The following is a 72,089-nucleotide window of genomic DNA, read 5'->3' on the forward strand; positions in this document are numbered from 1 at the left end:
AGAAAGGGGTCAGTATGGGTCATCTTGGTCGAGGGAGGTGGCGAGAATCCGTGACGACATAGGTGTTGAGGGGGGAAGTTGGTTCGAGGAGAATTTAAGGAAAAAAGTTGGTGACATGGTTGATACTTTTTTTTGGATGGACTCGTGGTTAGGGGCGATACCTTTGTGTGAGCGCTTTAGTAAACTCTTTGATTTGTCTATCCATAGGTGGAGCATGGTGAGAGATATGTTTTCTTTAGGGTGGGGTGGGGGGTGAGGCTTGGAAGTGGCAGTGTCAGTTGTTGGTGTAAGAGGAGGAGCTGGTAGGAGAGTGTAGGCCATTACTCTATGATATTAATTTGCAGGTTAATACTCTAGATCAGTGGCTTTGGCAACTTCACTCGAGTGGAGGGTACGTTGTCCGCGAGGTGTATTGGATGCTCACTAGTCAGGAGACGCATAGTTTGACCGCAGTTTCAAATCTTATTTGGCATAAAGATGTTAGTACTTTGAAGGTTTCTATTTTTGCTTTACGACTTCTCTGCAATAGGTTGCCGACTAAAGACAATTTGGTGAGACGTGGCATTCTCCCTAACGATTCACAACTATGTGAGTGGGTTGGGAAACAACTCAACACTTGTTTCTATCTTGCAATATATTTGGTTCTCTTTGGCACCTTGTTCGTAATTGGATAGGCTTCTCTTCGGTTGTCTCTCAGCATATTTCAGACCATTTAGTTTAATTCGCCTTCTCAACAACTGGTTATAAAGCTCGTCGTTCATTTTTGCAGCTTAATTGACTATCTTGCGCTTGGATATTAAAAAACAAGGAAATATCAATTTCTCAGCTTCTAGATAAAGTAAAGTTGCTTTTTTTTTTTTTTGGCTTAAAGCAAAGTATGCTAATTTTGCTTTAGGTTACCATAGTTGGTGGTTTTGTCCTTTTCCAAGCTTGAGTATATGTTGATTCTGCTTTTTTTTTTTGCGTTATCTCATTTTTAGACCAATATCATTGTAATCTTTGGTGTTTCTCTCTAGCACATCTTGTGCTGGTGAGTTTTCCTTTTTGGTGTTAATATATCTCATTTTTGTTTATTAAAAAAAATTGAGTTTTTATTTATTATTTTTTTTTGAGCTTTTTATTTTTGTTTTTAATAAGAAAAACCAAGTAGTTATTGTGCACTGACGCTGCCTAGCTGCCAATTGCTGGCACACCAGACCATCTTAACTTCCTTCACAACCGACACAATTTTTTTTGATCCAAGACACAATATTTAAAACACTGCCAAGATTTAAAATTCTGCCAAATTCTTAAAGTACTGCATATTATATAGTCAAAAAACAGTATCGGAAATTTAGTAGCCTAAATTGTGCACTGCATATAGCCAACTCAACTCTTCCTCCTCGGACCCCATGTGTACAACACTATAAATGCAGAAGGAAAATGACAGGACTAACACATTTACTATTTAGACTTTAATTATTTGACTTATATCATAAATAACTATTTAATAAAGGTATTGTTTTTTTTTTGAAGGAATTTAATAAAGGTATTGTTGAGAGTTGGGTTTTGTAGTGTTTTGAAAAGCCAATTTGTAGTTTATTTTGAAACAAAAAATAAGAAGCCAAGTTTAAATCTTAGTATATATTTGAGATTTTAATTATTTTAAGGAATGATGTGATAGATGATAATATAATATTCCAATGAACATTTTAATCAATTATAGAAACATATTTAAAATGTTTAATCCTCGTGAGTGTAGGTCAATTGATAAGACATTGTATAACATATATATAAACCGGTGTTCGAACTCTAGACACCCTATTTCATCTCAAGAGATGAGTTTTTAGTCATTAAACTACTTGATAAAAAGAAAAAGAACATTTAATAATGTCTTTAATTCAGAAATAAAAATTAAACTTCCCACTCCATTTTCCTCCAAAACTTAGAGTTGAATTTCTAGTCATTTGACAAAAAGAAAAGAAACATTTAATAATGTCTTTAATTTAGAAATAAAAATTACACTTCCCACTCCATTTTCCTCCAAAACTTAACTTCCAAACATAGCCTATGGATTTGATACAATTTATAATGTTTTGATAGGTTATTTTCATCTTATTTTACTAATATGACGTGATATAACTAGTAGATGCTTGAATTTCTCAATTATTAGGTCAGGACTTCAATTTCTAGTTTCTAACAATTGTGCATGGAAAAATATTGGAGTTGCGTTATTTTGAGAGATTAGTGTCTCTACATCTGCATGAGTGAATAACTTGATTTACAAAATATTCTTCATTTTTCTATAAGTTATTTTTAGTCTAATTAGGCTGAGTTAAATTTGTAATGAAAATTTATCCTTTTCATTTCTCATTCTTAAGTATTTTAATGGATACAAATATTCAATTGAGTTCATATCAATAAATAAATATGATCAATTCAATTTCTCTCTATTACTATAGTTTTTTTTATCATATAACATAGCACCTTTTCAAATTAGTGACATTGATGTGGCAAGTGTGAAGTGAGTTAAAAGTCCACATTGTTTGAAAAATGGAGACCGCAAACCTTTAGGTTTTAAGTTAAAATAGTAGTGTTTAACTCACTTGTATAATTATTTTTGACTTAATGTGAATAATCTCCATGCTCCCCTCACAACATGACAAACGTTTACTTATATTTTCACTCAAAATTGTAGTAACGAAAACATGTCGATTGTTTTGAAAATTGGAGAGAAACTATCAGATACGAACCTAGATGTAATTGCTTATCACTACATAAAAAACAAATTCCCTATGATAAAATAAAAATGGTTGTTCAAATAACACTCCCTCTAAATAAATATATATGGACCGCTTTTACTATAAAAATGTTGATATAATATAAAAGCCATTTATTTATATTGTTTTTTGAAGGATTTATACTTATATTGTTAGCATTCTCCTTTAAAATGATGATGATGATGATGATGATGATGATGATGATGATGATGATGATAAAACAACAACAACAATAATAATTCCTTCAAAAAACAATAACAATAATAATAACATCAGCAATAACTCATTTGCACAGTTCCTGTTCAGAAAAACTCACTTGCACGGTTGTCATGCTATTGGTAAAATAAAACAGCGCCTGTCACGGTCTTTGTTTTTTTGAGGATATGTTCACTTTACTTCTCACTTTATTTAAGATATATTCACTTATTAAGTTAAAAAAAAAAAAAAAACCAATGGAGTTGGGAGAAAAGACTATACTTTCAGAAGGTAGCATGTTTGAGTCCATGTAAATATAATTCAATTGATAAGATAATGCATTGTCATGAGTATTTGTTTTTATGAAGGAATTACGTTTTGTACAAATATTTATTGTAGAAGTTAAGCAATGCTATCCCGAAACAATTTTTCCTGAACTATATACTCGACATTAACGGTCTAAGTATTTGATTTCACACCACAAAACTTTCGGTAGTTAACTCTCTTTTGTGAGCCGTCGGCTGAAACCCTAATTTCTTCTCCTTCATCCACCAAAGAGGGATGATTTAGGGTCAATTTTTGACCCCAAATCACTTCTCTAAATCGTTTTTCTCTTTCCCTTCTATTTAAATAAGTAATTTTCACATTGAATTAGGTTTTTCTTTTGTGATTTCGTCGTCTTAGTGCGACGCTGTTTTGTTTGTCTTTTCCTTGTTCAGGTGTTTGTTCAATTCATATTGTTAGATCAGCTTCGATCCAGTGCAGATCCAACCAATGACTTTGGCGTCATCAACGTTGCAGATCCGGAGGCATGGCTATTCCGGAGATTTTAATATAGTCATATTTGTAGGCTTATGTACTTTGCCGTTTTATGCTGTTAACATGGATGTCGTTAGTTTGTTCACAGATTCATCCTTTTTGTTTTTAGTGAATTTGTATTGCATCGATATACTCTATCAATTTGAATGAATGAATGTCGTTTGTTTTGTGTCAAAGAAAAACTTTCGGTAGTTAAGAAGAGAAATTATTTTTTTTAAAGAAAAGAAGAGAAATTATTTGTAATTTTTTTTTAGGTGAAAAATGTAATTTTTTTTAGGGAAGAAATTATTTGTAATTGTAGAACTATACTCGAAATTATTTGCATAATCATCATTAGATATTGGCAATTAAATGTGAGTGAGTGAATGATATTAAATGCATCTCATATACTCTTTCACCAATCTCTTTTATAAAAGAATTTTTTTTAGATTCATTCAGTAAATGATTTATCTAGTCTTAACATAAACTAAATATATAATTTATTAAATAAATCTAAAAAGAGAAATTTATTTTATAATAGAGACCATGGTATTATTTAATGTTTTAAAATTTTACATCAAGATATACTGTCAAATACTCTTTGTAATTTTCATATGTAATTCATTGTTGTTTTCTATACTCCCTGAACTCTACAATGAATTACCCTCTTCAAATGAATGCTTCTTAGCACGGAAGATGAGATCATTTCTAACTTTCCAAACCACCCAAAGAACCGAATGCCATATCAAAGAAAACATTTCCTCGTATTTTTATTTGAAGCTCCCAAACAAAAACTCTCTAACAAAATGAAGAGGTCTCCTAGAACTACTGATGTCACGCCAAACCACCTAAAAACTTATCCTAAAATAGCACACACTAAACTACATTTTGTAAATAAATGATATTTTCGTTACCTCAACACCCGGACATCAATAAATGATCAATTAAAATTGGTGTATTTGATTTAAATTTTTAACTAAATACGTTAACTTTCATTGAACCAACTTTTCTTATAGACAGTTTACGTCATAGCTACCCAATGCCCATCACAATTTTTTATATCAACCGTTTAATTTAGCAATTTTCTTGAAAATGGTACTACCGACATCTTTTCTTCTGTTTTTGTGACTTCAACGGGTGTTATTCCCGTTAAATTCTTTTTCCCAAGGAAAATGCTATTTATCTAGAAAAATAGCATCAAGAATTTTTCAAGACACATGTGGCAAGTTTTAATTGCATGATTTATTTGTCCACTTCCTATTTTTCAGCAACACCTCCTTGAATTGTGGCAAATAGTGCATTGTGATTGGTTGCTCTTTATTCTTGAAGAATTCTTGATGTTTTTTTTCTAGATATATAGCATTGCTCTTTTCCCAATATTATCTTTTGCAAGAACCTTTACTTTCCAACAAAAATTGTTTTTTTTTGTACGAGAGAAAATTAGTGGGATGCTGCTCATGTGCTTCAGTTTAATTTATTTTAATACTTGTCCATGTCCAAGTAACATGTGCTAAGTATCTCATAGGATAATAAAACAGAATAATTAATATTTATCTTATCTTATCTATATCTATATAACAATAATGGCAATGTGCTCAAAGAGTACAATTATTATTTGTGGTAAAACAAATTTGTCTTGGTCTTATCAAATATGCTTAAGGGAAATTGTAATGGGCATTCCAAGGGAAGGGAAGGGTAGAGGATCCATTGTTACTGTTTCATCTGGATGGAGTAAGGACCAGTCATATTGTGTCACAACATAATGCACAAGTATAAGAATATTTAGTTTGGCTAATTGGTACCCTGCACACACTCTTGGCCCTCCTCCAAAGGGAACAAATGCATATTGTGCTATTCCTTCCTCAAACCTACTTGGGTTGAAACTTGTAGGATCCTTAAAATACTCTTCATTGTAATGTGTCCCATATGTTGTCCATAGCACCTGGAAAGGATCATAAAAACCCAAATTAAAAAAGCATTATTCATAATTTAACTTGTGTAACAAGAAAGAAAAAAACTATAGTATTTACCTTCCATCCTTTAGGTATAGTGAATCCTTCATATTCAATATCAGTAATTGCCTTCCTAAAAGAACCAAATATTGGAGGGAACAGTCTCATGCTTTCTCTAGCAACTTGCCATGTATACTTCATCTTCTTTATGTCCTCTACATTTAGACTCTCACCCCTTCTTTTGCTATGCATTATATTAACATGTTCTGCATAAAATTAAGCACTTTTACATTATCATTATCATATCTTTACGTTGTCGATGCATATAAATTAAATTGATTATGATATTACCTTGTAGAACTTTACCATAGCAATCAGGATGTTGAGCAAGCATCTTGAATGTCATAGCAACAGCAAAAGAAGTAGTATCATGAGCTGCAAAAACTAGCAAAACCACATTATCTATAATCTCTTTTTCAGTAATCTCCCCTTGGATCATTCCATATACCAATTTAGACATTAACATTCTATCTTCCTCTCTTTTCAACTTTCCTTCTTCAATTTCCTTTCTCTTCTCTCTCACCACTTTCACTATCATCTTTTCTATTTCCTTTCTAGCTTTCATTGCTCTCCAAAATTTAGAACCTGGAAACTTAATTGCTGGTGAGAAAACTCCTTCCAACACTCTCTCAAAAGTATCTACCATACCTGGTTCCACATTGATGCCTAACAAACACTCGAAAACAATGCTAAATGTAAGAACTTTCGTCGAGCGGTAGAGACTAATCTCTTCTTGACCATTCCAGTTTTTAGATAAATACAACTTAACAAAGTTGCATAACTTTGGAACTAATGTTTCTAGTCCAGCATAGCCAAGACTAGTGCCGATAACGCCTCTTAGGAAGCGGTGTCTTTCGCCATCTTTCTCCATGATAGAGTCTTTTCCCATGAGATGAACTGAGGAAGAAGGCCAAGAGCTTTTTACCAACTTGAACTCATTGGACAAAATAAACTTATTTGCCTCAGCTCCATTTACTATCACTGTTGGTGAACCTATGATCCTTGTTTTGAAGATCTTTCCGTGTTTCGTGATTCGAGGATGAACAAAATCTTCATACAATTTGTTTCTCCTTTGAGCATTGAAGAATTCCATGGTCTCTCCTATCAATGGAAATCCCATTTCACCTGGTGGAAGCTTTCTTTTGTCTTTGCTATTTTGTTGCTTGTGCCTCAAGAAATTGAAAGAGAACAGAGCAAACAGGGGAAACAAGACACATGAAAGAATAGAGATAATATCTATAGACATTTTAGGATAAAGAGCTTTGAAAATTTTGAAACTTTATTGTAATGTATATATAAAATTTGTTTTGAGGTTCTAGCATGTTGGTTCACATATTTATAGGATTCCTTTTGGTCTGTGGAAGAAAATGAATGATGTCAAATTGACTTGAATAATATTATAATTTATAACAACGTTAATCATTCTTGAAGTCAATTCCTAATAGGCTAACAATTTTCTTATTTGAAAGCTTGTGGTCTAGTCAAATCAACAAAAAAAAAAATTCAAATTAAAAATGAATTTGAATTCCATGTACTAATAATGAAACATAGTTTTGTGCAAGATTTAATTTCGGTCATTGATTTACGACCGAACATCTCAAATTTATGCAAGAGTCAATTTCGATCATTGATTTGAGACCAAACATCTTAAATTACACATTACTAAAAATCAGTTTTAAACGATCTCAATCCTTGATTTAGGTCGGACGGTTGAAATTATTAACTACATGATACATTTATTGTAGGGAATATGGTATCATCATTAAAATTAAAACAATACCATACATTAGAGAGAGGTTGTGAAAAGAATACTAAGTTGGATATTCCTGACGGTTATAGATTCATTGTCCAAAAAGAATGACACGTAATCATAGTTATGTGCATGAGAAATACACGAGGAAATAAAAATTGATTCATCTCTTAATGGTCAACGTTAGAAGCTTTTGTAGTCATCAAGAAATCCCTAAAAATCTGGTGAAGTCTAATAATTGTGTATGACATTGGATCTTGTTACATTATACAGCATGATGATTTTGCTCATAATTGCAGCAATATGAGTAAATATTGGTACAGAATCACCGTCTTTGAATAACAACTTTACAATATCTATGTAAAGTAATTAGAAGGGTAGGCTGAACACTAATGTGAACATGTTGGAGATAATGTTGTTTGAAACCGCCTAGAATCAATTTCAACAAGTTGTTTACAGAGAATGGTATTGTTGTCATGTTATCAAGCTGTATTTTGTGGGTTCATTTCTAGTTGGAGAATGTTTAACATGGAAGGTTCATTATTATTAATATCATTAGGGCCATGCTAGACATTGTTTAAAGAACCTAAAAAAATTATCTTTTAAAAATACAAGTCAAATACGGAATTGGATCCTCTTTTGTGTAGCTCTCTCTTCTTTTCTAATTCAACAGTTGATTGACTCATAAATGAAAAGAAAAAAAAAAAACAGCATCAGAGAGAGAGAAAAAAAAAAGTGAATGAATGGTTTAGATTACACCAAACAAACAACATGAGAGAAATGGTTGTAGAGGATCCAAATCCGTCAAATACTTGTAAAAATCATAATTACACATATTTCTATGCAAAAATAATTCATTTTGATTCCTTAAGCAATAGCCGATGGGCATTTGTTAGCGTTTTCATCATCATCATCATCATCATCATTATTATTATAAGGAAATAAAAGGAAGCAGTGAATGGATTGTACACAGTTTTTGTTTTACAAAAGATATTAAGTGTAAAAAAATTAATTAATAAGAATAACAATATTTGCTCTTATATCTTTGAGACGGATGAGGATTATCTAAAGTGAATAAAGTGTTATGCGAAAAAAATCAAATGTTCTTATTATCACAAACTCATAATTTGTTATTACGTATCTATGATGTCTACCTTAATTTTAATTTATTAATTAAAGATTGATAATGTCCTCTTTACACTCTAAACTAAATTGTACACTTTTAAAGAAGCCGTATCCTATTGAGAGGCAAAATTGATTTAAGCTTTAGTTTTAAAGGGTGGACTAAGAATTAACTTACAAAAGTTATATATCAAATTATGTAGAAATTAGAACAGTAAAAAAGAAGTATTATGTTGTGGATTTTTTTAAAGAAAAAGTTGTACCTATATAAGTTTTCATGAGATTTTTCTAAAATTAATAGAAGGATGGAATGCAATATCGAATGACAAATGAGTTGGCTCAAAGAACTAAGGTTTTGGGTTCGAATCCAGTCATAAGCATACAACAACGTTAAAACTCTTAGGAGAGTACCGGTAATATTCTTATTTAATGAAATTTATGTAGGTTATTTTAAAAAATAATTTCACATAAAGCAATTGTTAGAGAAAATATCTTACCAGCACAAGCAAAATTTCACTCTTGACATTTTGACAACTCTTTTTTCCGCAAATAAATAAAAAAAATGATTAACTCCTTCACTCATTTGTATTTGTGACCAAATAAGATTATCTCCTATCACAACCCATTGCCTATTAGATTATGGTAACCACCCCAAGGCATTCCATGTGGGCATGAGAGTGGTAAAGGCATGGCAACCTTAATAGAAACATTACTAGCATGTACATCATTTATCTCATTAAAAATATCAAATATTTTTGTTTTAAATGATTTGTCGCGTTTTTGTATTAATGGGGTATAAACATAACATTAAAGATTAATCTTTTAGAGAAATGATTTTTGTACTCTCATATTTTTATGTTGCTCTCTCTTGTCCCAAAATAATTATATAAATATTATTTCTCAATCATTTTAGTCGGATAAGAATACAATTGAGAAAAATATAATTATCTTTCAAAAGTTTCAATGGCGCTTCATTTATAAAGTTAGATTTGAATCCAAAACCCTTGATTAAACCGAAAGAGACACAAACCGTGTGATTCAATTGCTTTTAAAAGAGTCCCTAGTTTGTTTATTTATTTAATTTATAATAAGTCCTTGGACTATATATATCTCAAATAATTTTTCACTTTAAAATACTAGCACAATATTTATTAGCTTTTTTAAAAATACAATGTTTGAGGCCTAAAACGAAGGTTTTACGGCCTTAATAGTTGAGACGGCTATGCATGTTATCACGGCTCCTCTTGCATCAATTTGATGGTGCTCATGTCATTCAGTTTTTACACTTAAAATACGATGACATTGATGTCATTCGGTGATGGCAACATTACATTTGAATATTAAAGTGATGATGACATTACATTTGAATCGTAATTTGGGTGAAGATTATTTCTCCACAAATGGTCCTTGGAGTGTCTCATGGAGAAAATCTTGTGCGGTCCTGGTCCACACAAGTGGTCTTTGGTCACACAAAGAGAAAAAAGAGAAGAGAGAGAAGAGAGAAGAGAGAGAAAATGGAGAAGAGAGAAGAGAAGAGAGAGAAGGAAAAAACTTGTGTGTGTGACCAAACCAAAATTCTTGGTCCTGGTCCACACAAGTGTTTCTCGTGTCTCATGATGAGAATGTAGGTCTTCAAATCTCTACTGTTCAGATCTTAAACAAGCGCATACGAAAATATCATAGTACAATTGTCTATAATACCTACTTTAGGGTTAGTTGTGATACTTTTATCTAATTTATTAAAAAAGAAAATATGACCTTGCATTCTTTTATTTTATTTTTAGAGTAAATTATACTACCACAAATGAGTTGGCTCTATCGAAACTTTGAACCAATAATAATAATAATAATAATAATAATAATAATAATAATAATAATAATAATAATAATAATAATAATAATAATAATAATAATAATAATAATAATAATAATAATAATAATAATAATAATAATAATAATAATAATAATAATAATAATAAAGTATACTAATACTCTTGTTTGATATAATTTATGTAAGTATTTAAAAAAAAAACTGATTATCAGAGAGTATCTTACTGACGTCAATAGAATTTCATTCTTCGCATTTTGATAACTCTTCTTTTTTGTGAATAAATAAAAAGAAAATGAACAACTTCTCAACTTTATCACAACTCATTACCCATTAGATTACCAAGACCTTCCATGTGGGCATGAGAAGGGTAAGGCATGGCAACCTTTATAGAAGCATTATTAATTTATTAGCATGTACTCCATTGGTTTCACTATAAATGTAATGTTTGGAACATTTATGTTTTAAATAATTTTTCACTTTCTTGCAAAACTCAGCTAGCAGAGACATTACGATATACAAGGATCTGAGTTCAAACCACGAACTCTACAGTAATTCACTTTAAAAGACGAGTTTCTAGCCACTATACTATTTGATAAATTTTTTTTTAACATAATTAATGATTTTCTCAAATATCATGTATTATCTTAAATGAATTAGAGATTTCAATTTAATATATTATGCTTGCAAGTTAATTTGCTACATCAATGCACATAGACTTTGTAATGTTAATCTTTTTACTTTAAAGTTATTTGCACATATCAGTAAAAAGTAAAAAATAAAAAATAAATAAAATATGTCATCGTGAGGTTAGCTCAGTTGGTAGAGATAATGCATAAGATCCAGGGTTCGAACCCCGAATACCAACAAAAAAAAGTAAAAACTAAAATCAATAAACATTATTTTTTATAGAATTATTTTCCTTTTTTATAGAATAAACATTATTTTTTATAGAATTATTTTCCTTTTTTATAGAATTATTTTCCTTTTTCATATATTTTTTTTTGAAGGATTCCTTTTTCATACATATTTTTCTCTTTGCAATAAATACTCGATAATTAATGAAAAAGTAACCTGTAATATTCCATTCAACTTTTAAAATGACAAATAAATAGAAGCATAAATCTCTTGTATTGTGGAAGTTGACATTCCTATTTTTTACACATAATAATAATGAGTTCTCTTAGGATATTGACTTAAGTACTAGAAGTGTAGTAGTTTGTATTAAAAAATTGTGTAATTATTGCATTGACATAAATAATAACATGTATTCCAAGATATTATTTTTTTTAATGAAATTCTTATGCAATGCCTTTAGGACATTGACATTCGTTAACAAGGCTATCTTTTTATATACTTACACTTTCTTACTATTTTTGAAGAGAATATTTTAATTTAATTTTCTTAATAAGTGCCCTAAGAACCAATATTTAGCCTTTAAAAAAAACAATATTTAGCATTTCCGTAAAAAATATTTATAGTTAGGACCAAACCGATGCTTGATTAATTAATCCCAAAATTCTAGTCTTGAAAGGAAAAATAAATTGCCAGTCATTCATATTAATTACTCTCCCAACACTTTAGTGCAACCTCACCTACCATCAGCAAATGTCACGAATTAGAAGTAATTCACTCACACTTGTAGCACCCACGTAAAAACACGGTTTTGTACTAAAAAAAGCGTGTGTGTGTGAAAGTGAAGGGAAACAAGTTCTTTGCAGTTGCTTGTTATGGCGGGAAATCAGAAAGCCACCAGACGATACGTGTAACTTATAAGATACTTTACCATTCCTTTATTGGTTTAGTAGTAAAAAAAGGTATTGTTCATAAAGCCTAACTCAAATGACAATGTTGAAATTGCTAGGTTGAACGTCTTCGTCTGAGTTCAAATTTGACACTTTATAGTGTGTGTGTGTTTTAGGAATGTTCTAGTGGTCTTTACCACTCCGTCTACAGACCAAAAAAAAAGTCTTAGATCCAAAGGCTTCGAGTTCGAATCATGTTAATACTTTACAAGTGCTCTTTGAACATTAAGACATTTAATGTATTTGAATCATCCTCTCACGTTAGTTTTTTTCATCAAATAGCAAATGACATTGGTTCAAATCTCATCCAACTTAATCAAATGTCACATATTCAAATTTAACTATGAGAATGCAACAACAGTAAACTCTTAAGAGAGAAATTAGCCGTCAATTATGGTCAACATTAAACTCTTAAGAGAGAAATTAGCCGTCAATTATGGTCATTTATCTAGTCAATATGAAACTTTAGTCCTTTTAGCAGGAACTATTTTGATTAACATATTTAAGTTTATCTACTTTCATAATATTTTTTGCATGTCATGAGCTATTTTCAACTTATTTGCAAAAGCTCTTAAAGATAGCCTATAAAAACATCTTTTAACTTTTACGAAAATAATCTAACTATTTTATCATTTGTTATTGAAATAACTTATAAATAAGTACTTATCATATTATAAGTTGGGCTTAAGTGCAATTTTGCCCCCCCTATTTTGGCTGAATCGGAATTTTACCCCCCCCCCCCCCCCCCCCCCATTTTAAAACTCGGAATTCCCCCCCCCCCCCCCCCCCCCAATTTAATGTTTTTCGGAATTTTACCCCCCCTATTTTGAAACTCGGAATTTTACCCCCGCAATTTAATGTTTTTCAGAAGTTTACCCCCACCACATCTGATGTTATTATCCACCTAATTAATTATTTAAATTAAATAATTTTTAATTACAAAAAATAAATAACTTTTTAAAAAAATAGAAAAAACTTTAAAAAAATACCTTAAAATGTAGAAATTTTTTTAAAAAAAATACTAGAAAGTAAAGATAAAATGTAGGAATTACAATAAATAAATAATTTTTAAAAAAATCGAAAAAACTTTAAAAAATACCTTAAAATGCAGGAAAAAAAATACTAGAAAATAAAGATAAAATGTAGGAAATAAATCAGAATAAACGAAAAAAATTCCATTAAAAATACATGGAAAAACAGTATAAACGGGAAAAAAAAAAAAGTACATGCAATTTTCCTACATTTTTTTTAGAATTTTTTCTACATTTTTTTAATGGAATTTTCCATGTATTTTTTTTTCCCGTTTATACTGTTTTTCCATGTATTTTTAATGAATTTTTTTTCGTTTATTCTGGTTTATTTCCTGCATTTTATCTTTATTTCTAGTATTTTTCTGCATTTTAAGGTATTTTTTTAAAGTTTTTTTGATTTTTTTTAAAAAATTATTCATTTATTGTAATTCCTACATTTTATCTTTATTTTCTAGTATTTTTTTTTGAATTTTTTCTGCATTTTAAGGTATTTTTTAAAGTTTTTTCTATTTTTTTAAAAAGTTATTTATTTTTTGTAACTAAAAATTATTTAATTTAAATAATTAATTAGGTGGATAATAACATCAAATGTGGTGGGGGTAAAATTCCGAAAAACATTAAATTGGGGGGTTAAAATTATGAGTTTCAAAATAGGAGGGGTAAAATTCCGAAAAACATTAAATTGAGGGGGTAAAATTCCGAGTTTTAAAATAGGGGGGGGTAAAATTCCGATTCAGCCAAAATAAGGGGAGCAAAATTGCACTTAAGCCATATTTTGTGAATCAAGTTGTTTATCCAAACAAGGTCGCCCTTGCCACATCCCTCACCCAAAAATGTGGCTAGATTAGATCATATTTCTTAACCAACCAAGCTTTACAAGTTCAATATAAGTTATACATCTAACCATTGTATGTGAGTTAGGTAATTTTTTACCCTCTATATTGACTCATTCATACCGCGAGGAGCAATTGGAAAATAAGCATACATCATTCTAAGTTCTAAATAACAGTACTATTTGCGTGTATGCTAGTAATGCATCATTTAATAACCAGCATTGGGACCATTATGAATACTTCCCATCACAAAAAAAGGAAAAAAAAAACCAAAAAATATATTTAACAACCAACATTGGGATCATCTTGAATACTTTCCTTCTTTGGAATGGAATCTAAAAGCAACAAAATGAGAAAATAAAGTTGTTAGGAAATTCATTCATAAATCATATACAATACACTAATATAAATAACCCTCATTTCACCAAACTTGAAGGTTTCATATTAGACTATAAGCCCTCATATATCTATTTATTTATGAAAAGCAAAGGTCATATATCATATATTGATTCATCAACAACAACAGTTTCTGAATTATAGATAGATAAATTTTTCTTGGAGTATGTCTCCATCACTCCTCATAAATGTTGGGGTACAGTAGATTGATTTCACAGTCAAGTCTTTGATATTTTTTGTTCACGTGGGTTCCAACATTTTATTGGAGGAGAAAGTAATGTGCTACACTAACTTAGTTTCCAGAATAAATTAAAACACCTTAATTAAGAGTAACCTTAATTAAGAGTAACCCTTCAGAACAAATAGTGACCAATCAACTAATAATGGTTATATGATCAACAAGAAAACAAGGTTTGAGTTTTAGAGTAAGTGTACTGACACATACTCAACTCAATTTCATGTCAAGTGTATTTTTTTAACTATTTTACAAAACTCATGCATTATTTCAGAAAGTAAATGTAAATAGAAGTAAATGCACCCTGCAAAACTTCAACTAACCCACACACTCTTCCACCTGCTTATATTTACTTCACTCAGTGAACCATTTTATAACCCACTCTTCACTCACTTCTCCAAACCACCTCCAAATCCACCCTTTCCTTTTCTCTCAAAGCAACTATGGAGAAGAAAAGAAGCAACAATGCTTCTCTTACCATGTTCACAATGCTGGTTGCATTGGTTTCTCAAAACCTTGTTATTGTTCCTGTAATGGCCAACACTCAAGCAGGAAGTTCTCCCTCAGATTTATCTACTGAACTATGTAATTCTCTAACTTAGCTATCTGTTTTACTTTTCTTATTTATGCAAAATAGTGGATATATTTATTAATGATATGATTTTGGACTTTACTTGAAAGCTACACAGTAGTAGGTCATTTATTTTTCAAAATTGAAGTATCAAAATCAACATTCTCATAAAGAAGCTATTTTGCATTTTTTATTTATTTTTGTAATATACTTCGTTTGTTTTGTTCCTTCATGTTGTGTAATACATTGATTTGGAATTGTTAGGTTCACATAGTCCACCATCTCACCACTCTGGAGGTGGTTGTGGTAGCAGTGGCACTCCACCCTCTAGTGGGTCCTCACCCTCTCACGGTCACGGTCATGGTCATGGTCATAGTCATCATGGCCATGGTCATGGATCATCATCACCCCCTTCAGGCAGTGGAAGTTACAATCCAACTCCATCAACTCCAACTCCGTCACCACCGTCAGGCAGTGGAAGTTACAGTCCAACCCCATCAACTCCTACCCCATCACCACCCTCAGATGGTGGTGGAAGTTCTGATCCAACCCCATCAACTCCCCCAAATTGTGATCCAACCCCATCACCCGGTGGTGACGGAAGTTACAGTCCAACCCCGTCAACTCCCACCCCATCACCACCATCGGATGGTGGTGGAAGTTACAATCCAACACCATCAACTCCAACCCCGTCACCACCATCAGGTAGTGGAAGTTACACTCCAACCCCGTCAACTCCTACCCCATCACCACCCTCAGATGGTGGCGGAAGTTCTGATCCAACCCCATCACCAGGTGGTGATGGAAGTTACACTCCAACTCCATCAACTCCTCCAGGAGGTGGAAGTTATGATCCATCCCCAACACCACCCTCAGGCGATGGAAGTTATAATCCAACACCGTCATCTCCCCCGTCCGGTGGAAGTTATGATCCAACCCCATCACCACCCACTGGTGGAAGTTACACTCCAACTCCATCAACGCCCCCAGCTAGCGACTGTCCACCCTCAGACCCTACAAGCCCGACAACACCCTCAAACCCAACACCATCAACACCATCAAACCCTCCCTCAGGAGATGGAGGGTACTATAACTCACCACCACAAGATCCTACAAGCCCAACAACACCCTCAACTCCAACAACGCCATCAAACCCTCCATCAGGGGGCTACGACTCACCACCATCAGACCCTATAACCCCGACAACACCATCAAACCCACCATCAGGAGGCTACGACTCACCACCATCAGACCCTATAACCCCAACAACACCATCAAACCCTCCATCAGGAGGCTACGACTCACCACCATCAGACCCTATAACCCCAACAACACCATCAAACCCTCCATCAGGAGGGTACTATAACTCACCACCACAAGACCCTATAACCCCTACAACACCATCAAACCCTCCGTCAGGAGGCTACGACTCACCACCAACAGACCCTTTAACCCCAACAACACCATCAAATCCTCCATCAGGAGGGTACTACAACTCACCACCACAAGACCCTATAACCCCAACAACACCATCAAACCCTTTAACCCCAACAACACCATCAAACCCTCCATCAGGAGGGTACTACAACTCACCACCAACTTATGGAAGTGGTAGCCCCCCGATCGATCCTGGCACCCCATTGACCCCCACTTTCCCCACACCACCTTTCCTTCCTGCACCATCTCCCACTGGTACATGCAAGTAAGTTCCTTCTACTATGTTGCACTGTAAAGTAAAGGCTAAGTCCTTGAAGCTATAAAACTTTTTTACTTTTATCCCCTGATAAAAACTATATTTTTTAATTCTTGCAAAATATTGTTTTATTTTAGTCCATGTAAAATTTATTCATGTTGAAATTAGTCCCCGTAATATGTATGTAATTTTCATTTTAGTCCTTATTTAGTCCATATCGATTTTGAAAATATAAATCATGTACAAAAGGTTTTTACAGGGACCAACAACATATTTAAACCTCATGATGTAAATTATCAAAATATACTGCAAAACTTTTAACTGTTAAATAACATTTTTGAACTTTTTTTCCTCAAATCTGCAGCTACTGGAATACTCACCCACAACTCATCTGGGGATTACTAGGCTGGTGGGGAACCTTGGGCAATGTTTTTGGTGTGCATAGTCTGCCAGGACTCGGTGCAAGTCTCAGCATTCCACAAGCACTTTCCAACACAAGAACTGATGCGCTCGGAGCACTTTACAGAGAAGGTGCAGCTTCTTATCTTAACTCCTTAGTGAACAACAAGTTCCCTTACACAACTGATCAAGTCAGAGACAGATTTGTAGCATCACTCAGCTCAAATAAGGCTGCAGCAACACAAGCACATCTTTTCCAGATGGCCAATGAGGGAAAAATTAAGCCTAGAGCATGATCTAATTAGTTTGGTTTATGTATAAGTTTATTGAGTTTGCTTCCGTATATTATATTTAAGACTTCTAGTAAGAGTGTTTTGCATTAGGTACTTACTTATCATGTGTTAATTTATCCTATGATGGATTCAGTGTACTGTACAACTTCATGTTAATTAGCATTTATATATGGTTCCTAAGTTTTGAATAAAGTTAATATTTTGCTGCTATGGTAATTCAAGATCTCCATTCATAAGATTCAAGTATAAAGCATTATTTTATATGAAACAAGGTTAAATTCTTATTAAGAAAACCTTCTTTACCCTGCTGAAAATAGAATCCATTAAACAAAAGCTGAGGCTTACTTAAAGTATATACAAAAACGTTCACCACTAAAGGTGTGGGCATCACTTTCTCATTAAATAAAGGTCTGCATAGTCTTTCAAAATAAATTGGTTCTCTATAAAGAGCAACCCAGAAAAGCAGCCCTAATCTAGAAAAGTTGATTGTTCATGCAAACATGAACTGCATTCAAGTTATAAATGCACGATTGGGGGAGTCATGCAAATATGTGCAGAGTCTACATTAATTGAAAAGGTGTCTAGCATTGTTTCTTAGTGAAATGCAAGGCAATTTTCATTTTCTGTTGTTGTTGTTGGTGGTGTGTGTGTGCAGAAAGACAACGCATGGACCATCCAAGATGCTGCCAAGAGTGCCCTTATATGAAATGGGACTTTTGTGATATACAGTGGCAGCAGAAGGGTTGAATTGAAGGGCCATGTGATGCACAATTAATGTCATTTTAAGTGCCTTAACAGGAAGTGTACAAGGCTGTCCTTTTGATTCAGAACAATTAAAATGGTAGGTAAACCCTATAAATAGAGGGTAGTCTTCACAAGTAATGTAATAAGAATCATTGTGTTTTATTTATAAGGAAAAACACGTTTTCTGCTAACCAAACTTTCCAAATTTAAGATATTAGCTTAAGAGATACAAGGGACCTCTACTAACTGTCATTGACTGTTTCAATGCACTTACTTTAGATCACAATAAGTGTGTTTGCTGCATTATATATTCACTGGTGCAGTTGTATAGATTGAATATAAAAAAAAACATGGAATCAGAACATTTTTTGTGATTAAAAACTTAACAGCAGTTGAGAAACAATTCTATAAATCAACTTGTAGAAAAATATTATTAATAATAAGCATTATATATGTAGGTATAACTTTAAAATAATCATCCCTGCAGGTAGAAATATAATTCATGTATGATTCAGTTAATTAAAATATGCAAAACTGAAGCCAGCTAAATGAACCAATTCATTTTCTGAAGAGATGAATCCAAATTGACCCAAAACTTTAATTTTACTCAACATTGAAATGTGCACATAATTGTGAAGTTCCAAATGTTTTTAAATGCTTCTGATGACAAACGTGAAATATAAAGTCATCCATCCATATGTGGGCCTGTAAGTAATTTGGAAAAGTAAATTAAAAGACTTACTCACAGAAAGACTCATGCATTACAAGTTCATGTAGAATGGCTGTATTTAGAGAATTGTAAGTCATATAAATGAAATCATTATGTTAAATAATTGATGGATCAATTTGGAATGGAAACTTTAAAGCATGTGGGCAGTAGAAGAAGCTATAAGATGTTTAATGACAGAAGGGAAGAAACTGAAAAAGAAAAGTTTTCATTCATTGGTCTAGTGGAAGTAAATGAAAATATAAAGAATTACAAGTTCATTGTTACCATAAGAATACTGATCAGGTAGTCAAGCATGCCTATCATAGTCAACAGTGTGTTAGGATCATAATTTCACAGCCATATTGCAAAAGAGTATTTTGAAACACAAATCCACCAGTGTATCCATATAAAAGATTAACCAAGTCCAACGATCATTGCATCAGATCTCAAAAGAAAGCAAAAAGTGACAGTAAGATCTCAATTCTAAATTTCTAACAAAATTTATGATAACATTCAGAAGGTCACTTGCCAATGCACAAATGGTTTTGGCACAAAAGATCAGAAGCATACCTTTTCAATTGATAACTTCTGGCAGTATTACATAGTTGAGAAATTCTATCTCTTGAGAATGGATAAAAGGAGAGGTCTTCATTCTCTTTGAATACAAGTCGTTTCAATGACATAAATCTCCCGTGTGACTATAGACTTTTTACAATCAGACAGAAATTTAAACACCCATTTGGCTAAAGTTTTTTTTTACAATTAGACAGAAATTAAAACACCGGAGAGCATTGCAAGTTCTAATCAGCCCATATGAGATTCAAACCATTTAAAAATTTGGTCGGAATGCACACTCGTCATCTCATGGTAAGCAAATGCAAGGTTTAGCTCCTCCTGGATATGAGGGATCAACTGTTTATCAATCAAGAGATTTTTCCTCTCATCAAGAATATTTTGCCATTTCGTTTTCCGACCGTCTTTCCTCATATATCCCTTTTCATCAATAAATCCCTTTTCCTTAAACATTTCAAATAAATTCCTAGAAAGAGTTTGATCAATACCAGGAATCCTATCAGCCAAAGTATCTGGCGACAACGGAAACTCCATACATTCAACAACACCAGCATCGATGCCTTTATCCTTCAAAACCATAACATATTCATCAATTTTCTGTTGTCGATAAAGATCTTTAGGCATGTGAACAAAAAGTGTAGGAGGGTAATCCTCGTTAATATCAATTTCCTCAAACATCCCTTCAGCAATCATAAGCACAATACTATTAAACTTCTTAGCAGATGCAAGCAAAGATACAAAATATCCTCCAGACGAAGCACCTAAAGCCACAAGAGGAAGTTTCTCAAGCTTCCTCTTACCAATCCACCACTCTAGAATATCTTTAACAACCAAAAGTTCGTTACCAAAACTCCAACATCTATTTGCACTTGAAATTGTAATAACAGCAAACCCTTGAGCAAGACCATGAAGTACAAGCAACCTTTCTTCAGGCAAACCAATACAATTAGGACATTCAATTGATTTGTCCCAAAAGTTAATGGCTTTTCCATTACATCCATGCGCAAGAAAAAGAACACCTTTAGGTGATTCAGGTATTTGCCATATCAAATCTGTTCCATTCCTAAACTCTCTTGTGGGATGAAATTTCACCAAAGAATCAAAACTATTCCATTTTTGTTTATGAGATTCATAAGCTAAACTTGGTTTAACTTTTACTTTTACACCATCGCTACCATTATCATTAACATTATCAAATATAAAAAAGAGAATCACTAACATTAGCATCAATACAAAAGACATGACAAGTACTTGAATCCTGCAATTGTGAGCACTACTCCTTTGCTTTGATTTGTATCCATGATTCAACATGGTGAAAAAAGGGATTGTGGCAAAGAGGGTAAAGATTAAATTTTTATCAAAATTTCGTGAAAATAGTTTAGTAAACACTGAAGGGTTGATGGCATATAATGAATAGCATCATTGAAATCAAAGAGAGATTAGGTGTAATATACTCACATGGATGAATTTGATGCTTAATTGTGTTGTTAGAATCTCAGAGGGCAACGATAAGCAATTGGATTGGATTACGCACCGAAACTGCGTGCTTCTAAGTTTAAGGTTTGCGGTTAAAGGGTTGGATTTGATTATTTGATGTACTCGTGTCATATGTTTCGATGAGTTTAATGTGTATTTTTTTTTTTAATCTTTGAGAAAGTTCTCTTTAGTATATTTAAAATTCCGACCACCGTCAAAGAGAAGTTCTTCCAAAATTAGACTTTAAATTGGTAACCCCGTGAAGTAAAATATTTTAACCAATAATTTTCACACTATTACAATGTACATCCTCCAGTCACTATTATAAGCAATTAAGGGTCATTTTAGATTCATTCATTAAAGACTTTAATATGTGTTTCATCCCTATAATTATGAGTCATTTTAAAATCGGTCTCTGTAATCGTTAATCCTGGCAAATTACCCTTTCAAAGTTTAATCATTTAAAATTTCGTCCCTACACCCACTTAATTACTGTCCTATTTATGAGATGATATGGCAGTGTAGCTATTTTTTTTTTTTGAGGGGGCAGTGTAGCTATTTGTTCTACCCTATTTATGTATTTTTTTTTTGTCAGGTAGCCTAGTGGCTAGAATTCACCTTATAAGGTGAATAAGTGGGGTGTGCGGGGTTCGAACCCCAGCCCCTGCATATAATAATACATTGTCCTACCAACTGAGCTATGCTCACGGGACCCTATTTATGTATTTTTAATCCACCGGTATTATTTCCATTGTTATTTGATTTTTTTTTTCTTTCTTTTATCCTGTGATTACGAATTTTTTAATGTAACCAAAACACAAAAGATGGTGGTTTGAAGCTTTTTGATGGAAGTTAGGTGTTTAACTATTCAAGACATATTTTTGTTCCCTTTCTTTCTAGTGTGTTTCTATTTTGAATTGTTTAAACGGAAATGCTAATTTGTGCCCTTAAGGCACAAGTTAATAAAGTAAACATAGAAATATTTATTGATAATTGTGCATTCCATGTTTTAAAAATTTAAAAACTTATCTTTTTAAGACAATATATATGTTTTAACACTTTCATTTCACTATATTTGTTGGAGATTGATGGGGACCATTGAAGCAGTTTATCAATTATATGAATGTAGAACGTTTGGAATCACAGAAGAAAAAAAACAATGCTTTTGTTCTTTTAAACGACACTGGAAGGAGCTTAACGGCGGGGGATGTCGTTGCTTATTGTAAAATTAGAGGAGGTGTTAGTTACATTTGCATATACCTTAAGGGCCGTTATTGTAATTTTCCCTTTTTAATTTCTATTTTATATTAGAGTGGTGATAGGTTGACATGCTTAGAATTTATGAATCACACCTCCATTGGTATTGCTAATTGGACCCAAAAGCTCCTCTTATGGTTTTCACTGAATTTGAATACTCCTTTGAAGTTTGAAGAATGCATTTCTTCTTGTTGTATCTTGTAGTATCCCATCCAGTTACAACGCAGACTAATTTTATTTGGAATGGAGTTTTGATTTTTGAAATGAAATTACCGATCAGTGATTTTAACCAATTAAGGAGAGTAAGACAAGAATAACCCATGTCATTAAAAAAAATCTCTCTTCTCTCTCTCTCTCTCAAGTATCTCCCTTCTGCACACACTCTCTCCTTCTTTCTCTTCTCCGACCACCGGTCGTCTTGTCACTGTCGAACGCCGTCGTAATCCACCTTGCCGGAGTGGGACTGTTTTATCTCTTTCTCTCTCTTCTCCGACCACCGGTCGTTTTGTCACCGTTAGGGATGGAAATGGGCTAGGCCGAGCCGGGCTTTGTAAGGCCTAAGCCTGGCCTGCTTCAAAAATTATAGGCCTGAGCCTGGCCTATTACCCGTCATAGGCTCATTTTTAAGGCTTGGCCTGACCTTTTTAAAGGCCTGATGAAGCCTGAAAGCCTATTTAAAAGCCTATTTTACACTAAAGTCTAGCAACATCTATAAGCCTACTACTAAATAGGCCACAACATATGAAGACCTAAAACACACGAATATGTCTGCTACTAAATAACGAAATCTTACGAATGTCTAATCACACAACTATATGTGGTACTAAATAACCAAATCATATAAAGAGTTGAGTTTATGAAAAAATCTTCAACAATATCAATAATGAAAGATATATTATATATAAAAAGCTTAATAGGCCGGCCTGACAGGCTTAATAGGCTTTTTTCTAAGCCTTAGCCTGGCCTATTTAAGTAAATAGGCTTTATATAAAGCTTGAGCCTGGCCTTTTTATTAAACGAGCTGGGCCGAGCTAGGCTTTAAATAGGCTAGGCCGTAGGCCCCTGTTGGGCGGCCTGGTCCGTTCCCACCCCTGGTCACCGTCGAATGCCGTCGTAATCCACCTTGCCGGAGTGGGATTGTTTTCTCTCTTTCTCTCTCTCTTCTCCGACCAGCCCTCCACCTCGTGGCCGCCGGAGACATAGATCTGAAAGAAAGGAAAAAACGCCAGTGATGGTGGTGAGGAACGGACGAAGATGTAGATTTGGAAAAACAAACCAAAACATCGGTAGAGATGGACGAACGGTGGAGATGGAGAAGAAGGGGTTGTGATTCGGTGATGGGTTACAACTTCATGGCGGCGATGGTGGTCAGAGAACGGCGGTGATGGTGGTCTGAGGTCTGTAGAGAGAGAGAGAGAGAGAGAGAGAGAGAGAGAGAGAGAGAGAGAGAGAGAGAGAGAGAGAGAGAGAGAGAGAGAGAGAGAGAGAGAGAGAGAGAGAATTATATTCTTAGGAATACGATTTTTAGGAAGGCTAATCCAAAAATAAATTGTGAAACCATGAAATAAACGCACCATAAAAGAATCATACAAAGTTAGGAAGTAATTCACGATTTCCTCATTTTTTTAGTTATTTATTTTCATGAACTATTTTATTCATTTCTATTTTGTTTGAAAAAAAATCCCATGTTTGCTTTATTGAAAATAAACTCACATGCTTTATAATGTTTGAAAATTTTAATTAAATTCTTTTAAACATTTTTTCACTAAAATACCATATTTAATTTGAAATATGTCAAAAAAATTAAATCATAATCTATATCAAGCCGCCACCCATTTCTTCTTCTTCTTGTCTGAGGGGTGATTTAGGGTCAATTTTGACCCAAAAATCACCCCTCCGAGTTGTTTTTCCTTTTAACCTAATTGAATAAGTGATTTCACATATTTTCTGTTTTCTTTCGTTTTTTTTTGTGATTTTGTCGTCTCTGAACGACTCTGTTTGTTTTGATTTCCCGTCTTTGTGCGGTGTGTTACTTTTAATGATAAATTATTTTATTTGTAACAACAATGAACAGTTGCTTTTTCAGTGAAGTAATGATGATAATTGATTTTTTTCTTTTTTTGTAACAATGATGATGGATAATGATACACCATTTTTTAAACATGTACTCCCTCCATCCCGGAATATCTGACCCATTTTCTAAAAAAAATGTCCCAAAATAACTGAGTCATTTCAATTTTCAATACAACTTTCATCATTCCCAATACAATATAACACTAAATAATACTACTTTTATCATTCTCAATACAATATATTCCACTTTCCCCTTTATTTATACATTTTTCTTAATTTTTGTGAAATGAGCCAAGGGCTCAGATAAATTGGGACGGAGGAAGTATATTTTTACGAATTCATTTTTAGAAAAATGTATGCATCAAATGACTATATGTTTTTTTATAGGAAATACATTAAATATGTCAAATGAAAGAGATAAATGTTAACGTGTGAATGTCATTTTATTTTTGAGCGGTAAAACTTATTTTAGAAAGTGGAGATGACATTTGTAATGTGTGGGTAGTAATTCAAAATACCAATGAGTGAAATAGGATGGTTTAAATTAATCGATTATAACTTCGGTGGCATTTATCATAGGAAAGGTGAATCCTTTCCCACCATGGGAAAGGTGGCCTTTTGACCTTAGATATAATAAAAAAAAAATTGAATGGTTGAGATTTTATACTTGCTACCCTTTTCTAACTTTTTGGTTTTGTAATTGAAACAATAATTTAGACCCCACATACAAATATAATTTGAAATTTGATAGGCCTTATTTTATGGGCTTATGGAAATTTAAAAATGATTTGAAATATGACAATTAAATGCTTTTTTTTAAGGACAATTAAATGCTAAAAATGTCGATTGTAATATTTTACTGTATATCTAATTATTAATAGTTATCCTTAAAAAAACTTAATTGATAAATAATAGTTTGTTGGAACAAAATGTGTTTAACAATGAACCTCAAAGAGTTTTGATGATAACAAGGTATTAAAAATTGGACTAGCTAATATTTGTTCAAGTGTACAGGACCACAGTTAAAAAGTTACATCATTAATTGGTTCTGAATGAGCAAATAAAGGGCAAAAGAAAATGAAGCTTAGACGATTCTGAAGGCAATACGCTCCTGAAAGTGGAAAGCGCTCCTGAAGTCAAGCTGCTCCTGAAGATAGTAAAAGCGCTACTGAAGAAATAGTGCTCCTGAAGAATAGTGCTCCTGAAGACAAGAAGTCCAGAAGCCACATTATCAGAATCTGCATCATCAGAAGCTACATCATCAGAAGCTGAAGAATCTGCACCATCAGAAGCTGCAGAAGCTGCATCATCAGAAGCTGCCTCATCAGAAGTCATTTCACCAGAAGCTAAAGATCAACTGAATTTGCAAAAGATTCAAAGATTGAAGAATCTACATTGCAAAAGCTGTCTATTGGATTCGAAAACACAGCAGAAAATTAGTGGAACATTGCAACGGTCATTTCAAAGGTGTTTGAAGGCATGTGCTTGCAATTTGGACGAAAGCGTTGACATTGTACTATTGTACGAACTGTACAGCCACCTTCTCCACTACTCTGTTTTGTGTCCACGCTACAAGACAAGAAAACAGCTCCAGAATACGGCTTCGCCTGCATAGATGTTCCTTTGGATAAGGAATGGATTTCAAATTGGTTCTTCATAGGACAACAACCAAATCAGGCAAAAGATCATTGGTGAAAGATCAAGCTTCAAACAACGACTCTTTGGTGTGCTGGCAATTTCACAACGTCTCTCTCACACCTCTATACAAAGGAGTGAAGACTTAGAGTTTTGGAAATGCAAGAACGCTGAACGAAAGACTCACAACATTTTTACATGTGTCAAATCTCTGCTGAAATTATTCTGCATTCACTTAGAATTTATGTGTCTCAAAGTCATATCTTAGAAATTCTTAAGTCCATTGAGTCTGTATCTGATTCGTATTGTGAGCACCTCTGATTGTATATCAAGTGTTCAACCTTAAACAATTTTCTGTGTAATTTTGTTTAGTTAGGAAATCTTTTGCAGTTGTGCTTGAGCAGGAAGTGTCTTGATTGTGTTCTTGAGCAAAGGAAGTCTCTAGCTTGTGTGCTTGAGCAAAGGAAGTCTCTTGCTTGTGTGCTTGAGCAATTGTAATAAGATATTACTCTTAGTGAAATCTCCTTGGAAGTGCAAGGGGGACTGGACTACTTCCGGATTGTGGAAGGAACCAGTATAATTGCTTTGTGTCGTTCTTCTTCTCTCTCTCTCTCTCTCTCTCTCTCTCTCTCTCTGTTTTATTCCGCTGCATTTAGATTCTGATTATCACTTCAGAAGCTGTCTCACTTAGCTTCTGATCAGTGTAGTCAGTTTTTAAGAGAAACGAAGAATTTTTCAAAACACAATTCAACCCCCCCCCCCCTTTCTTGTGTTTTTCTCACCTTCAATTGGTATCTAGAGCCTTGGTCTGTTGTGAAACACTTAACCGTGCAACAGTCAAAGATCTGAGAAAAACATGTCTACTCCTCCTCCTACTGGTTCTGGTGATACTAGCTATAAAAATGTCTCACATGATTATAGTGATAGTAAGAAATCCAGTGTTGGAAAGATTCCAAAATTCAATGGAGATGCTGAAGAATTCTCTTGGTGGAAGACCAACTTTTACAGTTACATCATGAGCCTAGATGAAGAATTATGGGATATTCTGGAAGATGGTGTTGGTGATTTAGTCCTTGATGAAGAAGGAGCTGCTGTGGATAGAAAGAAACATACTCCAGAACTGAGGAAACTCTACAAGAAGCATCATATTATCAGAGGAGCCCTTGTCACTGCCATACCCAAAGCAGAATACATGAAGATGAGTGACAAATCCACTGCTAAAGCTATGTTTGCTTCTCTCTGTTCAAACTATGAAGGGAGCAAGAAGGTCAAAGAAGCAAAGGCTCTCCTGCTTGTACATCAGTATGAGTTATTCAAGATGAAGGATGATGAAACTATTGAGGAGATGTACTCAAGGTTTCAAACCTTAGTTTCTGGGCTACAGATTCTAAAGAAGAGCTATGTTGCTTCTGATCATGTAAGCAAGATACTCAGAAGCTTACCTGCCAGATGGAGACCAAAGGTGACTGCCATTGAGGAAGCTAAAGATTTAAACACTTTAAGTGTCGAAGATCTTGTTAGTTCTCTCAAAGTTCATGAGTTAAGTCTTAATGAACATGAGTCTACTAAGAAGAGTAAATCAATAGCTCTTCCATCCAAAGGCAAGTCATCAAAAGCTCTCAAAGTGGTTGAATCTGAAGAGGAAGAACAGTCAAGTTCAGATTCTGAACCAGATGCTGCTGAAATGGCCATGCTCTCAAACAGACTTCAGTATATGGCCAAGAAGAACAGAAAGTTTCTCGCCAGAAGGGGTAACTCAAGAAGCTCAAGGAAAGAAGATCAGAAGGGATGCTTCAACTGTAAGAAGCCTGGACACTTCATTGCTGAATGCCCTGATCTTCAAAGAGAAAAGTCAAAGGACAAGTCAAAGAGGTCTACATTCAAACCAAGCAAATTCAAGAAGCAGATTAAGCAGAGTTTAATGGCAACCTGGGATGATTTGGGTAGTGAATCTGGATCTGATAAAGAGGAAGCTGATGAAGATGCAAAGGTAGCTGTTGGGTTGGTAGCAACAGCAACTTCAGAAGCTGGATCAGATTCAGACTCAGAAGATGAAAACGAGGTATATTCCAAAATTCCCAGAGATGAACTTGTTGAGTCACTTAAAGAACTTCTTACACATTTTGAAGTAAGAACCAATGAGTTGAAGGATTTAAAAGAAAAATATGCTGATTTGGTACAACAGCAAAAATCAACTCTATTGGATCTGAAAGCTTCTGAACAAGGACTTAGGGGCTTTGACTTCATGTGTAAAACATATGAAGATCAACTCAGGTTCTTATGTCAGAAGCTACAAGAAAAGTGTAATGAAAAACCTTTAAGTAACCATGAAATTGCTCTTGAAGATTTTATTATATCTGGCATTGACAGAAGCAGAGTAGCTTCTATGATTTATAGCATTTACAAGAACAATGGCAGAGGAATTGGTTTTCCAGAAGTGAAACTTGAGAAAACCAATCTAAAATCTTGTTGTGAATGCATCAAGGAAGGTCTGAAAACCTTCTTTGTACCAGAAGGGGCTGAGTTGGAAACTGTTGTTCAATCAGAACCTGAAGCTTCTAGTTCTAAGGCTAAGATTACTTCAAAGCCAAAGAGCTCTAAGTCAAAGGCTATGATCAAATCTGATTCCAAGACTTCAAAGGTTAGGATCCTGAAAAGATCAGAACCTATTCCTCAGAGTCTGGTGAAACCAAAATCTGAGGCTCTGAAATCTAAATTTCAGAAGAAGACAGTTACTGCTTCTGAAGTACCAAAACCTAAGGTGATGGTTAATCAGAAGCAACCCAACTCACAGCACAAGGTACAAGAAGTGAAGAGTAAAGCCTTAAGTACTAACCTTCCAGGACCCATAGGACAATGGGTACCTAAATCTAAAAATGTCAATGATGCAGGTATGTCTAAGAGCAGTGCCAAAGCAAAGATCATGGTACCTAGACAGCGGTTGCTCAAGACACATGACAGGAGACAAGTCCATGTTCCTCAGCCTAACAATGAAAGAGGGAGGAAATGTGAAGTTTGGAGGCAACCAGTCAGGCAAGATCATAGGTACAGGAACTATTGGTAATTCCTCTACCTCAATTAATAATGTATGGTTGGTAGATGGTCTTGAACATAACCTTTTGAGCATTAGTCAATTTTGTGATAATGGTTATGATGTGCTTTTTGAAAAACCCAACTGTACAGTAATCAACAAGGAAGACAAATCCATTGTGTTCAAAGGAAAGAGAGTTGACAATGTCTATAAAATCAATTTTTCTGAACTGGCTGATCAGAAGGTGATTTGCCTACTATCAATGAATGATAAGAAATGGATGTGGCACAGAAGGTTGGGACATGCTAACTAGAGGTTAATCTCTAAGCTTAGTAAGTTACAACTTGTGAAAGGGCTACCAGACATTGACTATCATTCAGATGCACTCTGTGGTGCATGTCAGAGAGGGAAAATTGTGAAGTCATCTTTTAAAACCAAAGACAATGTTTCAACCTCAAGACCTTTAGAATTACTCCGTATTGATTTATTTGGACCAGTGAGTACTGCATCATTATATGGAAGTAAATATGGATTAGTCATTGTTGATGATTACAGCAGATGGACTTGGGTGAAATTCCTGAAAAGTAAGGATTATGCATATGAGGTATTCAGTAACTTCTGCACACAAATTCAAACTGAAAAAGAGTCAAATATTTTGAAAATCAGAAGTGATCATGGTGGAGAATTTGAAAATGAGCCATTTGAAGCTTTTTGTGAAAAACATGGAATCATCCATGAATTCTCTTCTCCTAGAACTCCACAACAAAATGGGGTTGTAGAGAGAAAGAATAGAACTTTACAAGAAATGGCCAGAACCATGATCCATGAAAACAATTTGGCTAAACATTTTTGGGCAGAAGCAGTGAATACAACATGTTATGTTCAAAACATGATCTATATTAGACCTATTTTGGAGAAAACAGCATATGAACTCTTTAAAGGAAGAAAACCCAATATCTCTTACTTTCATCAATTTGGATGTACATGTTACATTCTGAACAACAAGCTCTACCTAAAGAAATTTGATGCCAAGGCCCAAAGAGGAATCTTCTTAGGTTACTCTGAAAGGTCAAAGACATACAGAGTGTATAATTCAGAGACACTCTGTGTTGAAAAATCTATGCACGTTAGATTTGATGACAAAGAGCTTGAAGATAAAACTTCAAAGCAAGGTGAAAGTTTTGCAGAAATACAGGTTCCTGAAGTTACTCCAGAACCTGATCAGATAGCTGAATCTGAAGAAAGTCCAGAAGCTGAACCCACATCAGAAGCGCAAGATGAAGCTGCTTCTGATGAAGCACAAGATGGCTCACATCAAGAAGATCCTCCCAGAAACACATTCAAACACAAGTCTTCACATCCTGAGGAGCTAATCATTGGAAACAAAGATAGTCCAAGAAGAACAAGATCACATTTCAGACAAGTAGAGTCAATGATTGGACTAATCTCAATGATTGAACCTACAACAGTTGATGAAGCACTTTCAGATGATGGATGGATCCTAGCTATGCAAGAAGAGTTGAATCAATTTCAAAGAAATGATGTGTGGGATCTGGTACCCAAACCTCAGCACAAGAACATTATTGGAACAAAATGGGTATTCAGAAACAAGCTGAATGAGCAAGGTGAAGTAACAAGAAACAAAGCCAGGCTAGTTGCACAAGGGTATAGTCAACAAGAAGGCATTGATTACACTGAAACGTTTGCTCCAGTTGCAAGATTGGAAGCAATCAGGTTACTTCTTTCCTATGCAGTTAATCATGGCATAATATTATATCAAATGGATGTCAAGAGTGCATTTCTAAATGGTGTCATAGAAGAAGAAGTGTATGTCAAGCAACCTCCTGGATTTGAGGATATTAAATATCCTGACCATGTTTTTAAACTGAAGAAATCACTATATGGCTTGAAACAAGCTCCCAGAGCTTGGTATGATAGACTAAGTAATTTTTTAATCAAGAATGATTTTAAAAGAGGACAGGTTGATACAACACTCTTCAGAAGGACCCTTGGGAAAGATATTCTTGTTGTGCAAATATATGTTGATGATATAATATTTGGTTCTACTAATGCATCTCTTTGCAAGGAATTTTCTGAGTTAATGCAGGATGAATTTGAAATGAGCATGATGGGAGAGCTGAAGTTCTTCCTGGGCATTCAAATTAATCAATGCAAAGATGGAGTCTATGTTCATCAATCTAAGTACACAAAGGAGCTTCTGAAGAAGTTCAAACTTGAAGATTGTAAAGTGATGAACACTCCAATGCACCCTACGTGCACCTTAAGCAAAGAAGATGAAGGAGCTAAAGTAGATCAGAAGCTGTATAGAGGTATGATTGGTTCCTTGTTATACCTCACTGCATCTAGGCTAGATATTTTATTCAGTGTATGCTTGTGTGCAAGATTCCAATCAGATCCTAGAGAATCTCATATGACTGCTGTCAAGAGAATCTTCAGCTATTTGAAAGGAACAACTAATCTTGGACTCCTTTATAAGAAATCCTTAGATTATAAGCTAATTGGATTCTGTGATGCTGATTATGCTGGTGATAGGATTGAAAGAAAGTCAACCAGTGGCAATTGTCAATTTCTGGGTGATAATCTTATATTCTGGGCTAGCAAAAGACAAACAACTATTGCTATGTCTACAGCAGAAGCGGAATGTTCACTGGTTAGCTCCATAAAAATATGTACGATTGTTGTAATAACCTCCAGATATACTGGAAATCTCATCCTCTCCAGAACTCTGGAACATGTAAGTGGCTGAAATATTTTACACTTTGCTTGTAGTAGTTGTGATTATAAACATTTTTTATATTTACAAAATCATTAACTTTCAATTTACTTGATTGTCATCAACTTTGACAAGACAACTAGTATCTACATAATTTCTGATCTAAGTACGAGCGGTTACTGTTTTTGTGGCTGTCATCGTGAATTTGGTTTTGTTTTCAGCCGTTTTGTTCTCTTTATGTAGCAGTTTTATACAAATTGAATTTGTTAACCTGCATTATGACATATGCAAATGTTGGTTTTATCATCTTGATTACTTCTTTAATTTTGTAGATTTTATTTTAAATGCACATTAGAATACATAAAAATTAGATGAAGGAAATTTTATCTAAGAGAGGAAAATGGCCTAGTAGTGTCACGGTACGTGAGGTTCATATTGATTCAAAAACTAATGTTTGTACACACCATTTTCTTTTCTCTAGCCTTTGTTTGTATTTTACCATTGATATTGTTTATTGGAATTTAGTCTGCATTTCGCTAGGAATGATCCTGATTACCATCCTATTATTAATTATACATGTTAATAAATATAATGAGAAAATTGTTATGGTAATTATTATTATTATTATTATTATTATTATTATTATTATTATTATTATTATTATTATTATTATATGATTAGTTTCATGTGTTTATATTGTGCATAAATTGAGAAAGACAATCGATAGTTTGAAAACTGTAATTCGCCATGATTTCATAAGTTATAGGATCCTACTTTTAGACACTTACATTATCCTCAACTACCAATAACCATGTAGGATCCTACTTTTAGACACTTACATTATCCTCAACGACCAATAACCATCATATATTAAATTCTATTATAGTAATCGAGTTCAATGCTTCAATCATATATGTATTTAAACTTGTTAGCCTCATATATCAGTAAGTTTAAATGCGAACTAAAACAAAAATGTGTATGAGAAAGTTCCATCTATCTACTAAACTAGATAGGAAAATGAATGTCCGTGCCAATTACCATTTTGCCCTTATTGGGGGTATTTTGGTAAAATAATTATTTGCCTTGCTTGCTCTATATATATGTGTAAAGAGAAAAAAAAAAAAAGAAAAAAGGGAAAAGAGAGAGAGGGTCGGGAAGCAGAGAAAGAAAGGGGATGAGAGAAAGAGAGAAACGATTTCTCTCCCTAAAACTCATGTTCTTCCTTCTTCTTCCTTCTTCCGTTTTCATTTCTGCTTCATCAAAGGTAGTAACAACCCTTCTTCTTTTGTTTTTCATTTTCATTTTCTTCTTCATCAAAGTTAATTTCTGGGGTTGATTAATTTATTTAGTTTTTCAGCAATCTAATGCCATGCATGTCTCAGATAGAATGAATTTTGTGTGTAATCTGTTTTATTTTTGTTTTAGCTTTTGTGTTTTGGTGATTCTGGGTTTTTTTTGTTGTTGATTCTGTTTTTGGTGTGATTATGTTTTTGTTTTTGTTGTTTTTGGTTTCCTTTCCCTCATGCATGTAGAAATTTGATGAATTTAGAGTTAGGTTTTCATTTGGGGGAAAAGGGAATTTTTATGGTTTTATGAAATTGAGTAATAAACAGTAAAGTAATATATGTCCCAAAACATGAATTCATGATTATGCTTCTTTTTTCATTGTATAAGTGATTATGCTTAAATTGTTTATTGACAAGTAGTTGTAGATAGTGATCCTATGATAGAGGTGGTTTGGATTTCTGACTATGCTATTGGGTAAGAGTTCATTTTCCAGAGATTTTAAATGCTCAGCTTATCTGTAATTGTAAATTTGTGGTAAGGCATTTATTGTCATTTCTGCAGGTTATCTAAAATGTAAAGTGCATACAAGGATTGGTTATAGCAAGTGAAGAAGCTAAAAGCTAAATACATTGTAAAGCTGGGATTTTTTTTTCTGCTTCTGCTTGCTAGAGACAAGGGGTGTGTGATATATTCTACTATCGATGATTTGGTGAGCATACAAATTCTACTGTCATGTTTTGATGTAAACAATTAGGCTAAGTAGCGCTGCCGGCTCAAAAACCATAGTTGATGTCTATAGAAAGTATGACTAGGCATATAAGATGGTTGCCATTTAACTTGAACACCATAAGTGAATGACTGATGCTTTTGTAGGTGCAATGTACAGAAATGAATGAAAGCACTAACTGATGCTTTTGTTTTGATTGTTGAGTTTGATGTTGATCTGTTTTTATAGGCTGCAGTTGCACATTTTCTAAATAGATATAAAAATGTGGCATCGTAATTGGATTTGTTTTAGGTTTTTCTTGATGAATATTTGGGTTTTGTTTGTGTTTCAGTACCATCCAGATGAGTGCAAAGGAAGAGATTGTGGGGCGCAGTTTTACTTGATCAATGAGGCTTATGATGTGAGTTTTCCTAAATTAAAACATTCTGACGATAGCTGATTAAGTTATAACATTTATGGTACTTCAGTGATTTACATTCTGGTCTGTTTAAGGCATTGTTTATGTTTTAATCAATACTGTTACTCATGCACAAGAAGCTAAGAACATAAAATGAGAAAGGTTTACAGTTATCTCTGAGCTATCCTTCATTGTTTTTGAGTGAAAATTGAACCATTGGAAAATGACAAAATTTAACACGAAATAGGCTCTGGAAGAACTTAATTTTGTTATTCTATGACTGAGAAAATTGAGTTAGAAGTTTGAGCTGCTGAAGTAAAAATCTGAACTGTTGTTGTTGGAATGTCCTGTCATATCTCTCTATTCATGCACCAGTTTGAAATGTGACTTATACCATTAGAAAGAAGACGGAAATTAACTTAAAATAGGCTTTGGAATTGCTTAATTCAATTATGTTATGATGGAGAAAACTGAGTTACAAGTTTCAGTTGTTGAATAAAAAATATGCTCTAATGTGGTTGGAATGAATAAATAATTCTAGATGTTGGTTCTTTGTTTGTTACTATAAAGAGAATATTATAGAGAATATGACAAATTTGTACATGTATATATTGGAGATCTGTCACTGGAATTTGTATATTTGAGGTAAGAACTGTTTGGTCTATTTGTTTGGATTGTGCATACACTGCAATTGGTTTAAAAAGTACTATAAATTCTGGATTTTATCTTTCAGTTGTGATGGAGGAGAGAAAAAGCTTTAACAATCTTAGTTATTTAATCGGGGAAATTCCCTGCTATTTCTCTGTTTGTTTATTTTGGATTCTGCATTTAACTTATGACATTAAAGCTTATGTATGATAGCAGAAACCTTGGGAAGATAGTAACTGAGGCATGTGCATTTAACTTATGACATTAGAGCTTATCTATCAAATAATGCAGGAAGATCAAAAAGCAATACTAATGTCATATTCATCATCATACTTACCTGATTATTTCCCTTAATTTCCCATTCTTTTTGATGAATTTGCAGGATTTTTTTCCTTCTATAGTTAATAGATCTTGTGAAAAATTGAGACCTGTTTGTTCTTCTATGTACATTTGTATCCTATGCATTATTGTAGCCATTTCAAAGTCATATTTTCTGTTGCATTGTCATCTTTATTGTTGTGATGCTATATGTTTGGTTATATCATTATTTTAAAAGGTCTTTGTACTTTTGTGGAATTGGTTTTGAATTTGTCTTATTTTTGTAGTATTTATGTTTTATTCAATTTGAATTTGTCTTTGTACTCACAAAGTGTTTGAGAAAATGTCTCCATAAGAAAATGGATGATATTGTTAGTTTTGATCTCAAAATAAGAAAATATGGTTGAGTATCAGAGTGCTGATCATGAACAACAAATGAAAATACTCCGGCCTGCTCCTTTTGTGGAGGAGGTAATACCAATAATCATCTGTTTAGGATATCATCAGATTGGATTTCTTTATGCGACTAATTTGTCTGACTCATCACTAATGTTCATTTTTTTTATCTTAGGTTTCTTATCCTTCAGCTCGACAAGCCTCTTGGTCGCTGGATGATCTTCCACGAACAGTAGCTATGTCTTTGCATCAAAGGTCCTCTGTGCAAGCATGGATTTTCATCCTTCTCACCAAACCTTACTCCTTGGTATTTCCTACAAATTTTATACACATGTATAATGTTTCATTACTAAAATCCTGACAAGTATTATAAGAATGCATTTTTCCATTGAGCAGTTGGTTCAAATAATGGTGAAATTTCACTTTGGGAACTTGGGATGCGAGAAAGGCTGGTGTCAAAACCATTCAAGATATGGGACATATAAGCATGCTCATTACCATTTCAGGTTTGAATTTCATTTGTTAATGAGTTCTCATACTGTGCAATATTAAAAACCATTGGAGTCTTATAGTTGAGAATTTAATTTACACCTTCTGTTAGTCGTGTCACATGGAACCTTGATGGAAGTTTTGTGGGTATGTGATGTTTTAAAATATATTTTGTAGTTGTCAAACTCAATATCCGAAAAATTGGGAATTCATAAAGAATGAATTTTGATAGATAGAGTAGATTGTGTTTCTCCAAAAAAGTTGAGTGCTGTCATGATGAAATTGTGTTTCTCCAGAAAAGTTGAGTGCTGTTTGTTTTGGTGAATGAATTTTGGGAGATGGCTATTCAGTTCCAATTCAAGTTTTTTGCTTCAAGATTGTTTTGCCAAAGTCAAGTTATCATATTTATGTCATTTCTGATAATCCAATTCAAGTCTTTTGCTTCAAGATTGTTTTGCCAAAGTTAGGTTATCATATTTATGCCAGCTCTAATAATCCAATTCAATTATGTTACTTCAAAATTCTGTTATCATTTATACTCTATTTACTTGAAAATTGTTTTTCGACAACTTTGAAATGGATGATATTCTTTTATTCAAATTTTAAGTTCTGGTGGTATTCCATTTGATCATTTTGATATTTCTTTGCAGCAAGTTCATCTACTTCGATATGACTCATGGGATGAGATGCAATTTTGGTCTTAGATTTATTTCTTTACATTGATTGATTTTATTGGGACATTTACAATCCCTTTTGTTGTTACCAAGTGCAGGTGAAGAACAAAGATTTGAAAATGAAAGTTAAATTCAAAATTTGAGAAGTTCGATAATGGTTCAAAGTATGTTGATGATGAGTGGTGAAGAGGTAAATTCCAAACACACAAACAAATAGGATCCCTTCTCTATGTATTTAATATGAGTGGTGAAATGTGATCATATAGAATGATTTGAATATATGATTGTTAGTATGTGGTTATGTCCCAACAGCAAACTAGCTCTTTATAATGTTTTAAACTAATCAAGGGTTTGCAGATTTCTTGTGCCGATAACCAAATTCATATATTAAAGATCTCTTCTATGGAGATAATGAGGTCTATTTCAGGGATCAAGGTTAGTTCCTTTATTTGGTCTATTCATAATATTGTTTATGGGATCGATCATCAGTGCGTCTTGAAATATATTTGGCATGACACATCATTGTTTAGTCTTACAATTTTAAAGTCTCAAATGTCTATCCACCATCATTATAAATTTTCTACTTAATTAGGCATGAAAACTTGCATCACGTCGGTCAACTTTAAACACCATGTTTGATATGAAGAGTGACTTTGTAATTCACTTCCACAACTAACATGATGAGAATATATAAAAACTGTATGCCACGTATCCTTATTTGGTCTTACAATTTTAAGTCTCATAATTTTAAACACCATATTTGATATGAAGAGTGTTTTTAATTCACTTCCACAACCAACTTTGTTGAGAATATATAGACTGTTATGCTAAATGGACATTTGCCTTTTGAAAATGATCTTGCAAGAACAATGGGAAAACTGATTTTTATTTATCTATGCATTACATGTTTATTTTGATAACATGCATAAGAAATGCATTTGTTGAAGGTTTGATAAGAACCTGACATTCGCTTTTTTCCAGCCTCCTTTGTCTTCTCAAGAAATATGTGAAAGTATTTCTAGCCAAGCAGCCGTTGACCGCTCTTCTGGTTTAATGGCTCTACAAACAGATAATTATGGCATCCAATTCTACAGCTTATTTGCTAATCGTAGACTTTATGAGGTGATATCTTGATGTTCAATTTTCTTTATTATTATTAATTTGGTGTTTGGTCTGGTATTTCTAGATTAATTTATAATTACTTTTAGTTATTTAGTTGAGGCATTCCATGATGTTTCTCTATTTGCCTATTCGAGGTTCTGCTTTCAACCTATAATAGTAGAGCTTGCTTATAAAAAAATAAATTATAGGGATTAATTTGTCTTGGCTTGGTTGATTACTATATACAACTTGGATGCCTTGTATATTGTTATTTTTTAAATGTACATGAGTCTTATATGTTGAAGTGTGTTGATGAAGAAAAAAATCAAAAGTATATTGTGACAATTAGAGTTGAGTTTGAGCTTGCTTCATTTGAGTTTATGAATTATATTTCAGTTTCCATAAGTTATTGGTTTCCGAAGTAGGATTTGTATTGTTTATTCTATACCAGGAAAGATGATTACAAATTGAGGCTTATATATTGTTTTTTTTCAAATGTACATGAGTCTTATATGTTGAGGTGTGTTGATGAAGAAAAAAAATCAAAAGTATATTGTGACAATTAGATTACATAATATTTGCACTATTTGGTCGTGGTGATTTTGTTAAAGAAATGTTCCTCTTCACATATCTCTTTGCACTATTTTTCTTGGAAGGCTTTTTTCCCGCACTAAACTAGCATTAGACAGCGAGGAACCAAAGATAATAACTTCTATTGTTGTAACCTTCATTAGCATTAGACGATGAAGAATCAAAGATAATACTTTCTCTATATTCTCTAACAAGAATAGTCGACAAATATTCAATTAGCAATGTAATCAAAAATCTCAATGAGGTATTACAAAGTGGTATTATGATGAATTGGTATTTTTTTATACAGTGTTTTCAATGTTTAGGGACTATGATTATATCAAGGACCTGAATTTTTGCAACTGATCTTGTGTATGACTCTAGAAGTAGTTATTATAAAGTCAAAAGTTTCTGTTTATTTGATGGTTATGATTAATTGATGGTTTAAAAATTCTTTACATTGACGGTGTATATGAATTAAATCCGTAAATGGTTATATGATATTGCTTCAAAACTTTGAACTGAATTGTGTTATAAAGCAGCCTTATATTTAATATCCTAGCATAACATGGCAATGAGATAGCAATTCCCAATTAGGATTTAGGACAGTACATTACGACAAGCATTGTATATCATCTCATAATTTAATCTAAAATAATTCTATATGATCATTTTTGCTCTTGCTGGTTGTTTGGCTGCCCTTAATGAGGTTAGGTTAATCTCCAATGGTAAAACATTGTCTTGACCGTATATCAGTTGATATGGAGTAAATTCAGTTTCAGTGGAATTAGAAATCCTTTTATCTCAGAATATCTCACCGTTTCATGCCATTTTCTGAGTTTGTCCTCGGTGTTTTTCTTTATCAAATCTATGATAATTTTGTTGGTAGTCTCTGCTTGTCCATTAGCCTAAGCATAATATGAAGATGAATGAATCAACTTAATCCTAACTGCATTGAACCTTCATTAGCCTGGGATTGAATGAATCAGCTTAATCCTAAGATGAGGATGAATGTATCTATGATAATTCTGTCAGTAGCTTCTGCTTGTCCATTTGTCTAAGCATTCTTTTGTTACAGTGCTTGCTAAAACTTCCAGTGGAAGAAAGCACAAAGCCTATTGACGTGAAGCTTCATAGTGATTCGAGGGCAATTGGTCGCGCTGAATTTTATCGTCGGGTGCATATTTCATCTACTCTTTCTTTCCCCTTTAGTTTTACACATCATGAAATGTAAAATTGATGAATGCTTAACTGTGTAGGTGTCTGAAAAATTGAGTTTGATAGAACAACAGAAAATGGAATTGGAAAGACAACAAAAGGTACCATGTTTACCAACTGTCACATCTCAAATCAATAACTTCTGATTTTGAGTTACTGTGTTTTCCAACTTTCACATCTCAAATCAGTGTGTCCTAATTTTTAGTTTCCATGTTTTCCTTTATCTAAAATGTTGATGTCTGTATATATTCCCTTACAGTTGGCTGAAGAGGAAGAGATTAGGAGATTGAGGAAGGAAGTCATTCCTAAGGCGCAACCAATGCCTTATTTTGACAGACCGTTTATTCCAAGGAGGTAATGGATGATCAATATCATAATGAACACTATTAAAAAATGTTATGAATTATAGTATATTTTTAATAGTTTCTTGGCATATCATTTTGTGATTCGGATATCGTGCAGTTACTGCATGTCTGCATGACACAATTAGCCATCTTGGTCATTCGATTTCAAAATCAATGGCAAAGATTATTTAAAGTTTATTTGATGAAAGGTGTAATGTGAACCGATTGATTTTTAATCGATTCCCGGAATCAGTTAATGTGTGCACTACAGTGAATCTGGATCCATTATTTTGTGCATCTTTCTGTCTCATTTGTATATTTTGATTTAAAGGTCAATGAAGAATCCAACTATACCAAAAGAATTGAAGTTTCACATACCTCACCATAAGAAGATCAAGTGCTTGACATTGAATGAAATGAGATCATACTCTTCATGCTTTAACTGAGAATTCAAAGGACTTTTACTGATGTGAATGTTGATGATTAAAGAGGTCATTTGCTTATGTGAAGAGAAATATTCAATTTGTATATGGACAAGCAATATTAGTTGCAAATTTTGGTTTTACCTTTGATCAATTGTATCAATTGTAGTGCAATAATTTTGTACTGCTAGACATAAGCAGATGAATTAAGGCAAAAGGTATCTTCTTTTCATTGAAATGAAATGAACTTACTTTTTTTTGGGATGTGAATTCATTTTTTGGGATGTGAATTCATTGTTACTTTTCAATCTCATTATATAATAACTACAAGTCTTCATTTATCACAATGTCATATTTTCTATGCATAATTATGATTCTTAAAAGTTGGATAATTTTCATACATCTTTGTAACATATTAAATTTTCAAATTCAATCAAAATAATTGTTTTCCTTAATCTATCAAAAAGAGTTTTCCTTAATGTTCGCTATGTTCCGTCACATTTGCAAAAATCAACCTCATAAATATTTTTATTCACGATGTCATTTAATGATACGAAATATTTTTATTTCCTTTCTTCAACCTCGCAAACACACACACACACACACATTAGCGTTTAGAGTAACACTTTATGTGCATCTGTATGTTGGGTGTTCTTCTGTATGGTATTCTTATAACGAAATGCCACGCCCAAGCTAAGGATCTGACTCCAAGTAGTCCTGACAAATGATGATTGAGACGGGATTTGACATTTTTAAACCATGAAACAATTCGGTTTATGCAGCTTTGATCATCACATTTATGAAGGACAACAATTCTCCGTAATTTGCACATTTCTCCTGCAGAGCAATTTTTTTTAAAAATACGTTATTCAACACGTGCGAAGGACAACAATAATGAGGCTTATGATGTAAGTTATAACATTTATGGTACTTCAGTGATTTACATTCTGGTCTGTTTAAGGATTGTTTATGTTTTAATCAATACTGTTACTCATGCACAAGAAGCTAAGAACATAAAATGAAGAGGGAAGAAGGATCGACTCTCCTTCCAGCACCACATCTACCATGTTTTCCTATGAACTTACTTCTGTCATAACATTACCTTATTCAGTAATGATGGTAAAGCCGCAAAGAGCTTGTGCTGAATCTTTGACAGCCAAAACCAAGAGATTGTGGAATCAATGCTTCTCCTATTGGCAAGATGATATCAATTTCTAATCCTCAATGTGAAATTGAAGTTGAATCATCTCCTACTCACAGTTGTGGCAGAAACTCGATTGTGGGAGACACATATTGTACTAATAATTAAGTTATTCAATGTTTGCCACAATCTGACCTACTTCCCGAATAAGTTACACCCTCATAATGGCTACTTTAACCGGAGTAAATTGTAGTGAAATAGTTCCAATGAAAACCAAACTTTCATTAATATTTTGGTAAAGATTGTTCATTTGCTCATTTTTTCTTTGAAACATTTTTTTTGCAATGGTTTCGTTTATGGTAGACCTATCTAAGATTTGATATGTTATGGATCATGGTTTTTTATATTTATAGCATGTATATCTAAATTTCGAATCAGTTTACTTTTAAACTTATGAAGGGCATTTTGGTAAATCAATTATTGGAGTTTTTTTTAGGGTTGCCCTATGAATTTCCATTTTCGCCCCTAACCAATTTTTTTTAATTATTTTCTAATTCTTATATTTTTAATAATTTTTAATTATTTTCCAATTTTTATATTTTTAACTATTTTTCAATTTTGTTCTCCCAAATTCAGTTGTTTCTACATTGCCGTTGTGGGAGATTAAGGTATCGTTTGACCCGACTTTTTTCAAATTTCTCTACATTTTTAAGGAGAGTAAACAACTACATTTAAAAAGTTGGTAGTAAGAAACATATATGTGACTTTATGTTCTCTTTGTCAAATACTGACTTCTTATTGACTTTTAAAATAACAAATAATTATATTCAACGGATGAATATAACTATTAATTTTAAAGTATATATGTGACTTTATGTCTCTTTGTCAAATACTGACTTGAAAGCTTATGATAAAAGATTTTATTTTGCTCAATTTACATGATTATAAGAATACCGTATATATGCCCAACAAAATCATGGTATCTACTTTTAGCTATACTCCTGTGGAGTTTGAACAAACAAGTTAATCTTATAAGTCTATTAGATTTATTTGTAATTTCTTAAATCTCTAGATTCTAAACAGGTCATTTTAATTTTGAAAGTTCGAATAATTTGTGGATATAACACAGATTAAAATTTGGATTGAATCTTATTTCTACAAAATTTGCATGTAAGGCGATGATTGACCACTACGTATAAACACATCTCATTCAATGAGGTACTTTCAATAGAAATTATAAGCATGTCTGTAAAATTTTAAGAATTTTTTAATGTTGCTTCTACTCATATTCCTTCTTAGGCTCCCTTTTTTCTTTTACTCATTCTAAGGCTCACTTGAAAATATAAAATATTACTCTTCTATATAACTATATGAACCCTTTTTTGAAGTATGTGAACTGAAAATTAATTTCAGCAATATTATGTAATTTAGTAATAAAATGTTGCAAATGAAGTTTTGCATTTGTATTTTGGTTTTTCTTACCATAAAGTTTAAATAATTTTATTCCATGTGGACTTTCACTTATCACTTGATCATATGAATTGACATATACTAGCATCACACACAAACTAGGAGGAATAATGAAGGGATTATTGGAAAGATCATGAAGGTTGAGTGGCTCAAAATATGAAAGTGAACCATGAATAGAAGAATTCAGCTTTCTCCCTTGAAACATGAGCAAATTAGGCTCTCTGATGTTACCAAATTCTGAAGGGATTGAACCTTACAAAAAGTTTTGTCCTAAAACTTTCATTCTTTAACGGAAAAGTTTAGATAAGTTTCTCGAATTTCAACTAAAAATTAATTTTTTTAGTTTTCCGTAATTTGCACATTTCTCATGAACAAAATATATGCTCTTTTCATGAATTAAGGCTTTGTAATGCTTTGATAAATATTTTAGAAAGATGCATATTTCTAATGTTTGTGCAATATGCTTGCTTCATTTTCACATTTATAAAGGACAAAAATCTCTTAAAAAAATGCGGTTATCTCCCTTTACTCATTTTTCCTTTAGAACAATTTTTTTTTACAAAATACGTTATTGAACCCCATGCCTTAGACCATGCATCACAAATATTTGGATTATGCGACCTTCATTCTCAAATTTACTAAGAATGGTAATATTCCGTAATTTGAACATCTCTCCTTTAAAACAAGTTTTTTAAAAGTACGTATAATTCACATGAAAGGACTCGATACTAAAGTGCAATTAATATCTGCCTTTGCTGTAGATCACGTGAAATGATTTATATACGTTGAAACTGAAAGACAAAATGATATAAATCAAGTAGAGAGGCATTCAACTATCTGTCTGATTCATAAGTTTGTTTACCTGAAAGGATTGGATACTAAATTGCAGTTAATATCTACCTTTGTTGTAGATCATGTGAAATGATTTATATACGTGGTACTAAATTGCAGTTAATATCTGCCTTTGCTAGGGGTGGCAAAAATACCCATGCCCGCGGGTACCCGTGGGTAAAATCCGTCACGGGCATGGAGCGGGTAGCTAAACGGGTACCCACGGGTATAATAAACGGGTATTTGACTACCCATTATTATATGGACACAGACACGGATTGGATTGTATCCATACCCACGGGTACCCATACCTGATAATAATTTAAGTAAATTACTAATATATCTTTATATATCATATCTTATTACTTAAAGTTGGCACCTTATTGAAGAAAATTTTACCGCCCACCTAAAAATCCTCAATAATAACCTATTTTTATTTTAAATTTTTTTAATTCATCTTATTAAGTTCACCGTTTCCACTTCATTCACATCATAAAACATATAGATTATATAAGAATCATGAATTTTCTATGAATTATGTATGATTTATGAAATTTTGAGTGGATTATGTATGGATGTTTAAAAGTTGAAGTTTTTTGGTAATTAAAAAATGTTATTATTTGTACCAAAAAAGTAAATAAATTCAAAACTCTATGGGTACCCATGGATACCCATGGATACCTCAATACCCACAGGTACCCGTATAGTGGGTACCCACGAGGATACGGGGAGGGCACAAGTATCATATTTATCCAACGGGGCGGGGACCAGTATCATATTATCCGTACCCATGGGTATCCATTGACATCCCTAGCCTTTGTTGTAGATCATGTGAAAAGATTTATATACGTTGAAGCTAAAACACAAAATGATATAAATCAGGTAGAGAGGCTTTCAGCTATCTGTCTGATGCAGAAGTTTGTTCACCTGAAAGAACTGGATACTAAATTGCAGTTAATATCTGCCTTTGCTGTAGATCATGTGAAAGGATTTATATACGTTGAAACTGAAAGTCAAAATGATATAAATCAGGTAGCTTTAGTAATAGGATTTTCATTGGTTTATAGATAGATATCAATTATTACTAGAAAAGTGTTTCTACCGCTGACTAAATATGTTTTCATTTGTTACTTGTGATCAAGCCATTTTGAAGATTTAATTTTGTAATCCGTAATGCAAGAGTACTCTAAATACTGTATTATGGTTTATAATTATCTGTCATTTCGCAATCTATCCTTCCAATATAATATTTTGTCAAATACGTGACTGAACCCCCGTGCGAAGCACGGGTTTGTATGAAAAAAGTATCCATCAACTCGCCTAATTTTCATAGGAGAATTAAAAAAAGATCCAACTCGCCTAAACTTCAAAAGGAGGGGATGATGTAAAACCTTAAAAAAGAGGTCAACTCGCCCAATTTTCATAAGGGAGTTGAAAAAGATCGTCCATCAACTCGCCCGATTTTCATAAGGGAGTTGAAAAAAGATCCAACTCGCCTAAACTTCAAAGGGAGTGGATGATGTAAGACCTTGAAGATTGTGGACTCAACAGTACAATCACTATTCACTACCCCGCTATGATGTTTTTCTCAGTTTTCATGGGGAAGATACTCGCTACTCTTTTACAGGATTTCTCTATAATGCTTTGCATCGTGAGGGGTTCAAGATCTTCATAGATAATGAGGGATTGGAGGGTGGAAACCAAATCTCACAAATTCTTCTGGAAGCAATTGAAAAATCAAGGATTTCAATTGTTGTTTTATCCGAAAATTATGGATATTCCACATGGTGTGTTGATGAAGTTGTCAAGGTTATGGAGTGCAAGAACAATCAGATTTAAGCAATCAAACAAAAAGTAATGGTAAAGCCATGAAAGCACATGAAGATAGATTTGGAAAGGAATGTGAGAACGTGCAAAAGTGAAGATCAGCTTTATCAGATAGAACTTGCCTTATTGAAAGCAGACCATATCAAAGAAAACGAGTACTAAGTACTAGTGAATACTATAGATTACTTTTAGATTGCATTAACGTTTTTAATGAGAAACTGTTCTTGGTTTAGTGCGGAATCTTGTTTCAGTGCTTTCTGAAAGAATAAAAATACATACCATAAAGGTTTAAAAAATGTTTATGTATGAAAAATACATATCTGGACTTTCATGTATAGGTGAACTCATCTTGATTTAGAAAGAAAAAAAAAATTAGGATGAAAGACTATTATGTAAAAATTTAAATGACAAAATGATAATATTGAATTTTTTTATAATTTGTAAGGGTGAAGGTATAGATGTAGGGACATAGGATAACATTTCCTGAATATTTATGGGTCGGTGGCAACATTGCAGGGTTGTTTTGATAGGAAATTGGGTCTCCAAGATTACATATTGAATCGGGCATTCATACCCTCTCGCACGTCTGTCAAACTTATCAATTTATCCTGATTCAAATTATATAATCCGAAACATTTTTTTACATTGTTTCAAATTATATGATCGAATTGAGGGTTGAATTGAGGATGACATCGATATGGTGTCCTATCATTTGTCTATTGGTGGTTGGGTTTATGAGGTACAAGAGGAAGAGGAAAGGCTGATGGTGATTTGGGCATGATTTGGATGAAGATTTTTTTCCAAATACACGCGTGGCTTTTTATTTATTTTTAATTAATAAATTGCACATATGGCATCCTACTCACTTAAGTTAAGTGTCACGTGTGTGTTGACTGAATCAAAATTGGACCAGAGGGCCAAAAATGCAAAACGGGGTAAACTTAGGGGGTTATTTTGTTATTATTTTTTATAGTGGGCCAAAATCGCAAATTTGTGATACTCAGAGGGTCAAAACTGTTATTAAGCCTTTAAATTACTCTAAGTTTCAAAATCTTTCAAAAAAATACAATCTAAAATGAAACTAAGCTTCTCGAACTATATAATCTGAAACGTACTGAACCCTCCATCAGACTAGATTTCAACAACAATGACAGACATAATATTTACACCTTTTAGATTATATAATCCGAATAACTAAAATATGTGATTAGAGTATGTAATTCGAAATGTGTTGGCACACATAACATAACTATTTATATAAAAAAACACACGTATTTACAAATCTTTGCCGATTTTCCAACATAAATCAAACCATATTATTGACACACATCAAAAGTAAATCAAAACATATCATATGATAATATTACATTAATTAAATCAAACAAAACTTCCGCCGATTTTACAACACAAATCAAACCAAAAGACTATACATATGATAATCCAAATCATGCAAAATATCCGAAACAAAATATGCATATGCGGTGGTCAAGACCAAGGCATACATGCATGCTCAAATCATAAAAAGCCATACAAAATACATAAAGCCATAAACCCTATTAAGCAGTGAGTGAAGATTATGAGCGTTACTTATATATAGACATGTTTCATATGAGATATTCTTGCATGGACTCTTACCTAAGAGATTATTCTTACACCCAACCAATAAAAATATTACACATGTTATTAACTTTAAAAAAAATGTGATTTTAATTAAGGAAATGGAAACATAAATGGTGGTGGGTGGTTTTTGTTGGTTAAAGAAAGTGGAAAAAGGAGATAGAAATATTAAAAATAATGAGAAAAAATTATGATATTAATTATTTTTATTATTTTAATGAGATGTTTGATTTTAATTGGTTGGGTGTAAGAATGATCTCTTAGGTAAGAGTTCATGTAAGAATTTCTCGTTTCATATTATATAATGTGAAACATGTTTTTTTATTTGAATTATATAATCTAAATCGGAGAAAAATTGAAAGTTTGAAGGGACGCGCAAGAAAGACAGTGTGGAAAAATTAATTCTCATTAATTAGTGATATTTTCAATCATACTTTTGTTATTCTTACTTGACTATACTTGGCAATAGTTATAGTGAACTAAAAATGCGATGTGCGTTCAAGCTTTAAAAAGAAACTGCAAAGGGTCATGCAAGGTTAGGTAACACATGAATTAGTATAATAGCATGGGAAAAAAGGATGCAAATGTGATGGAATGGAAGTGAGGTCAATTGTTTGATGATGGTGCTTGTTGAAAAACAAGGCCAGGCTGTTGGGACCATGCAAAGTTTCTTGGCATGTGGTGGTGAGTCAGAACAAGCACGTCAACATATTCTTAATTTGGCGAGGCATATACATATTGATATAGTTTGTGTGAGGTGAGGGCAAAATACCTATGTCATTTTATTTGACACCTGGTTTGAAATTGAATCGTTTGCTATTACTATTAATTAAAGTGATCCATGCTCATGGTATTCGTAATCGTATATACATATAAATATTCTAATCAATAAAGGAATTTTATGAGAAGAAAGGATCGAATCTTTGAGGAAATAATTCAAGAGTTGGAATATGTAACAAACATTTCACTGGTGACCATATTTTTACCTGCTCTGTGTGGATATTTTCGTACGTACCAAGCAACATTTTTCGAAAAAATTACGCCAAAAAAATAGACAAGTAGGCTCCATATATACTTGTTTGCATGCATGCTTAACATTTATGCCACGAAAACTTAAATCAATCGAAAAAGGCAACGCATATTCATATTTTACCTCTCGATATATCAGTTCAAAACCACGTGAAAATTCCTAACTTTTGGCATCTTATGTTATCCCTCTTGGAGAAAAGAAAACTTTTGGGTCTTCCATTTGCCTGTCGATCCTCCATTTGCTGAAATCGCGTTTCACTTGCTGAACCCAATCGGTCGAATTGGATCTGAAAATCATCATGAATCTGCTTGATATCTTCTGCGTTTTTCTTCACTTCGACCGTGAGCTCCTTCATCCTAGTGTTTTCTGCCATGGTGAGATGAAAGCACCAATGAAACAAACTAGAAATTAAAAGATGAAATTGGGAAGAACCCTTTTGATTTAACTGAAATATCAATCTCTGATAACAGAGAGATTTGATTACAAGATGTGAAATAGAAAAGTTCAGAGGGGAGAGAGAGAGTTTGGACTTATCAATTCACATGAGAATTAAAATAAATCTATCCTCCTATTTATAAGTCACGAAATCCTTCAGGTTTTGGTTAGCCTTGTGTACTCTAGTGCTCCTACGCATTTCCTGAACTTGAGGACCACTCTTCTCTAATTCCTTCTCTTTCCTCACCTGTGGGCCCCTTGTTGCTGACTCAGCACTTACTGTATTTTGTCTTATTACATCTTCCCACAAATCAAACATTCCTTGCTTGGTTCATTTACCTTAATATATATCTATCTACCATATATATATATCCACAATACAACATTCCTTCAAACAAATCCACAATACAACATTGATTCCATAATCTTTTGCTCCAACTCTTTCCAAAACTTCATTAATCTCTCCACCTGGAAAAATCATCATGGGTGTCCTTGGAGCAATACTAAGACATTTGGACACAACAATAGGGTAATAAATTAATCATCTCTCTCTTGTTACTGATTTTAAATATATCTTCAAATTTATTTTCATGAATACGTATGTCATGTAAATTATTTTCATTCTAGTCTTCCACTTTTCTATAATTATCTTTTTATTGGTGGTGGCCGAGATTCGAACCCCGGACCTTGCATATTTTATGCATTGTCCATACCAACTGAGCTAAGCTCACGTAGACTTTTCTATAATTATCTAGATGAAGGAATACTATTATAATACCCCTTCAAAATATTGCATGTACGAAATTCTTTCAAAACACATGGGACACACTCTAAATTTAGGTTCTTGATCTTATGTTTTCCTCATAATAACATCCTACTTTTTTGTGTACCAGGCCCGGAGTAATGCTTCTTTATCCTTTGTAAGTAATGATCATATTAGTATCATAATTTTATTATAACTAATATATTGTAAATGCGTAATTGTTAAATGTTTGATTATCATAGATACGCATCAATGAGGGCTATTGAAAGTCCTTCAACCTTGGATGACCAACAGTGGCTAACATATTGGGTTTTATATTCTTTCATAACTCTCTTCGAGCTTTCAACTTACAAGGTCCTATATTGGTAGGTTCAGCAATTTTCATAACAAATTTATCTATATACTACATAGACACACAACAATTTGATAATATTTATCTGGCTTAATAAAAAAATATCAATAGGTTTCCCATTTGGCCATACATGAAGCTTGTGTTCTGCGTATGGTTGGTACTGCCAATGTTCAATGGAGCAGCTTACATATATGAGAATTATGCAAGGACATACGTCAAGAAATTTGGTAACTATGGAAATTACAATTATCCTGAGGAGTACAAGAAGGTTCTTCATATGATGACTTTCGATGCAAGAAAAGCAGTTGAACGTTATATTGATAGATTTGGCCCAGATGCATTTGAGAGAGTGATTAGAGCAGTATGTTACAAACAACTATTAAGCCAAAGTTATAAATATATCTTTAATTATTATAAAAATTCATCTTTTACTATTTTTTTCATAATCTATTTCACTTTATATTTCAGGCTGAGAAAGAAGCAAAGAAGCATTGAGTGAGCGTCAATTTAACCAAGCTGGCATGGGAAGAAGAATTTAAACATGTTATTATATTCAGTTCTTCATTCTGTCTATATATTCTAGCCTGTAGAAAACTGATTGAGTTTCAGAATTAATTATTATAGTTAAACGAGAGCAATCTTATTTTCTATGATTAATATGTTTTTTTTATGTACATCGATCCCTTGGATTAATTAAGAATAAAAAGCTTTCAATTTGATCTATTGATTTAATGCGGATATTTCCAGATATATAGTTAGAGAAGAGAAAATTGCGAGGTCAGTTTGAAACATAATAACAATTACTTACAGAATCAACACTATTATATAATATGAACATCAATATTATACTATGAAGTAATAGTTTTAATATATAGTATATAAATGTATAAATTACGCTAAGATAAAACCAAAAAAAATTACACTGTAGTAAGTACTAAAATAAAAACATGAGTGTCATCCTTTAAAGGTGGACCCATGTCGTCTTTTAAAGGTGGAAGGTCTTTGTCATCCTTTTTCTCATGAGTGAGATTGCGACTTACATCAATTCAAGGAAGACAAAGGAAAATTAATGAGTTGAGTTTTTATACACTCATATTAATTTTTCTTTTCTTTTTTAGAATTGTGTACCAATATATTAGATCATTGTCTCACTCATAAAAATGAGAAATGAGGAGGACTGTGAGCTTTTACTTCCGATAGTTATCATGAATCATCGTTGTTTGGGGTGATTCATTGAAGTTTAGGTACCATACATTTTGCCTTTTATTTAACAAATCAACATGTTGTCAACTTCAATTTTTCTGTCAAAAAGAAAAACTTCTATCCTTATATCTTATTCTTATGTTCACTTAACATACAAAGAATTTTCTTTATATTAGACGATAAGAGTGTGAATTATCAACAACAAAGAATGATAAGTTTGTCATCATATGTATTAATTAAATAATAAAACATAGAAATAGAAACTAATAGCAAGTCCTTGATCCATAGTTTAAGGAATCAAAAAGACCACTTTTGTATAAAAAATTATGCATTTATTACTTGAACAAGTGTTTGGCTTATACACCCTCTGGTCACTATTATAAGCAAAAAACTACTTTTTAGATTCATTCATTAAATGATGTATGTGGTCTTTATTATAGACCACATACATCATTTAATGAATGAATCTAAAAAGTAGTTTTTTGCTTGTAATAGTGACCGGAGGGTGTACTCCTTAGGGAACTAATTAGCATAAACTAAAAATTAATGATGACAATGGAAAGTCATGAGTGACTAACTGGTGAGACAGAGAATACTTGTAGAAGACTAGAAGTATATGGCTAAAAGATAACTGAATGAGGGCCAACTGCAACACTTTGCCTGCCAACTTTTTATGTTAGACTTTGGTAAAATTTTATGCTTACTTCGTGTTACATTATGAATAAGTATGAAAGAATATCTGGTACTAAATCACAACTTAATTAGTGTGTGTATCTTTTTTTGACAATGAAAGTGTGTGTGTCTATTATAGCATATTTTGTTCTCATAACAGCTTAACCAAATTCTTTTTGAGAGCTTTGTAAACATATGGTTATCTTCTAATTTCTCAATATAAAAACTAAAAAAAATAAAAAATACTAGAAAAAAAAAAAGCATAATTATTTTTGACAGTTCAGGTTAATGTGGGAGTATCAGAAATTCAGAATGTAATTAAAACAATGGCACTTTATATGGTGGCTTCAGTGGTACGCAATAGCTTATTAAATTAATTTATAAAGACAGAAGTTCAAGATTTATTGAATAGGTTTAGCAATCTTATGAATTTGTGAGAGATGTATTATGTATTATACCCTTATTCAAGATTTTTGTAAAGTCATTGAACAGATGCGAGTACCTGACTCAAAAATAGATATCAAAAGCATCATCTTTGATGATAAAATTCTGTAAAGATCAAAAAACTTCAAAACTGAGTTGGATGATCAAAAGCTTGGATTGATTTAGTTCAATTTTCCGTCGGTTTCAGCAACCTGGCAACATTGATACACGGACAAACTTATTTATTATGTTCACAAATGGATATATACTATAAAAGGAAAAAAACCAGATATGATAAAATGATATGACTTACGCCTAAAATCAGTATACTTTAGTCTATTGTCTCTGAATTTCTAGATTCCTATCAAAGTCAGTAGTTGCAAATGAGAACATGGCAAAATAGATCGCTCTTTATTAGCTATCTTGATCCATATTTCAAGAGGATTTTAGGATATGCTTAGCTCTTTTAGGACCAAGTCGGACAGGACTAGATCTTATCGTGCCGTTCGGTTTAAAAGAATCAACAGCAGGATAACTTGTAGGATTTAGATTTTGTGCCACATTCTGGAAACACCTACTTCTCGCAATCTCCACTTGTGGATCAAGTACCACTGCTCTTTTGTTACATTGCAATTCTACATTTGAGTTTTCTCGAGTCAACTTTGTCATGCGACTCATGTTTTCTCTCACTTCTATATTGGATACCTTGATAGGTTTTCTGGAATCATCAAAATTATCTGCAGGTCTCTTCCTGATATTTGTGCGTGGATGATGGTCTTTGACAACCATACCATCCAACATTACTCTGTCAACGACCTTATTTATGTTTCTAAAACCATTATTCATGGTAGTGTGTGTAACTGAAGCTTGTGGAGATTGAACAATTGATGCTGGACAAAGAGGGGTTGTCTTCATGGGACCCCGAGAAATCAAAGGATTAGAAGAGTAGAGAACTTTTGTTGAATGATTAGGAGATGCCGTGATAAAATTATTTCCCCATCGATTCTGTGGAAAACTTTGATCAGCTACGCCAGAAAATTGCTGAGAATAGGTCCCGCTTAGCATGCCATCTGTTGAGCTTGACAACCAAACTGTATCACTTCTATAAGGCCCCTGACTCCAATATGTTTTGGCCTGTTCATTGGCAGCAGGCTGCAAGAAAGGAAATCCAAAGGCTGATTTTGTAACATGAGGATTTTTGTTCCTGCCATTTAGCTCACCGTTTCTTGAACATGTCGGCTGATTAAAATTGCAAGGAGTGGGTAATACCTGTGGCCGAGAGCATGGTACTGATGGTTTAGAACCAGCTATAAACAGCTCTGAAGAGTCATTGGGTGTCCCATTATATACTGTATATGAGGTGGATTCCTGAGCAATAGAATTGAAATAAGAACCAGCATTTCTGCCGACTCCGAGACTTCCATTTTGAGAAACATGATTACTTTGCATATCAGTAAACTGTTGAGGAAATCCCTGAGTGCTTTGTAATCCATGAGTACTTTGAATTTTTTCGGACTGCAATACGCTATCAGTTGATCTTTGTAAAGAGGAACCAGATACCCAATCCGGCTTGGAACATCTTTGCAGTAAAGAATTTTCTAAAGCAGTATATTCAGCATAATGCCTTCTTTTGGATTCCTCATCGCTCCAGACAACTCCTGTAAATTGCTGTGGCTCTTGGCTGCTTCTAGCAATCGGAACATCTTTACCCATCAATCTCATTGTTGGTTGGCTGGAACTTAGTGAGATATGATCTGAACCTTCTTTCAGTGAAACCATCCCATTTCTGTTATGATTCTGCACTCTTTCACGTTGGTTCTGTTCAACACACGAGTTATGTTTAAGGAACTCGGAATGTAGTGGCTGCACATGGTGACTGGAACACATTTCAGAATTAGGTGGATGGATATCTTCTGTTTGACTGCATAACTCGGTCACAGCTAACCTGGGTGGATAATTAGGTAATGAATTTGAACCCTCTTTTCCTAATGTCTTCTGACCAAAATGCCTCTCATTAATGCTTAAATTTTCCTGGTTACTTTGACAGAGAATATTATTACTAGACAAGCCACTTAAAGAACCTCCTAATGGACTTGATGTCTCCAGCTGGTTCGTACCAACATCTCCATTTGAACTGAAATTGATCTGGTTCGTTCCAACATTTCCATTTGAACTGAAATTGATCAGCTCACCATGAGAATTGAGTGGCAAACCGAAAAAGTTGGGATCCATACAGCTATTTCTTATGCATCCTTGTCCCCAGCTTGAAAAAGGGTATGATTTATCAATCATATCTTCAGGAAACATATTATCCAACTGTTTATCATCCAAGGTCTGGTTACTATTACCATTATCTCCATAATAAGACGATGAAGGTGATGGAGATTCAGGTTTTTCACTTACTTTGTCATATGGAACAGAATAAGATGATGAAGGCTCCAGGAGTGTCTTTGTACTTGCATTTTTGTTCACAATGTCAACCTGAAAAGTAGGATCCTCCGAATAGTCAATGAACTTTCCACCGAAACTGAAATCTCCAGATTCACTCACTTGTATATTTTTAGCACACATTTGCCCTTCTTGGACTGCCGAAAGAGGTTTAGAAAAATTAACTGTAGTTATGTTGCCTCCATCAAGAAGCTGTGAATGATTATCGTCATAAACTGCCATCTTGGTTAATAATTCAGACTTCTGTTCTAACTGATGTGATTTCTCTTGATTGATACTTGGCTTCAAGAAATTCAGTCCCATGACTTGTTTCAGAGTACAAGAAAACTGTTTGCTTTCAGTTATTGGGCAAACCTCTTCTCTCTTGTCCACTTCTATATTAAGGGCAACGTGGTCATAATTTTTGTTTGCCTCAAAACTTGAACATTCTTCATCAGTTCCAGAGGACTGCTCCTTTACAAATGAAGTGGCCAGTGCATCTGAAGATGTGCTAAACATGGTTTCATCAAATGAGTATCTCTTTTCCGGACCAACTATTTCATCTTTATATGAGAATTTGACATGTCTGTCAGAGGTTAGCACTTGATCATATTCATCACTTTCTTCAGTACCATCTTGAATTTTGCATGCATTTGATATCTTTCCAGAAACATGATTAAAATGGTTCTTAAAAATGCCTCGAACAGGAGAATCTGCTTTTTGCCACTTTCCAACTGAGTTATAGTTTTTAACCTGTGGCTTTTTTTCTACTGATAAGCCATTTAAACCCAATTTCTTTCTATGGACAGAAGGTTCAATGTCTTGTAGTGCACCCATTTCATCACCAATTGTATCTCTTAGTTTTCTGCAACTATTTACATCAGTTTGCACCTCATGCTTGTTAGCACTTTCCTGAGATAAACAAGATTAAAAAATTATTGATGCTCTATTAAACATAATCTCAATAAGTTGAATAAGCTTTAGACCATACAAGATACTCATGAATTATTTAAATAGAAAGGTATTCCACTGTATAATCTTCAATCACATATTATGTATAAATGTAATAACACCACTGGTTTTTATAGCAGCCTTTTACTGGAGGGCTTTTCGGCAAGAAAGGGGAATAGAAACCGCCAAAAGTTTAATGCAAAAGGTAAATGGTGAACAAAAGAGGGGGGGGTGAAAGAGGAATAAAGTAAATAAAATTAATAATACTATAAAACAGTGTACGGTGATACCGAAAATCTGTTCCACAAACTGTCCATGAGCAGCAGGAACAAATCTTATGTTCTTTCAACAATTCCAAACTGCATATAGCTCGACAATTATGTGACTTCATCTACACAATATACAGTTTCCAGTTAATTTGACGTCCAAAGATGAATGTCCTTAGCAGTTTCCTTAAAAATATTAAGTTATTAGAATTCTTATTTTGTTCATCAAAAAGTTCTCTGCAAAATATTAAGTCAGCTGCATTCATGCTTGTATCTTGTAAAGATAATCAATTCCACATGGAAATTTTCAGGAAAACTATACAAAAGAACATTTTTCTCCACCTTTAATGATCAAATCACAACCCAAACTACTCCATAAACGAATTCTTTGATGATCAAATCACGATCCAAACTTCTCCAAAAACAAATTCTTTGATTATTTAATGCAGAGTCTTTTAACATTTCAATCACTACAATGTGGAAAAGACTTTTTTAGTGATAATTTTTTTTGTTATAATTCTTTAGTGACTTTTTATTAAAATTTAATTGGTGTTTAAGTGCCAATTCATACAAAAAAAATAGTGAAAACTTATCCATTTTAAAATACGCTATTAATTAAGATCAATTACAAAGTTTATTTTATGCTTCAGAAAGCCTCAAATAAAAGTTTATTTCAAGATTGAACCGACTAAGCATGTTTCTGTATGAATTTCTCCATGGGTTTCTTGAAGCTACAAATTGCATTGGAGAGTTTGTAAAACGTGCAGCAATACACTGTGGTTCTTGAACTCATCAAACACATGCTGAGTAAAGAACTGAATTACGTCCTTCTAGACTTCAAGACAAAACTCTCGAATTTGGCCATTTTAGTATTTTATATTCAGAAGAGGAGAACCTAAAAATTTATATTAAATAAATAAATGCATGGATCATTTGCTTACATCAATGAAAAACACATTTAACAATAAAAGCTAATAAATTATTTTCTTAATAATACATACCAAAAAGTGCTTTTAGTTCATAAGGTTATACTTATACAAATTTAAATATTCTCTTATAAATATTTTTGTTAAAAATTCTATGCGTGAACGGAAGCTTGCACTTTTCGAATAACCATTAAACTAGACTTCTTGTAAAACTATATGATATGAAACTGCATATACCAGCAAGCTAGCAGAATGCATGAGAACTTCAACACAAAATCTTATTTGTAGGCTACTTCCACAAAAAAAAATATTTATAGGCAGTCATGCATAAAAAAAAAAAAAAAAAAACTATTAAAGCTCCCTAAAAAAAACTATTAAAGCTTCAACTTAATAATAATAGTAAATATATATCCCTAAGTTGATTTTACGTAATAAATAGATAAAAAAAAAAAAAAAAAAACTTTACAATGTTATCCAAAATTCATTTTGAAAAATAAAATATAAAATTCTGCCAACAAAACTTTGTACTTAAACGCTTATGTACTTTTTTATTCGTTTTTTGTTAACAAGCTCTTATATATATGCTTCAAAAAAAAAAAAAAAAACTCTTGTATATATGTACTTGTTATTTTTTGAAGTACCACTTCTGTGTACTTCATCCCCAGTTATAAATATCAAACAACTACATGTATATACCAGCAAGCAGACTCCGTGAGCGCTTTCATTCAAAATCTTATTTATTTATAGCGCATAATAAAATCTATTAAAAACATTTTTTTAGGTTCTAAATATCTTTTAAAAATTACTTGTTAATAGAAACTGCATAGCCCAAAAATCCATTTTACTATATAAATGGAGTAAAAATATCTCAAAAATTTGGTACAAATATTATTTTTAAAAAATTTAGTCGTTATTCAAAGTCTGTGTTTAAAAGATTGTGCACTAACACAGTAAGTATATCAGTATATGTAAGTACGTAGATACGACTGTACGAGAAAATGTTTTCTTTCAGTTCATTACCTTATGTCTACGTTATAATTGTAAGTATATGTAAGTACGTAGATACGACTGTACGAGAAAATGTTTTCTTTCAGTTCATTACCTTATGTCTACGTTATAATTGTAAGTACGTAGATAAACTTGTACTAGAAAATGTTTTCTGCTTTGGTTCCTAGTAGTAGTTACTAGTTACTCTTTTTTTTTTTTAAGGGAATACTAGTTACTCTTTGTTATGATAAAATAATAAAAAAAATGACTACCACGTGTATTTATTCACAATTTTGCTTAATATTCTCCCGTATTTGTTATTATTTTTTTGACAGAAAAATATACTCCCCTATTAAACATACTGTACTTGCACTACCAAAAAAAAACATGCTGTACTTTTATAAAAAAAAATGGAAAATACCAATTGTTACGAAAAGAGTTTTTATGAAAACAATGAATTTATAATTTCACCATGTTGTTAAAATCATATCTAATTCTTTTTTATTAAAGGAAAATCAAGAAAAATGAGTGGATCCTTTAAAATGACCAGAAGTGTTCAAAGAAGGTTAAAAAAATCTACGAAACCTACTAATTTAAATAAAATGAAAAAAGTATTTGCACATATTAAGTAATACTCATGTATATATGAATTTTCGTGAAAGTGGAGAGGAGAAGAATGCCACCTACTTTTTTTTTTTTATTTGACAAATGCATGAATTAAGATAATACTTGAAATGTTTTTTTGGTAATAATTTTTTTTTACCTTTATAGAATGAGTTCGATTTCGGAGTGGAACAATTTTTGTACTGAACTTTGCTTATGTCTCGACCAAACTCCGAATTATTATGTCTCATTTTTTCAAGAACCAGAGAATTAACACTAAAAATATATAATGCACACTTCTGAAATTGACAAATAATAACCTCAGTTTTTTTTGGTAAAGGACAAAAAATAACCTCTATAAAATTGTATTACATGTTTCGTATATCCCATTCAAAATTTTGTAGCTTTTTTCGAATCTTAATGCTGAAATTTCAGTGTACTTCAGTTTTATAAAGATTGATAGGCAATGTAAAAAAAAAATGTTTTTTGATAAATGGAAAAAATAAAAATTATGATTATAGAATCAATGTCCGAGGACCTTGTCGGAAAATGAATTTACTAGATTAGTAGTAAACGTCAAGACTAGTAACAATACACTACAGAAGTTGTTGCTTCAAATCAGTTAAGTTTTTTAATTTACATGTTTAGTAAGATTACATGTATTTATTTGTGCAACCATGGCTGGCCTTAAAGAGAGTATACATTTAACAACTTCCACTTCCAAAAAAAAATCACCAAGCATAACCATGAACTGAAACTATTTTAAGCCTTCTCTTTCAATGTCTTTATATACTTGTCTTAAAAATTTCAGATTGTTTTCTGATAGAAATTTACCCTTTAATTCTTGACCAATTCATCAAGTAATTCTCCCCACAAACCAACACTTTCACAATATGACCAAGTATATATATGATATATCATATATCTATCAGACCACATAACAGAGGGTCTAAAACCATCATATACTATACTATAACTTTACAGTTACAAGCTTACCACCCCCTACTTAACTCATGTACCACTATGCATAAAACACGTCAGAAGATACACTCATGCGATAATGATCTATAACATCCCAATTAGTCAGAGTATATTTTTTGTATGATACTACATATGTGTACATCTGGAAATGCATATGACATTCAACATTCCAAATCACTAAATACACTTCTGACAGACCAATAAAATGATCCATCAAATTATGGACCTCCACTTACAGATATCCCAAAATATATGCAGCTGCTCATAAACCTCATCTCCTACGTTTGAAAAACTCTAGGCAAAGGAGACAAGAACATGACAATCTACCCGTGGCCCATATGAAAATTCTCCACAAATTATTAGTTAATAGTGATGGGGTGAGAAAAAAGCTCTTGTACATGATTAGGCTCAGCTCTTCCTACCTTGTAATCCAAGAGTGGCCCCTCGTAGCTAGGGTACTCTTACTGATTATACACACAGTCACACACCCTACAGCTGGAGCATCATCCCCTTCACTGCCTTGTGAATTTCCTTCCACACACGAAGAAACTTGTGTTGTCTTAATTTTTAACTTCCCTTTCCCAACTTTTAATTACCGTGTTGTTTCGCTCAATTAGTACTGTTAAATTACTAATCAGATTTTTAAGCAGTAATTTTATGCAAAAAAAGCAACACATAGAATTAGGAAAACTTTAATCACACAGCAAATAACATAATTAGCAAAAACACTATGTATCGGGTGATATTTTATGTATAAATTCCATCAATTTTACCCTCATTAACCATGAATTAGCTTGAGATAATGGAAATAAAAATCATATAACAAAAAGATTAACTTTATATTTCATGAGACATAAAATACATACCTTCTTCCGAGTGAACTCACTGTTGAAGATGTTCATCTTTTTCTTCTTTTTCATGTTCACCTTCTTCTTCTTCACCTCATTGTTCAACAACACACCACTATCACGGTACTTTCCCATCTTCTTATTTATCTTCTTAGTCTTCTTCATCTTTTTATTTTTGCTGTTTTTGTTCAAACTCTTCTTGTTCTTCGAAATGGAAACAAAAGTAGCAGCAGCATCAGAAGCACTAGATTCCTCGTCGGAATAATCAGAGAATTTATCTTCATCTTCTTCAACCTCAACAGTCTTACTCTTGCTGTTGTTGACTTCAATCGGCGGCACAACATTGAGAATCTCAGCAATAGAACGCTTCTTTGGAGCTTTAGGTTTAGATTTGAAACCAGTCCTCACCGTCTGACGCCGTTCATCTCTAACAGCCTTCCCTAAACAACTATCAATATGAGCGTTCACCGCCGTCACAGTAGCAGCGTTGAAATCTTTACAAACAGGACAAATCATCTCCAATTTCTCCTCCTCAACTGACAATTTCTCCGATTCTTTCGCCGATTCACCACCTCCAGGTTTAGATCTCAACGCCTCTAGCCGTTGCGAGAGCCACCTGAACTTCCTAACAGTAATCGAAACTTCATCCTCTTCAACAACATCCTCTTCAGGTTGTAACTGCAACAATTTCATCACACTCTCGTTTTGCATCGGTTCCCCTTCCTCTTCCTTCTCCTGATGCTGATTCTGATCCTTAACTTTGTCTTTATCCACCACTTTGAAAATCTCAGCTATAGAACGCTTCTTCGGCGACTTTGATTTTGATTTTGATTTTGATTTTGACTTTAACGACTTTAACGCTTTGGATTTAGAATTCATCATCCTCATATGACGACGCTCTACTCTAACTGACTCAGCTAGACAACCGTCAATGTGAGCGTTTACTGCTGTAAGAGTAGCAGCGTTGAATTCACGACATACCGGACAAATCATATCTACTTTTTCATCATCTTCAGCACGAACAGGAGGAGGAGAAGCGACTTGATCAGATTTGGATGATTCAATTGTAGAAAATTCTTGTTGAGCTGAAGATTGATGATTTTGATTGGATCTGCTAGGGCAGGGAGACATAGGAGGAAGCCAAGAGTGAAGTTGGTCGCGCGTGAGTTGAGGGTTAGAAGTGGAAGTGAATGGCCAGCATTTGAATACATCGATAGACCTCATCTTAGAAGTGTACTCTCTGAATCAAATCAAATCAAAATGAGTCAAGAGTTATATTAAGTAAGTTAAAGATCCATTATGAAATGAAACATGAAATAAATGAAATATTATGATATGATATATATACCTTATTGAGAATCCATCAAACCTAGAATCCATGATATGATCTCAGTAGTAGTAATAAGAAGAGAGAGAGAGAGAGAGAGAGAGAGAGAGAGAGAAGTACTAGTTAAGAAGGAGGAAGAGGAGAGAGAAACATGAGATAGAAAGAAAGGGTAACGTTATTTGAGCTGGGTGGTGAGAAGAGAAGAGAAGAAAAGAAGAAAAAAAGGGGGGAGAGAGAGTGTGTGTGGGTTTAGCTGTGTATGTTTGCTTTTCCCTAATTTATGACTGAAAGGGACGTATGAGAGAGAGAAAGAGGGCTCTAGAGTCACGACAGAAGCATAATAAGAACGGAAAGAACTGGCGAAAGTGAAACAATCCTATATATATTCATTGTCTTTTGATATTTAAAAGTTTGAAGGAATGATATGCTTCCTCCGGTCACTATTATAAACAAAAAATTACGTTTTAGGTTTATTGAATAAGTGATGTATGTGGTCATTAATATAGACCATATACATCATTTATTCAATAAACCTAAAAAGTATATTTTTACTTATAATAATGACCGGAATGAGTATATTTTAACAAGCAATAACCATAAAACAATTGTATAAAAATACATTCCTTCTAAGAAAAAATTGTATAAAAATACATATAAAATAAATGCTGATTTGATTTTAAAATTGAAAAAAAAATGTTATTAAATTAAAAATGGTATAAAATGTATGTGGATTATGGTGTTGGATAACTTTTGAATTGTTAAAATAATTTTTCTCAAATTTAAGATTATTCACAGTGAAAATAGTTTAACTTCTTTATTACTCACTTTGTATGTTTGTCATTTCCACACATATTAAAAAATATATTTAATTTTGTATTAAAAAGAAAATTTTAAATGATTTTATAAAATTATTTCTCATTAATGATTTAAGAAAGAGAAATTAAAAAAAAAATTAATAGAAGATAGAGTGGTATTTTTTTAAAAAAAAAAGGTGATGCACGTAGCACTACCATATATCGTTAAACCAAAAAAAAAAAAAAGAGAGAGAAATTAGGTCAAGACCTTCTCACAAATACTTGAACCTATAGTTAGGTAACTCTAGCATGTTCTTAATATAATCTTGTTTAGCACACTATTAAGAGGAGAGGAGATCAAGACAACTTAGACAAGAGAAGAGAGAGTTAAATCAATGTTAGGTAAACTATTAGCAAAAGTGTTTCCATCCTTATAAATATGAGTCATAATAAATCTCATTCTTGGTTCTATCTACATAGTTAATCCACTTGTTTCTTAAGTATCAAGGGACCATATTACAAGACTTAAATGGAAGCATCACTAATTCAGAGTCCGTTTCCAACCATAAATTATTCCAATTTTTTGAGACAATTGTCTCTATAGCAATCATAGGAACAATGATTTCAACAATAAAGGCAGATTCAGTATTTAATCTATTCGTAAAGTGGCCAAGACAATTACCACATGAGTCCCTGAAAATGCCTCCATAAGAAGCTTTTGAAGGATTTTTTACCACTGCTTCTTTTGTTTAACCTTTATCCAGATGACAAGAGGAGGGATCCTAAGAACTTCTTTGAACAAGGGGCGTCCTGGAGAGATGAATACTGACCTTCAATGGTTTAAGAATCACAAACTCTCGCATATTGCCAAAGGCGGTTTGATTTGTATAATTCCCTGTTAATAACCATATCAATGGCAAACTTCCATTTCACATGTTTGTTTTGAAACCCAGATCGTTTCTTACAAATCAAATGATGTTTAAGATATGCAACCTTGAACAACAACTTTACATTGAGGAGTCCAACGTCTCTCACAAAGAGACCAAATATCATTAAGTGAGTTGAATTGTATAGCGAAATTAAAAATAGAGGTCAACCAAAACCACGATTAATATTTTATTGGTAATAAAAATAAATAGTATTATAGAAAGGAAAACATTAATATTTTAATATGTGTGATTATCGTTGCGATCTATTTATAATTTGATAAAATAAAAATTAAGAATCAATGTGAGAAAAAAAAAATTAACTTGGATCTGTTATTTGTGCGCTGGCAGAATCAATGTGAGGGGAAAAAAAAGTCATGAAATAATATACAAGTCATAAATTCAAACATTAGTTCAAGTAAAGACTACAAAATTCAATAAAAAAAAGTAAAGAGTACAAAATTGAAAGAAAAAAAAAACACTTTAAACTCGTGAGAGTAGACTATCATGAGAATCGAGTTAACTCTTCTTTAACATCATATAAAAGAGAATCGCTGAAAGTTGACTCAATTGATAAGATATTAACTCATTTATAAGGCCGTAGATTTAACTTTTACTATTGATATGAAGACTTCTTTAATTGTAAATACCTCTTTTAGCATTTGATAAGTCTCAAGGCTTGCCGTGATTTTTATGAGTCCTCCAATGTCAACTTAATAGCCTGTTTGGTATAGTGGTGGGAGCATAAATACCACTTCCCAATGCTAACCTACCGTGATTTTTAGGAAGCTTAAAATTGTAGCTTTTGCCAAAACGTGGGTACATGCCTTTGCCACCGCCGTAACAAACAGGTACTTAACTAAACTTTTTTCCATAAAAAATGAAAATTCAAGAAATTACAACATGAGAAAGCAATAAATAGTCAAGACTAGTATACGAAAATTAAAGTTAATACTTTATTAATATTGCAACAGAGAATATAAAATATGTTAAATTATTTTGACTAAATTGATTTATATTATAGAACAGGTGAAGTAATTAATTTTGCTAATGAACTCTTTTTCTGCAAAAATTCTGCAGAAACCTCCAATCGAAAATGAGAGATGAATTCTTCAAGATATGGATCTATCTATTTTAAGGAGACATTCCTTATATTTTATATAAAAGAATATTTTTATTTTTTTGAAAAAACAGTGTTAAGTAGAAATTAAATGAAGCAAAGAATGTTTTTCTCTAACATTGTCTTATAACACAATACTAAAAAAATTAAGGATTTTTTTTAACTTAAACTAAATCAAAATGAAGGTCAGATCCCGACAATTTGCTTCTTAAAATACAATAGGACTATACTGTTGATGAGTAGAAGAAATCTCTCCTTCATGGAAGAAAGGGATCATGCAAGTAGCAAGTATAATTAGTGGAACCCACTTTCACTGCTTCAAAGTAAGAGGATAATTTTTGTGTCGTCACGGTCACAAATTTAAATTGTTTAAAATGCATAAAAATACATATTAATTAATTATTTTTATAATAGTTAAAAAAAAATTGGTCCTTTTATTTTATCTCTATTTTTGTGTTTCATAATTAAAATTTGTTATTGTGACTTAATATTTATCGAGGCGAATACCACTTCTTATGAGCGTCATTATTATCGATATAGTAACCTATATATCTTTGTAAAGGAAACTTGAGTTAACCATATGCAAGCATTATGTCTATGTGGCACTTCTAAAAGAGCTTATTCTTATTCTCACTCTCTCTTATTCTAAAATTCATTGTGGCACTTCTAAAAGAGCTTATTCTTATTCTCACTCTCTCTTATTCTAAAATTCATTATTTAGATGAGGAAGAAAAAAAGTAAATTGCCCATTGGAAGACTCCAAATCAGTAACTGCCATTTCCTCATGTATCTTCTATTTATATACCTTTCAATTCTTTACAAAGATTTATAGATTAATTAATAATATGCTTCACCAACAATGTTCGTAAGAGCATCACCATGAATATTCAATACCATCAATTGGGCGAGACAATAAGACACTATAATGTTTCCTAAAAAAAAAAAAGACACTATAGTGTTGGAGTTTTGAACAAAGAAAAAAAAAGTATAGGAATAAATCGTAAGGGCTTTGGATGCATGCGTGTAGTCATAGGATATTGAAATGTTTTTATTTTTTTATATGGAAAAAATAAGATAACAAAATATTTAAGATATTTTAGAATTAAGATGAATAGGCCTATCAAAAATAATAAAATTTAATAACTGTCTCATATAGTACATGTAAAAATCCATCCATAAGACTATAACTAAATAGAAAATAACAAATGAAGGATGGATTTGATGTTCTAAGCTTAGAGGTTGGTGACATATATCACACTTAAATGCTTCTCATTCCTCAGACTCAATATAAATGTAACTCCAAATGACTTTCTAATTTTTTGTAACTCCACTGTCGATAAAAGTTATTTTTGTAACTCCTTTGGCCATTCACATCTTAAACCATCTTAATTGAATTTATCTCTTTCACATTCCTCCAAAATAACCTATAAAATGAAAATGTTTACTGCATAATTTTTCATATTCACTCTCACTTTTATAAGTGTCACTTATCCTACATTCATTTCTTCTCATTCTACACATTTGATAGTTCTACTTAATCTTTGAGTGTTTCTATCATGGTGCTATTGATATTATCATCATATTCATTTGTACTAAAGTTAATGTATATTTCTTATTTTTTTCAGGTTGAAAGAAATAATTTTTGCACTACAAACATGGTGCTATAATGTATATAAAAAGGTACTCATAATTCCTCTTATCACAATATTATTCATTCAAAACTAATATTTAACTTAAGTTACAAAAACTTCTCGCAATACTAATTCTTCATTTTTTTAAACACCATAATATCAACAAGTAATTAAAACACACTCCTACCACATGTAATTCATTGTATGTATAGATTTTATGTATGTGTTTTTCATAGGTGGAAGGAAAAAAGAGAAGATGTCGTATATAATTTTCTAAACAACATTGTCAACATCAAATGCACGTTGATGAAGCCGTATAAAATAAAACATATATGTGGATTGGACAATTTGACAAAAAAAGTGGGTAGTACATGGATTCTCTTCTTCTTCAAAGGGTGTTTTACAATTATTTGATATACACTCATGCCGTAATATTTTATATTTAGTTTTAGAAATTTCTCTACAAATATATCAACTACACTTATGTATAATGTATCATTCTTAGAAAGCTTCATACATTTTCTTACTCCTCTTCAGAAAATTTTACACTCTTTCTTACATCTCATTTTCTAAATTACTTAATGCATAACAGTTTTACTTAATTTAGCTCTCACAATTATAATTTCTAGAAAGTTGTAGAGTCAATACAATCAGCGGCGAAGCTACCACAATTTTTACGAGGGGGCCAAACATACAGAAGAAATAAAATATATTTTAAAAACTAATATATTAAACTTAATAAATAAGTAAAATAAATTCACAATATTTTTTACTTATATTTAATGAAACACCAACAAAGAAAATAAAAGCTTTCTTAGAAGAACAAAAATAAATTAAAGCTAACAATAGTTATTTATAAAAGTTGAGCTATATGGAGTTTTAAGAAGTCAAATTTATCCATAATGGACACTAAACTAAATAGATTATCTATATTATTTTAATACCATCTCTCTTTAAACGAACAAAATTGTTTGGAGTGGCCAAATACTATATTAATGAGGTAGCTATGTATTAAACTATGTTAAATACTCAAGTGTTTTTTTTCCTTTTGGGGTAGCCAATGCTACCCCATGTCAACACAGCCATTCGCCCCTGAATACAATCATCTCATTGCTAAATAGTGATTTTTTGTTCTAAAAAGAAAAGTGATCTTTTAATTTTTAAACAGTTAAAATATTAAGTGTTATTTACACTTTGATATTATCTGAATTTATATATGTGCATATGTATTTACTGATTCATTTCTTGGGGAGTTTACTAAGCTTCATATTCAAAACGTTTGTTAATATTCATTATTTTTTTAAAGTTAATATTTATTATTAAATTACAAGTGAATTAAAATCAATATTTTTTTACTATCATTTAACATTTATGTTTTTGACTTTTTTTAAAAAAAAAACTATCTTGATGTATTTTTTTAAAGATGCTTGACTATATTTGTTTTATTTAAATTTGTTAATACTTACGTGTATTAGATTTTAAAAAAAAAAATTATTATAGACTCCACCTCTAATATACATAATTGATTTCAATCAAAGGATTACTTCATTTGCTTAATTATTAATATGTAAGTTTCACATTCAAGTATTCATTTATGAAATTCCTAATTATATTGATTCCAAATTATTACTTTTTGATGAAAACAAAATTCTAAAGACAATTTTAGTATACATTGAAAAATATAATAAGACTTAAACATTCAACCACACTTCTGTTTATTTATTTATCTATTTTTATATATATAGAAGATTGTCATATTATCTATGTCAAGAGTAATTTTTATCTATCTCTTTATTCGCTGGAAGAGGATTTTTTTTTAATATTTAGGTCAAAGAATAATTCAACTAGCCTACCAAAATTGTTATTTTCACTAAAAAAAATTATTAAAAATATTTCAATCGAACCCGTGCAACGCACGGGTTATATACCTAGTTTTACATAACTCTTTAAGGGTTTGCCAAGCAATTTTAAAATGGGTCATGCTAGGAGACAAGTTAAAAAAGAAATTAATCAATAAATGTAAATGAAAAAGATAAATTTAAAATTTTTAAAATTAAAAATATATAATTTCTAAGATTTTATTTTTAGGTTTGGTTTCTTATCTTATACTCTTAGAACATAAGTTAACCTTTTCTTTTAGAAAACTGAATTAGTTGTGGCCTCTTTCTTGTTTGTTTCAGCTTCAACATCCTTCAAAAGCAATTCTCGTAGCTTCAAAAGTGAAAACTAGCAATTCCAACATGTTTGGTTCAGCTTCTCAAAATCAATTCTCATCTCCAAAAGGAATTCTGGTTGAAGCTACAATTCCTAGCTTTTGAGTTTACTGAAATCAATTCTCCATTAAATTTTATATTTTAATTATTACAACCCATTATTTTCCTTTATTGTCCTTTATCAATTCTCCTTCTTTTTGGTTTGTATATAATTTGATGAACCAAATTTAATCAAAAAATTTAATGAACCAAATTAGCCTCAGAAAATATTTATGGTCATGAGTTACCAAGTTTTGGATTTTTCCGTCCAGATTTACTGTATGTTTTCTATTACGCTATATTTTATCATTTTTATCAACCAACTCTATTATTATTTAACTTAATATTATTTTTTTCAAAAAATATAAAATACATAGAAAAAATATTTTGTAAAAAAAATTAGTTTAATGATCGTATTTATTATTTTAAAATTAATATATAGAAAAATTTATTTATTTAAATTAAATAATATATTTGCATTTAGTATTGGTCTACATATACATTCAACTATGTCCATTTTAGTAATTATACATTCAAAAGCAATTTTGATCAAAACTATCCAAAACAACATTCATTCCGTTTAATCAATTCTACATTATTGTATCCAAACATAAATCAATTCTATCAAAAGTTTAACCAAACACACACTAAATTGATGCAGGTGATTCATAAAAGCAGTAAGATTGGAAATTAACAATATCTAGAGGTGTGGCCGTGTGGGGAAAATAAATTGTTCTGGTCTTTCAACAATTTAGATGCTAGTATAACAACTCACAACTCCAAAGAAAGTGGTACATTCAATTCATATTTTAGCAGCCAATGGTAGTAACAAAGAGATTCCAAGTAAACCAATCATCAAAGGCAATGCAAAAAATCTCAGCCTAAATATTTGGATTTATTAGTTAAGTCCACAAAACATTTTGACATCTTCTTCACAATTCCAAAGGATGAATCAAAGTCTTTGGACGGTCTCCACATCTTGGACATAAATCAGAACCATCTAAAATGAATTATCTCTTTCAACACATGTTACATTATTCCATATGTGCAACCATCTTTGGTATCACGGTCGATAAATCCACCATAAAATTTATCAGAAACCAAATTATTTTAACAAAAAATAAATAAATAAAAAAGAAATTAAATTATTTACTGTGTCTTCTTTGTTGCTTCTTTACTTGCAAAATACTACTATCTTCTTTGCTAATGAACTCTTATTTTGTTCCCGTGTATTCTATGATCTGTGTTATTTAATTGATTGATGAATTAAATTATTGGTACTTTGCTAGTTGTATATGTTGGCTTGCTGCGCCGACATATTTTAATGGTGAAGGGGGATGTACAACATGTTGCATTGCATTATTAATTCAATTGTTTGTTTTGACAAGAGCATTGTTAAATGTTAAACTTTAGGTTAGATTTGAGGTATGTACGTATGATTTTTTTTTGTGTTATGTCCACGCTTGTGTACACGTACCAAACAAAGATTCTGATGTTATGTATGTGCATGTACTGTATCTAAGACCAGAGACCCATCAGTACGTGTAATCACGCGCTATCCAACTTCCTTGTACCCATTGGTTTCAAATTATTTTCACTGTTTTTTACCAAGAAAAATTTGTATTTGCCAAGAAAAAATTGTTTTTCTTGTTGGTCAAGTGACCCAGTGACTTAAATTTTGCATTTTAATATAATTAAGTGGGGTGTTTGCGGTTAAAAAAAATGTTGCTTTATTCTTTTTATTTATTTATTTATTTATTTATGTTTTTTTGGTAGAATTTATTCTTTTTTTTTTAGGGTGGAATTCATTCTTTTATTTATGTAACTAGTTTAGAGACCCGGAGTTGCCCGGGTTAGGTATTAAATAAGTTTTATAAGTTTGTGTGCACGAATACACGTATCAGTATATTAGATTGAATTTATTTAAATTTACAATTATAATAATATCATAAAAATAAATATAAATATTTCAAAAAAAAATTAAAAATAAATATAAATGATGAGATGAATGTCCAATGCAAGAATAAAAAGTGTAGCAAAATCAATAATGAATTAGTCCAAGTGGTAATAGTTTTGGGTCCCTTTAAACATGGACTATTACTTTCCCACCCTATTGCCTTATCCCGCGCTCTGTAAAATTTCCAAAAATGCCCTTGTGCATTCCAGATTTTAAAATTCGGATTCATGTTTACTATTTCGGATTTTATAATCCGGACAATTCTTATGTATAATCAGCCATCAGACTCTCTCACATTTCAACAGTTTTGAGTTTTGCTTTTAAAAACAACAAAAAAACTAAGTAAAAAATGCTAAAAACCTGTCAAATAAAATCATAAAAATAGTACCAAAAAATTCTAAAAATCAAATAAAACAAATGCAAATTTTTTCAGATTTTTCTAAGAATATGAAAAATTAATAAAAACGAAAAATGGGTCTAAACGATGGAATTTTGGATTTTGAGGGGCGGAGTCCCGTAAGAAGTCCCTTCTATGGGAGTCATGGTCCTTGAATTTTTTCTGATTTTCTTGGGATGTTTCGGAGCAATCCGATCAAGTAGCCTGAAAACCCGATTTTTGACTAAGAACAGGTAACAATGACCCAAAAACAGAAGGATGAGAGTTAGGAAGATTAATATTGTACCTAAAATGACTATCCATGTTACAAACATGTTTAGAATTTGTGCTGATATAGTTTGGATTATATATACTGAGAATGAATGTGGAAGTGACACGTGGCATAAAAAACCGTACTTTATATATATACTATTGATTGATTGATTGATTGATGTGTAGTTTGTTGAGATGAAAAATACTGAGTGCATAAGATCAAAAGTTTGTTGAGATATTTATGTTAAATAAAATATTGGTTTTTAAAAATAGAAAAAATAATAAAAATATTGAGAATGAATGTGGAAGTGACACGTGGCATAAAAAACCTTAATTTATATATATACTATTGATTGATTGATTGATGTGTAGTTTCTTAAGATAAAAAATACTGAGTGCATAAGATCAAAAGTTTGTTGAGATATTTATGTTAAATAAAATATTGGTTTTTAAAAATAGAAAAAATAATAAAAATATTGAGAATGAATGTGGAAGTGACACGTGGCATAAAAAACCTTACTTTATATATATATACTATCGATTGATTGATTGATGTATAGTTTGTTGAGCTAAAAAATTATGAGTGCATAAGATCAAAAGTTTGTTGAGATATTTATGTTAAATTAAATATTGGTTTTTAAAAATAGAAAAAATAATAAAAATATTGAGAATGAATGTGGAAGTGACTCGTGACATAAAAAACCGTACCTTATACATATATTATTGATTGATTGATTGATTGATGTGTAGTTTGTTGAGATAAAAAATACTGAGTGCATAAGATCAAAAGTTTGTTGAGATATTTATGTTAAATATAATATTGGATTTTAAAAATAGAAAAAATAATAAAAATATTGAGAATGGAAGTGGAAGTGACACGTGGCATAAAAAACCTTACTTTATATATATACAATTGATTGATTGATTGATGTGTAGTTTGTTGAGATAAAAAATACTGAGTGCATAAGATCAAAAGTTTGTTGAGATATTTATGTTAAATAAAATATTGGTTTTTAAAAATAGAAAAATAATAAAAATATTGAGAATGAATGTGGAAGTGACACGTGGCATAAAAAACCTTACTTTATATATATACTATTGATTGATTGATTGATTGATGTGTAGTTTGTTGAGATA

General features: G+C 32.2%; 6 protein-coding genes and 1 long non-coding RNA gene across 18 annotated transcripts; 3 read left to right on the plus strand and 4 right to left on the minus strand.

Annotated features, from left to right (window-relative positions):
* Window positions 1-5,344: 5,344 nt before the first annotated feature.
* CYP718 (cytochrome P450, family 718) lies at window positions 5,345-7,135 on the minus strand. The gene is made up of 3 exons (XM_085709833.1): window positions 6,056-7,135; window positions 5,783-5,970; window positions 5,345-5,694 (listed from the first exon to the last, which is right to left on the minus strand). Exons 1-3 carry the CDS (start codon window positions 7,008-7,010, stop codon window positions 5,398-5,400), a joined length of 1,440 nt encoding a protein of 479 aa, XP_085565959.1. The 5' UTR covers window positions 7,011-7,135; the 3' UTR covers window positions 5,345-5,397.
* Window positions 7,136-15,139: 8,004 nt separating this feature from the next.
* LOC146924900 (uncharacterized) lies at window positions 15,140-17,936 on the plus strand. The gene is made up of 3 exons (XM_085709834.1): window positions 15,140-15,349; window positions 15,600-17,037; window positions 17,393-17,936. Exons 1-3 carry the CDS (start codon window positions 15,208-15,210, stop codon window positions 17,721-17,723), a joined length of 1,911 nt encoding a protein of 636 aa, XP_085565960.1. The 5' UTR covers window positions 15,140-15,207; the 3' UTR covers window positions 17,724-17,936.
* On the minus strand, window positions 15,171-16,396 carry LOC146924901 (uncharacterized). Its single transcript, XR_015010301.1, has 2 exons — window positions 16,281-16,396; window positions 15,171-16,241 (listed from the first exon to the last, which is right to left on the minus strand). It is a non-coding gene; the product is annotated as an uncharacterized LOC146924901 (long non-coding RNA).
* Window positions 17,937-19,716: 1,780 nt separating the features above from the next.
* LOC146924902 (secretion-regulating guanine nucleotide exchange factor) lies at window positions 19,717-21,433 on the minus strand. The gene has a single exon (XM_085709835.1). It carries the CDS (start codon window positions 21,055-21,057, stop codon window positions 19,978-19,980), a length of 1,080 nt encoding a protein of 359 aa, XP_085565961.1. The 5' UTR covers window positions 21,058-21,433; the 3' UTR covers window positions 19,717-19,977.
* An 11,643-nt stretch (window positions 21,434-33,076) lies between these two features.
* Window positions 33,077-40,890, plus strand: LOC146924903 (microtubule-destabilizing protein 60-like). 11 transcript variants are annotated; one of them, XM_085709844.1, is made up of 13 exons: window positions 33,077-33,216; window positions 33,659-33,713; window positions 33,801-33,948; window positions 34,298-34,366; window positions 35,901-36,032; window positions 36,122-36,231; window positions 36,865-37,078; window positions 37,246-37,323; window positions 37,870-38,010; window positions 39,638-39,736; window positions 39,819-39,878; window positions 40,037-40,131; window positions 40,453-40,890. In XM_085709844.1, the coding sequence occupies exons 7-13, from the start codon at window positions 37,043-37,045 to the stop codon at window positions 40,565-40,567; spliced, it is 624 nt and encodes a 207-aa protein (XP_085565970.1). In that variant the 5' UTR covers window positions 33,077-33,216; window positions 33,659-33,713; window positions 33,801-33,948; window positions 34,298-34,366; window positions 35,901-36,032; window positions 36,122-36,231; window positions 36,865-37,042; the 3' UTR covers window positions 40,568-40,890. The 11 variants fall into 11 exon arrangements, with proteins under 11 accessions (XP_085565970.1, XP_085565964.1, XP_085565968.1 ...); XM_085709838.1 differs by having other exon boundaries at window positions 36,987-37,078; window positions 37,237-37,323; XM_085709842.1 differs by having other exon boundaries at window positions 36,987-37,078.
* An 8,374-nt stretch (window positions 40,891-49,264) lies between these two features.
* On the plus strand, window positions 49,265-50,741 carry LOC146924904 (HVA22-like protein f). The gene is made up of 5 exons (XM_085709863.1): window positions 49,265-49,423; window positions 49,788-49,814; window positions 49,900-50,022; window positions 50,121-50,370; window positions 50,478-50,741. Exons 1-5 carry the CDS (start codon window positions 49,377-49,379, stop codon window positions 50,502-50,504), a joined length of 474 nt encoding a protein of 157 aa, XP_085565989.1. The 5' UTR covers window positions 49,265-49,376; the 3' UTR covers window positions 50,505-50,741.
* A 1,543-nt stretch (window positions 50,742-52,284) lies between these two features.
* On the minus strand, window positions 52,285-61,816 carry LOC146924905 (uncharacterized). Of its 2 annotated transcripts, XR_015010302.1 has the most exons (4): window positions 61,645-61,816; window positions 60,315-61,536; window positions 52,621-55,646; window positions 52,285-52,519 (listed from the first exon to the last, which is right to left on the minus strand). XR_015010302.1 is itself a non-coding variant. In XM_085709862.1 (3 exons), the coding sequence occupies exons 1-3, from the start codon at window positions 61,674-61,676 to the stop codon at window positions 52,743-52,745; spliced, it is 4,158 nt and encodes a 1,385-aa protein (XP_085565988.1). In that variant the 5' UTR covers window positions 61,677-61,816; the 3' UTR covers window positions 52,285-52,742. The 2 variants fall into 2 exon arrangements, 1 of the variants encoding a protein (XP_085565988.1); XM_085709862.1 differs by having other exon boundaries at window positions 52,285-55,646.
* Between the last annotated feature and the right edge of the window lie 10,273 nt (window positions 61,817-72,089).

Source organism: Medicago sativa, chromosome 5, assembly GCF_051527215.1.
Source record: "Medicago sativa cultivar Bolivia chromosome 5, Bolivia_mono, whole genome shotgun sequence".
Taxonomy (NCBI): Eukaryota; Viridiplantae; Streptophyta; class Magnoliopsida; order Fabales; family Fabaceae; genus Medicago; species Medicago sativa.

Coding starts and splice junctions, on each gene's coding strand:
- LOC146924905 (XM_085709862.1), bottom strand. CDS start 61,676: ATGGATTCTAGGTTTGATGGATTCTCAATAAG. Junction 61,537..61,644: donor TTTGATGGATTCTCAATAAG/GTATATATATCA, acceptor GATTTGATTCAG/AGAGTACACTTCTAAGATGA. Junction 55,647..60,314: donor GTGAGTTCACTCGGAAGAAG/GTATGTATTTTA, acceptor TGTTTATCTCAG/GAAAGTGCTAACAAGCATGA.
- LOC146924900 (XM_085709834.1), top strand. CDS start 15,208: ATGGAGAAGAAAAGAAGCAACAATGCTTCTCTTACCATGTTCACAATG. Junction 15,350..15,599: donor AGATTTATCTACTGAACTAT/GTAATTCTCTAA, acceptor TGGAATTGTTAG/GTTCACATAGTCCACCATCT. Junction 17,038..17,392: donor TCTCCCACTGGTACATGCAA/GTAAGTTCCTTC, acceptor TCAAATCTGCAG/CTACTGGAATACTCACCCAC.
- LOC146924903 (XM_085709838.1), top strand. CDS start 37,043: ATGGTTCAAAGTATGTTGATGATGAGTGGTGAAGAG. Junction 38,011..39,637: donor CTAATCGTAGACTTTATGAG/GTGATATCTTGA, acceptor CTTTTGTTACAG/TGCTTGCTAAAACTTCCAGT. Junction 39,879..40,036: donor AATTGGAAAGACAACAAAAG/GTACCATGTTTA, acceptor ATTCCCTTACAG/TTGGCTGAAGAGGAAGAGAT.
- LOC146924902 (XM_085709835.1), bottom strand. CDS start 21,057: ATGTTGAATCATGGATACAAATCAAAGCAAAGGAGTAGTGCTCACAAT.
- LOC146924904 (XM_085709863.1), top strand. CDS start 49,377: ATGGGTGTCCTTGGAGCAATACTAAGACATTTGGACACAACAATAGG. Junction 49,424..49,787: donor CATTTGGACACAACAATAGG/GTAATAAATTAA, acceptor TTTGTGTACCAG/GCCCGGAGTAATGCTTCTTT. Junction 50,371..50,477: donor TTGAGAGAGTGATTAGAGCA/GTATGTTACAAA, acceptor TTTATATTTCAG/GCTGAGAAAGAAGCAAAGAA.
- CYP718 (XM_085709833.1), bottom strand. CDS start 7,010: ATGTCTATAGATATTATCTCTATTCTTTCATGTGTCTTGTTTCCCCTG. Junction 5,971..6,055: donor CTATGGTAAAGTTCTACAAG/GTAATATCATAA, acceptor AATTTTATGCAG/AACATGTTAATATAATGCAT. Junction 5,695..5,782: donor CTATACCTAAAGGATGGAAG/GTAAATACTATA, acceptor GATCCTTTCCAG/GTGCTATGGACAACATATGG.